We start from the raw sequence: 72,089 nt of genomic DNA on the forward strand, positions 1-72,089 counted from the left end.
TTCAGAACAGAGACATGGCACCTTATTTGAAGACCTTGATTCAATCCTATCTATTAAGGATTTTTAATTTTTTTTTTTATTCTTGAAAAAAAAAGAAAAAAAAAAGAAAAAGGAATTCATTTGAAGCATTAATTAAAATTCAAATGAAAAATAGGCTTTTGTGCCGCTGAAAAGGCAGACTGTAAAGTTTTAATGAATACAAAAGTGAATAATAATCCTTTGTTCTGAAGGGGGGGGGGAACCGAGCGCGCACATACACCAACGCTGATGAAAATGCAATATGAATGATAAAGTGATGTGTTGACATTGTGAACTGCCAATAACTCAATAAAACAAGCAGCCCTGAGACTCGGCGGCATTGAACGCAGGGATCAGAACAGGAATAATAAGAGAGATTTCTATGTGGCTAATGAAAAGGAGGACTTAGACACGCCAGAGGTCAGAATTGGGGGGAAACGCAATGAAGAGACGTCTGAAGTGCATGCGGCCGGCGGGAGGGTGTGTGCTCGCCAAGGGAGGAGGAGGTACAAGTTTATAAAACTGGGGGAAAAAGAACAGATTTCAATGACATCATTTCTACTGCTAGGGCTGAAACAAACTTTTGCGCTGTGGTGCATTGTGGTAACACGAACGTCAATGCAACCGTCAATGAACGTCAATGCAACCGTCAATGAACGTCAATGCAACCGTCAATGAACGTCAATGCAACCTCCAATGAACGTCAATGCAACCGCCAATGAACGTTAATGCAACTGTCAAAGAACCTCAATGCAACCGCCAATGAACGTCAATGTAACTGCCAATGCAACCGCCTAAAAAAACGTCAATGCAACCACCAATGAACTTCAATGCAACCGTCAATGAACGTCAATGAAACCGCTAATGAACGTCAATGCAACCACAAATGCAACTGCCAATGAACGCCAATGCAACCTCCAATGAACGTCAACGCAACCGCCAATGCAACCGCCAATGAACGTCAATGCAACCGCCAACGAACGCCAATGCAACCGCCAACAAACGTCAATGCAACCGCCAATGACCGTCAATGAAACCGCCAATGAACGCCAATTTAACCGCCAATGAACGTCAATGCAACCGCTAATGCAACCGTCAATGCAACCGTCAATGGACATCAATGCAAGCGCCAATGAACGTCAATGTAAGCTCTAATGAACGTCAATGCAACCGCCAATGAACGTCAATGCAACCGTCAATGCAACCGTCAATGAATGTCAATGCAACCGCCAATGAACGTCAATGCAACCGCCAATGAACGTCAATGCAACCGCCAATAGCCTTCAATGCAACCGCCAATGAACGTCAATGCAACCGCCAATGAACGTCAATGCAACCGCCAATGGCCTTCAATGCAACTGCCAATGAACGTCAATGCAACCGCCAATGAGTGTCAATGCAACCGCCAATGAACGTCAATGCAACCGTCAATGTAACCGTCAATGCAACAGTCAATGCAACCGCCAATGAACGTCAATGTAACCGCCAATGAATGTCAATGCAACCGCCAATGAACGTCAATGCAACCGTCAATGAGCGTTAATGCAACTGTCAATGAACTTCAATGCAACCGCCAATGATCGTCAATACAACCGCCAATGAACGTCAATACAACCGCCAATGAACGTCAATGCAACCGTCAATGTAACCGTCAATGCAACAGTCAATGCAACCGCCAATGAACGTCAATGTAACCGCCAATGAATGTCAATGCAACCGCCAATGAACGTCAATGCAACCGTCAATGAGCGTTAATGCAACTGTCAATGAACGTCAATGCAACCGCCAATGATCGTCAATACAACCGCCAATGAACGTCAATACAACCGCCAATGAACGTCAATGCAACCGTCAATGAACGTCAATGCAACCGCCAATGAACGTCAATGCAACCGCCAATGAGTGTCAATGCAACCATCAATGAACGTCAATGCAACCGCCAATGAACGTCAATGCTACATGTGCTTGTGCATTGTGGTGCTATTCATTTCAAATGGCACGGCACCACAATGCACTATACAGCGGCGGCCTGCAAAATTATTATCAGGAGGGCCATCATATATTTTACAAATATTCATGGGCTGAAAAAAATCCTAATCAGAGTTCCCCTTGCATCAGAGTTCCTATTCGAGTCCCCCCCTAACATCAGGCTCCCCATCAGATCCCCCCTTATATCAGGCTCCCCATCAGATCCCCCCTTATATCAGGATCCCCATCAGATTCCCCCCTTACAGTACATAAGATTCCCCATCATGTTCCGTCTTACATTAGGGCTTACATAATTGGGCGAAAAAAAAAATTCTAATCAGAGTTACCCTTGCATCAGAGTTCCTATTCGAGTCCCCCCCCCTTTACATCAGGCTCATCATCAGAGCCCCCCTCCCCTTATATCAGGGTCCCCATCAGATCCCCCCCCCCCCATAGTACATCAGATTCCCCATCAGAGTCCCCCTTTATATCAAGAGCCCACATGTTTATCAGGTCCTCAGGGTACTTATATAAGGGCCCCCATCATGTTCCTTCCTTACATCAGGGCTTACATAATTGGGCTGAAAAAAATCCCAATCAGAGTTTCCCTTACATCAGACTTCCCATCAGATTTCCCCACTTATATCAGGGTCCCCAACAGAGTTTCCACTTATATAAGTCCACATCCTTACATCAGGGTCCCCATCAGAGTTCCCCTTTATATCAAGGTCCCCATCAGATTCCCCCCTGACATCAGGTTCCTCATCAGAATCCTCTCTACATCATGGTCCCAGAAAGCCGCAAACAGTTTGCTGAAGACAAGCAGACGAAGGACATGGATTACTGGAACCGTGTCCTGTGGTCTGATGAGACCAAGATAAAGGTATTTGGTGTCAGATGGTGTCAGGCGTGTGTGGGGGGGGACCAGGTGAGGAGGACAAAGACCAGGTGAGGAGGACAAAGTGTTTCTTGTCTACAGTCAGGCATGGTGGGGGGAGTGTCATGGTCTGGGGCTGCATGAGTGCTGCCGGCACTGGGGAGCTACAGATCATTGAGGGAACCATGAAATCGGGCCTTACGATCAACTAACCAGAACCTCCTCCGCATTCCCAAGTCCCGCTACAAATCTAAAGGAGAACGAAGATTCGCAGTCCAAGGAACACGGCTATGGAACGCTCTACCCACGGACATCCGCATGGAAGAAAACCATCGGGCCTTCAGAAAAAAAGGTAATAAGACCCATCTCTTCTGAAGGTTTCTGGACAACGACATTGGATACAAAGCGCCTTGAGGCGATTTAGTTCGCATTTGTAGCGCTATACAAGTTACTCACTCATGAATGCCAACATGTACTGTGACATACTGAAGCAGAGCATGATCCCCTCCCTCCAGAGACTGGGCCGCAGGGTAGTATTCCAACATGATAACGATCCCAAACACACCTCCAAGACCACCACTGCCTTGCTAAAGAAGCTGAGGGTAAAGGTGATGGACTGGCCAAGCATGTCTTCAGACCTAAACCATATTGATCATCTGTGGGACATCCTCAATCAGAAGGTGGAGGAGCGCAAGGTCTCCAACATCCACCAGCTCTGTGATGTCGTCATGGGGAAGAGGACTCCAGGGACAACCTGTGAAGCTCTGGTGACCAAGAGGGTTAAAAATAATGGCAGCCACACAAAATATTGACACTTTGGGCCCAATTTGGACATTTTCACTTAGGGGTGTACTCACTTTTGTTGCCAGCGGTTTAGACATTAATGGTGTTGAGTTATTTTAAGGGGACGGCAAATTTACACTGTTATACAAGCTGTACACTCACTACACAACATTGTAGATACAAAGGGGCAGATTCACAAAGCACTTACGCCGACGTATACCGCGTTACGCCGACGTACGTGCAAATGTGCGCCGGCGTATGTGTGCGCCAGACCCACAAACCAACATGCGCTTAAAAACAGGCTACACCCCGCCGACGTAGCTTGCACACGCCGGCGTAGGGTGGGCACACATATGGGCTGGGCGCATGGTGCCGCTCCCATTGATTAGCCATTCAAACATGCAAATGAGGGAAATATGCCGATTCACGAACCTGCGTGTGCCCGGCGCATGCTACGCGAGCTGCGCGCAAGTTGTACGTCCGGCGTAAAGTTATTCCCCATAAAGGAGGTGCAACCCGGCAACAGACATGCTCAGGTCTGCACCAGGGAACACAAGCCGGGGTGTTGTGCGTTGGACGTGTGTCTGGCTGGGCGTACGTTACGTTCACGGCGTACGCGGTGATCTTGCGTAGATTAGGCAGTTGTGAGCAGGCGCGGCTCATCATTTGCATGGGGTCACGCCTCATTTGCATGGGTCACGCCCACTTCCACCTACGCCGGTGTACGCCTACGAAACCCACGCCACGCTGGCGCAGCGTTGGGAGCACTGGCTTGCTGAATTCAATGCTTGCCTCTCTGCGCTGCGTTGGCGTAGCGTACGGCGGTTACTCTACGGCGGCGTAATGTGCGCCTTGCTCTCTGTGAATCTGGGCCATATAGCCAGATTCAGGTACGTTTACGCCGTCGTAACTCTGAATCTACACCGGCGTTAATTTAAGCGTATTCTGGGAACCAGATATGCTTAAATTAGGCTAAGATACGAGCGGCGTAAGTCTCCTACGCCGTCGTATCTTAGGGTGCAATTTATCCGCTGGCCGCTAGGTGGCGCTTCCGTTGAGTTCGGTGTAGAATATGTAAATGACTAGATTCACGAACGTACGTGCGCCCGGCGCATTTTTTTTACGTTCTTTTTGTGTATGGCATTTTTCCGGATTAAAGTTAGTCGAACAAATAGCTGGCCTAGTCAATGTTAAGTATGGTCGTTGTTCCCGCGACGAAATTTGAAATTTTTACGTAGTTTGCGTAAGTCGTGCGTGAATAGGGCTGGACGTAATTTACGTTCACGTCGAAACCAATACGTCCTTGCGGCGTACTTTGGAGCAATGCACACTGGGATATGTACACGGACGGCGCATGCGCCGTTCGTAAAAAACGTCAATCACGTCAGGTCACCATCCATTTACATAAAACATGCCCCCTCATCCTCATTTGAATTAGGCGCGCTTACGCCGGCCCCATTTACGCTACGCCGCCGTAACTTAAAAGGCAAGTGCTTTGTGAATACAGCACTTGCCTCTCTGATTTACGGCGGCATAGCGTAAATACGATACGCCGCCGGAAAGATGCGCCGCCGTACCTGAATCTGGCGAATAGTGTAATTTCTTCAGTGTTGTCACGTGAAAAGATACAAGAAAAGATTTACAAAAATGTGAGGGGTGTACTTACTTTTGGGAGATACTGGCCTGGATTCAAGAAGCAATTGCGCCTGTGTAACCATAAGTTACACAGCGCAATTGCTTACTTGCCCTGGTGTAACGAGTGCTCCTGATTCAGGAACCTCGTTACGCCGACTGCAGCCTAAGATATGCGCGGCATAAGGCTCTTATGCCCGCATATCTTAGGCTGCATTCTTGCGATGGGCGGTAGGTGGCGTTCCCGTTGTGCTCAGCGTATAGTATGCAAATTGCATACTAACGCCGATTCACAACGTTGCGCGAGCCCTGCGTACGCAATTTATGTCGTTTCTGTACGGCGGTTTTCGCGTAAGGCTGCCCCTGCTATTAGCAGGGGCAGCCAATGTTACGTATACCCGTCGTTTTTGAAATTTGAAATTTACGTAGTTTGCGCAAGTGAATCGTGAATGGCGCTGGACGCCATTTACGTTCACGTTAAAGCAAATGACGTCTTTGCGACGTCATTTGCCGCAATGCATGTCGGGAAAGTCTCCCGACGGAGCATGCGCACTACGTTCGGCGCGGGAATGCGCCTAATTTAAATGATCCACGCCCCCTACGGGATCATTTAAATTACGCACGCTTACGCCAGGGAATTTTTACGGAGCGCCCGCGCAAATTACGTAGCTACTGCTTCATGAATGAAGTGTAGCGCACGTGATTTACGGAGGCGTAGCGTTAAAACGGTGCGCTGCGCCTCCGTAAGAGGGCGCAAATCTACCTGAATCTAGGCCACTGTGTATTCCTTTATGCTATGTAAAATTATTTGGGTTATTACTATAGCGCTTGGCGCCACCTCAGATCTGTAATTCATTTCTGATAGGATTATATGATGTGCTCGGATTTTTCCTCTGCACACGTTATTTATTCAGGAAAGTATCAGCGGAGCGAGTTTAGACGTCTGTAGCGCCAGATCTACAGAAACAGCTATTTATGAACACGGATTACATGTATTATGTGTAATCAGCATGTTAAATTGCGCAAGTAATGCGAAGCTACATTTTCTGCTCGCCGCGGGAGGTGAAGCCTGGGCATAAAAAGGCAAAAAAAAAAAAAACATCATCATTATCGGCCCCGTTCTTGGCCTTAATGGAATCCGACTGACGTGCTTCAGAGGCAGAAACCGCTAGAAACGCCGCCGAGAGTCAATGAACCCGAATGTGGAGGAGGAATTAAAGCGTCGCGCACCGTGGCTTTTATCTGACACCTCCATGTTACCCGCAGACCGCGAGAGCTCATCACAAAGAACGGCGACTTCTTGTGGGACGGAAATCTGACAATACAAATGTAGATTATGTAAGAAAAACAATGTAACAATGTAAGATACCTATCAGAGGAAAAATCACTGCGCTCGGCGTAAGATGCCGATAACCCGCCAACACTCAAATTACCGATTCCAATTGAATACATAATAGTAAGAAAAAGTGCAGCGCTACCACGTGTCATATAAAATATATAAAGTACTAAGGGCCAAATCCACATAGAAATAGATCGGCGCAGCGTATGTGAGATGCGCTACGCCGCTGTAACTTACTTTTGGCTGCTTTGAATCCTCAAAGAATTTGCGCCGTAAGTTACAGCGGCGTAGTGTATCTCTGGCGGTGGAATTCAAATTGGCGATTAGGGGGCAGGTTTCATTTAAATGAAGCGTGTCCCCGCGACGAATGAACTGCGCATGCGCCGTCCCAAAATTTCCCGGCGTGCATTGCGCTAAATGACGTCGCTAGGACGTAATTTTTTTCAACTTAGACGGGACTTACGTACATTCCGATTCACTGACGACTTACGCAAAAAAAAAAAATCAAATTTCGACGTGTGAACGACGGTCATACTTAACATGGCAAGTCTAATGCCGCGTACACACCATCACTTTATGTGATGAAAAAAAACGACACTTTCTGTGAAGTAAAAAATGACGTTTTTGAAACTTCAATTTTCAAAGACGAAGTTGCCTACACACCATCGTTTTTCTCACAATGTTCTAGCAAAGCGAGGTTACGTTCACCACGTTTTAGACCCCATTCACACCTAGGCGTTTTTACGCCTGTAGCGCTACGCCGCTGCCGCCAGAGGGCTGAAAACAGATGTCCCTCTATGGAGATGGTTCACATCTCCACGCCGAACGCCGTACGCCTGTCGCCTGCCGCGTGAAAAAAGGTCCCGGACCTTTTTTTCAGGCGTCTTCGAGCGTTCGGCTAGGAGATGGCAATCATCTCCATAGAGGGGGTCATCTTGGGGCACATCTAGGCGGACAATACCGGCGTTTTGTCGCCGCAAATCGCGGTACAAAACGCTGCTATTTTTACCGCGATTTGCGGCGACAAAACGCCGCGATTTCGTCCGTCTAGATGTGAATGCAGCCTTACCATTGAAGCTTGCTTCATAAGTAGCTTCTGGGCATGCGTGGATGAAAAAACGTCTTAGAAAACGACGTTCAATTTCTGTGAAGTAAAAAGTGCACTTTTGAAAAACGACACATAAAATTTAAGCATGCTTCAATTTTTTTTTGGTCGTTTTTTACAAGACATAAAACGACGTTTTCCCCCACACACAGTCAATTAAAGTGACGTTTTTAAAAACGTCGTTTTTTTTCATCACATAAAGTGATGGTGTGTACGCGGCATAAGGCCCTGTACACACGAGAGGATCTATCCGCTGGAATTGATCTGCGGATCAGTTCCAGTGGATAGATCCGCTGGTGTGTACAACCCAGCGGATCTTTTTAGCATGCTAAGAAATCTATCCGCTGAAACCTATCCGCTGGAATCGGCTTTAGTGGATCGATCCGCTGGTCTGTACAGACTCACCGGATCGATCCGTCCGATTCCCTCCCTCGCATGCGTCGTAATGATTAGACGCATGCGTGGGTATCCTTATATGACAGCGTCGCGCACGTCGCCGCGTCATCATCGCGGCGACGGCGCGACACGTCATCGCGATGGGATTTCGGCGCGGATTTCGATCCGATGGTGAGTACACTCCATCGGATCCAAATCCGCGGAAATCCTCGAGAGGATTTATCCGCGGATACGGTCCGGCGGACCGTATCCGCGGATCAATCCTCTTTTCTGTACCCGGCATAACTATACGCTGCAAAATAGCAGCTTTAACTATACGCCGGAAAAAGCCGACTAGAGACGACGTAAGAGAATGCGCCGGCCGCTCGTACGTTCGTGAATCGTCGGAAATAGCTCATTTGCATACCCGACGCGGAAAAGACGTGAACGCCACCCAGCGGACGCCGAAGTATTGCATCTTAGATCCGAAGGCGTACAAAGCCGTACGCCTGTCGGATCTAACCCAGATGCCGTCGTATCTTGGTTTGAGGATTCAAACCAAACATACGACGCGGGTAATTTGAAAGTACGCCGGCGTAATCGCTCTGTGGATCTGGCCCTAAGGGCTCATTGATACTTGCTTCGGCTTTATTGAAGCTCGGCAAATGCCCTGTGTATGTGTTGATTTTCTATTTGTTTTAAAGGAGCTCAGCAGAACCCCCCCCCCCCCCCCGGCTCATTAGTACCCCTGTTCAGCAGATCCCCAGCTTTTTACTACCCTCGTCGTATACCCCAGTTCTGCTGATGCCCAGGGCCACCATCAGGGGGGTACAGGCAGTACACCTGTAAGGAGCCCGGAGGTCCCCAGGGGCCTGAATGGCAACCCCCCCCTTTTTTATATAAATATTTTTTTTTATATATATCTAAATATATATATTTTTTTTAAAGAGCCCCAGGGCCCCCGGATGGCAACCCCCCTTTTTTTATATTTTTTTATAAAAATAAATATTAATATATTTTTTTATAAAAATAAATATTAATATATTTTTTTATAAAAATAAATATTTATATTTTTTTTTATAAAAATAAATATTTATATATATATATATATATATATATATTTTTTTTATTCCATAAATTTTATATTTTTTTATATATATATTTTTTCTTTTTATTAAAGGGCCCTTTAATAAAAAGAAAATATATAAATATAAAAAAAAATAAAAATATATATTTTTTTTTTAAAAATATAAAAAAAAGGGGGGTTGCTATCCGGGGGCCCTGGGGCCCTTTAATAAAAAAAATAAAAAAAAATAAAAAAATAAATGTTATAAAAAAAAATGTTATATATTTTTTTTCTTTTTATTAAAGGGCCCAGAGGTCCCCAGGGGCCCGGATGACTACCCCCCTTTTTTTATATATATATATATATATATATTTTTTTTTCTAAGGGCCCCCCCCATTTCGTGGCACCCCCCCCACTTCTCAATTCACAACCCCCCGCTTCTTGATTAGCGGCGGCACCCCCCCCCCGGTTCTGTGCTCCAAGGGGCCCATGCCTGAAGCTCTTCAAGGGGCCCCATAATTCCTGATGGCGGCCCTGCTGATGCCCCACTTAGTAGTCCCCCCACCTTTGCTGATGCCCCACTCAGTAGTAACCCTCAGCTTTACTGATCCCCCACTCAGGAGTAACCCTCAGCTATACTGATCCCCCACTCAGGAGTAACCCTCAGCTATACTGATCCCCCACTCAGTAGTGACCCTCAGCTTTACTGATCCCCCACTCAGTAGTAACCCTCAGCTTTACTGATCCCCCACTCAGTAGTAACCCTCAGCTTTACTGATCCCCCACTCAGTAGTAACCCTCAGCTATACTGATCCCCCACTCAGTAGTAACCCTCAGCTATACTGATCCCCCACTCAGTAGTAACCCTCAGCTATACTGATCCCCCACTCAGTAGTAACCCTCAGCTTTATTGATCCCCCACTCAGTAGTAACCCTCAGCTTTACTGATCCCCCACTCAGTAGTAACCCTCAGCTATACTGATCCCCCACTCAGGAGTAACCCTCAGCTATACTGATCCCCCACTCAGTAGTAACCCTCAGCTTTACTGATCCCCCACTCAGTGATAACCCTCAGCTTTACTGATCCCCCACTCAGTAGTAACCCTCAGCTTTGCTGATCCCCCACTCAGTGATAACCCTCAGCTTTACTGATCCCCCACTCAGTAGTAACCCTCAGCTTTACTGATCCCCCACTCAGTAGTGACCCTCAGCTTTACTGATCCCCCACTCAGTAGTGACCCTCAACTTTTATTGATCCCCCACTCAGTAGTAACCCTCAGCTTTACTGATCCCCCACTCAGTAGTAACCCTCAGCTTTACTGATCCCCCACTCAGTAGTAACCCTCAGCTTTACTGATCCCCCACTCAGTAGTAACCCTTAGCTTTACTTATCCCCCACTCAGTAGTAACCCTCAGCTTTACTGATCCCCCTCTCAGTAGTAACCCCGTGCTCTGCTGATCCCCTGCTTTGTAGTATCCCCCAGCTCCACTGATTCTCTGGTTTTCTGAACCCCCTTCTGTTGTCATCGGCTCTTTTCAGAGATCGAGGGTCGTGCCATGTCCTAGCAACACGGGGTGTCCACGATCGCTGCACTGTGCGCCCCCTGTGGGCGGGCGAGAGCGGCCATTCTGGGGAGAAATCTACCCAGATGTCCACCCGGAAGGAGAGCCGCACCGTCCCTCCATCATTTGACGGTGGACGGGCGGGCAAGCAAGCGGTTAAATAGGCAGCTTGGAACCAGTGCACATGGACTCGTGCACTTATGCGCGCTGGCGTACACAAATGCGCCCACGCTAGATATTAGCCCGAGCCCGACTGTGTGCTGGTACAAGTGCATGCTCAGTAGCTGCATGGGGAATGAGCATTAGCTGTATTAGTTTCCTGACACATATCCCTCCTTAGATGAATTACGCCTGGATCTCCTTCAACTTGTCGCCCCCGGAACCGACTGATAGCTGATCAACCCCTCAGTGTCCAGCTACCTCGATCCCCAGTGGTTTGTCCAGGCCCTTTTGGACCGCCAGCCTCTCAATGGCGCTCCTCAGACTGACTCCCTACTGCGCAGCAGTACAGCTTGGGATCCTCAAAGGTGGGAACCCAGTCACTCGCTGAGTCCCCGTCGCTGCTCAGATGCTCCGGGCACGCATGCCCGGGCAGGTAGTCCATAACGCCGGGGTTGGCGTGATGTGGCCACCCTAAAGGTGGGTGCCACACTGGACGAAGAAGACCCAGAACCAATGGCGTCTACCTTATAAATATCCCTCCCCAGCATTGCACAGCGAGGACAAACCCTCCTGATTGGCTGCTGGGAAAGAGCACCTAAACCTTGACTCCACTGCTGCCACCTGCAGCACCGGGGCTGGAAGAACACCCCCGTACAACAGAATAAGCCTACAGCACAGCCAAGCTGAGGCAGAGACTCTGGCCCAGATTCTCAAAGGGCTTACGACGGCGCAACGCAATGTACGCCGTCGTAAGTCCTAATCTGGGCTGTCGTATCTATGCGACTGATTCTTAGAATCAGTTACGCATAGATATCCATTAGATCAGACAGGCGTAAGGCTCTTACGCTGTCGGATCTTAAATGCAATTTTTTTTTTTGCCGCTAGGTGTCGCCTCCGTCGTTTTTTCCCGTCGAGTATGCAAATTAGCAAAATACGCGCATTCCCGAATGTACGCTTGGTCGACGCAGTGAAGTTACGACGTTTACGTTAGTTTTGCGTAAAGTTGCCCCTGCTATATGAGGGGCAACCAATGTTAAGTATGGCCGTCGTTCCCGCATCGAAAATTTAAAAAGTTACGTCGTTTGCGTAAGTCGTCCGTGAATGGGGCTGGACGCCATTTACGTTCACGTCGAAACCAACGACGTCCTTGCGACGTCATTTGGAGCAATGCACCCTGGGATATTTTCTGGACGGCGCATGCGTCTAATTTAAATGCTACACGCCCCCTACCCGGCTAATTTGAATTAGGCGGGCTTGCGCCGGGTGATTTACGCTACGCCGCCGCAACTTTACAGGCAAGTTCTTTGTGAATAAAGCACTTGCCTGTAAAACTTGCGACGGCGTAACGTAAATCAGATACGTTACGCCCGCACAGTTTTACGCCCATGTACGAGAATCTGGGCCTCTGTTTTTCACTTAACAATCTGGATCAGAGTCTAACTACACTCTGATCTTACCCTTACATTTAACTAGCGCCGGTACCATAAAGTACACAAGCGCTACAAAAGTAAACAAAAAAAAATTTGAAAACAGTGGCCCGGATTCAAGTAGCAATTGCGCCTGTGTAACCATAGGTTACACAGCGCAATTGCTTACTTGCCCCGGCGTTACGAATGCTCCTGATTCAGGAACATCGTAACGCCGACTGCAGCCTAAAATCTGCGTGGCATAAGGCTCTTATGCCACGCATATCTAGGCTGCATTCTTGCGATGACCGCTAGGGGGCGCTCCCATTGTGATCTGTGTATAGTATGCAAATTGCATACTAACACCGATTCACAATGTTGCGCGAGCCCTGCGTACGCAATTTACGTCGTTTACGTACGGCGTGTTTAGCGTAAGGCTGCCCCTTCTAATAGCAGGGGCAGCCAATGCTAAAGTATACCCGTCGTTCCCGCGTCGCGACGTTCGAATTTTATGTAATTTGCGTAAGTGATTCGTGAATGGCGCTGGACGTTCACTTTGAAGCAAATGACGTCCTTGCGACGTCATTTGCCGCAATGCACGTCGGGAAAGTTTCCCGACGCAGCATGCGCTCTACGCTCGGCGCGGGAGCGCGCCTAATTTAAATGATTCCCGCCCCCTACGGGATCATTTACATTAGGCACCCTTACGCAGGGCAAGTTTACACAGCGCACGCGCAATTTACGGAGCTACTGCTCCGTGAATCGCGGATAGCGCAGTAAATTTGCGGGGGCGCAGGGCAAAAACGCTGCCCTGCGCCTCCGTAAAAAATGGGCAAAGCTACCTGAATCTGGGCCATTGCTGACTCCATCCAAACTTTAAAAAAAAAAAAAAAAATGTGGTTATTGATACACCGCAATCTGCATCCGTATGCTAATCATCAGTGGGATGAAATGCAGTTCTGTGCCTTGCTGTGTCCTAATTATGCCACAGTGCCATCTAGTGTTTTGCCTGGTGTATAACGCCACTTATTTTTGTGCAGGACTGAAAATAATTGCTTTATTTTTGTCATGCGTCTTACAGTTATTTTCTGATCATGTGTTTCATTCCATATCATATTTTATTCGTCTTTGGATAATTAAAAATGTGAATAATAACATTATAAACATTACAAATGCTACAACGCTTGTGGTATGTGACAAATCCTCTCGCCATTTTTATTGCACATTGCCACTGTCAGTGGGAAGGGGTGGGGGGGGCGATCACCGGCTTCTGACATCGGTCCCTCACACAGAGAGCCGTGGCTGTCTCATCTGTGCCCACCAGTGCCACCTACCTTCAGGGCCGCCATCAGGAATTATTGAGGCCCCTTACACAGCTTCAGGCATGGGCCCCTTGAAGCAGAGAACCAGGGGAGGGGGGGTGCTGCCGCCTCAAATTGACAATGGGGGGGCTGCCACGAATTGAGAAGTGGGCGGGGGGTTGCCCTGGGGGCCTCTGGGACCCTTACAAAAAAATAAATAAATAGTAAAAAAATATATAAAAAAAAAAAGGAAGGGGAGATGCCACCGGGGCCCTGGGGGCCTCTGGGCCCTTTAATAAAAAGAGAAAAGAAATAAAAAAAATATATAAAAAAAATTATTTATTAAAAAAAAGGGAGGGGCCCTCTGGGCCCTTTATTAAAGACAAAACAAACAAACAAAAAAAAAATATATATATATATATATATATATATATATATATATATAAAGGAGGTTTGCCATGCGGGGCCCTGGGGACCTCCGGGCCCCTTACAGGTGTGCTGCCTCTACCCCCCTGATGGCGGCCCTGCCTACCTTTGCCCAACAGTGCCACCTATCTACGCCCACCAGTGAGGCCAATCAATGCCGATCAGTGCCACCTATCATTGCCCTTCAGTGCTGCCCATTAGTGCCACCATCCGTGCCCATCAGTGCCACCTCTCACACTGGTGGTCAGGGCCGGACTTACCATTAGGCTTGACTGGGCTCAAGCCCATGGGCCCCACCCAATAGGGGGCCCCGGGCCCAATTGCGGCAATCTGCCCCCCCCGTCCGCGGCAATCGTGGCAACCCCCTCTAGCAATTTCGCGGCAATCGCGGCAACCCCCTCCCGCAATTTTGCGGCAATCCCCCGTTCGAGGGAATTTTCGGCACCCCCTCCCTCAACAACTTTGGCGGATGGATGTAATTCTCGGCAGCCCCCAGCCCCAACTTTGATGCTCCAGGGGCCCCAAGAAGGCGGCCCTGGGAAGAGGTAAGAAGTCCGTTCAGCGGCTGCCCCCCCCCCCCACTCAACAACTTTGATCGGTCGGTCGGCGGATCCACCCCCCCTCAACAAGATTGATCGGTTGGCGCACTGCCCCCCCACCACCGCTCAACAAATTCGATAGGTCGGTCGGCGGTACCAACACCCCCCCCCTCTTCTCTGCTCCAGGAGGCCCTTCGATTATTAAGCCCAGGGGCCTCCACCACCGTAAGTCCTGCCCTGCTGGCGGCAATTGATGGGGCACACTGGCAGGAATTGATGGGGCACACTGGCGGCAATTGATGGGCACACTGAGAGCAATTGATGGGCACACTGAAAGCAATTGATGGGCACACTGAAAGCAATTGATGGGCACACTGAGAGCAATTAATGGGCACACAGAGCAATTGATGGATTAATGGGCACACTGAGAGAAATTGATGGGGCACACTGGCAGCAATTGATGGGGCACACTGAGAGCAATTGATGGGCACACAGAGCAATTGATGGATTAATGGGCACACTGAGAGAAACTGATGGGGCACACTCTCAGCAATTGATGGGCACACTGAGAGCAATTGATGGGCACACTGAGAGCAATTGATGGGCACACAGAGCAATTGATGGATTAATGGGCACACTGAGAGAAACTGATGGGGCACACTCTCAGCAATTGATGGGGCACGCTGAGAGCAATTGATGGGCACACAGAGCAATTGATGGGCACACAGAGCAATTGATGGGTACACAGAGCAATTGATGGGCACACTGATAGAAGTTGATGGGCACACAGAGCAATTGATGGGCACACAGAGCAATTGATGGATTGATGGGCACACTAAGAGAAATTGATGGGGCACACTGGCGGCAATTGATGGGCACACAGAGCAATTGATGGGCACACTGAGAGCAATTGATGGGCACACTGATAGCAATTGATGGGCACACAGAGCAATTGATGGATTAATGGGCACACTGAGAGAAATTGATGGGGCACACTGGCAGCAATTAATGGGGCACACTGAGAGCAATTGATGGGCACACAGAGCAATTGATGGGCACACAGAGCAATTGATGGGCACACAGAGCAATTGATGGGCACACTGATAGCAATTGATGGGCACACAGAGCAATTGATGGATTGATGGGCACTCTGAGAGAAATTGATGGGGCACACTGGCAGCAATTGATGGTTAAAGTAGCTACATTTTATGGCACAGTGGTGGCAATTTATGGGCACAGTGGCTGCGATTGATGAATTATTTTTTTTCAGTTTGTTTGTGCCCACCCAAAAATTTTGAGCACCAGCCGCCACTGCCTACAAGTACCAAAAAGTCCCTGCAGGTCGGCACAGTTCTTGCCCATTTTCTGCCAGGTCAGGTCCTCCTTTCTGTTGATGGTATAAGCTGGAATCCCCCAGCATCATTTTTCTTCTGAATATCGATATGCACAACACACAACTTCTCTCATGTAAGGCAACAGATAGACATTTAGGGCCAGATTCACGTACGATCGCGTATCTGATTTACGTTACGCCTCCGCAACTTAGACGGGCAAGTGCCGTATTCTCAAAGCACTTGCTCCATAAGTTGCGGCGGCGTAGCGTAAATCAGCCGGCGTAAGCACGCCTAATTCAAATTTGGAACAGGGGGGCGTGTTTTATGTAAATGTTGTGTGACCCGACGTGCATGCACGCGCCGTCCGTGCATTGCTCCTAATACGCCGCAAGGACGTATTGGTTTTGACGTGAACGTAAGTTACGTCCAGCCCCATTCACGGACGAGTTACGCAAACAACGTAAAATTTTCAAATTTTGTCGCAGGAACGACGGCCATACTTAACATTGGTACGCCACCATATAGCAGGGGTAGCTATACGCCGGGAAAAGCCGTAAATGGCGTAAATGTACTGCGTTGGCCGGGTGTACGTTCGTGAATTCACGAATCTAGCTAATTTGCATACTCGACGCGGAATTCGACGGAAGCGCCACCTAGCGGCCAGCGTAAATATGCAGTTACGATACGACGGTGTAACACAGTTACGCCAGTCGGATCTACGGGAAATCTATGCGTAACTGATGCTAAGAATCAGGCGCATAGATACGACCGCGCAACGCATAGATACGACGGCGTTTCTGGAGATACGCCGTCTTATCTCGTTTGAGAATCTGGCCCTTAAAAGAAAGAAAAAGATTTTTGCAGCACCTCAGCTGAAAAAGTTCGGTCCTTGTGGAACAATCAATTATTTTACGAGCAGTAAAACGCCTCCAGACGCACTCGCCGAGGAATCCTTTGGAGATTTCGCTGATCGACACTCTTAGAAACGTCTTTCCGAAACTTTATGCTGAAAGTGCAGAGCGTGGAAAAGCGGGAGCTCAACCGGGGAAACAAAGGAACTTTTTATTCGAGATTGCCGAGATGAAATAGAGGTGGGGGGGGGGGCGAGCCGGCGTCTCAACTCCTCGGAGGCTCAGGTTTTGCCGCTTGTCATTTTAACGCATCAAATAGCGCGAGACACATGCCGCGGCCCTGATTTCACCAGGGGAAGGGAGCGAGCGTCTGGGGAGCCCCCTTTTCTCGCTGAGCTTTCTGACGGGGAAAAAAAGTAAAGAACGCAGCCAACTGACTTCAAACTCCTCCATTAACTTCTGCGATCGGCGGAAAAGCCTCGGACGAAAAGAAGTGGGGGGGAAGGGTGGGCAGAGCCGGTGGCTATATATCCATCAGAAACAGCAGAATTCTTTGCCTAACACTTTTCCTGTAGAGCCATATTTTTATTTTATTCCGTTTTTTTGCACGTGTGTAAAACCGCTTAAGGACCCGGGACTATTATGCAGGTAAAGGACCTGGCCCCTTTTTGCGATTAGGCACTGTGTCGCTTTAACTGACAATTGCGCGGTCGTGCAACGTGGCTCCCAAACAAAATTGGCGTCCTTTTTTTCCCACAAATAGAGATTTCTTTTGGTGGTATTTGATCACCTCTGAGGTTTTTATTTTTTGCGCTATAAACAAAAATAGAGCAGAAATTTGGAAAAAAATGCTATAAAAACGTGGGGTCAAGCCCCATTAACATAAAACACGCCCCCTTACACACATTTGAATTAGGCGCCCTTACGCCCGCCCGCTTTAGGCTACGCCGCCGTAACTTAGCAGGCAAGTACATTGTGAATCATGTACTTTCCTCGATAACTTACGGCGGCGTAGCTTAAATGCCTTAAGCTACGCCGCCGCAAAGTTGCGGCAATGTATGTGAATCTAGGCATGTGAGATCTAGAACAGCCCAGAGGAATCAATAGCTGCTGCAATGATTACAGAGGAGCCAAAAATAAGTAAATTTACCTATTACCTGTTTGGAGGGTGCTACACTAGTGCCAATCAAACGCAGCTACTGTGCCCATCAATTGCCACCACTGTGCCCATCAAGCACAGCCACTGTGCCATCAAACACAGCTACTGTACCCATCAATTGCCGCTACTGTGCCCATCAATTGCTGTCAGTGTGCCCAATTGATGGCAATTGCTGCCAGTGTGCCCATCAATTGCCGCTAGTGTGCCCATCATTTCCTGCCAGTGTGCCCATCATTTGCCGCTACTGTGCCCATCAATTGCTGCCAGTGTGCACATCAATTGCCACAACTGTGCCCATCAATTGCCGCCAGTGTGCGGTGTCCTGCACGTCCTCCATGTCTTATTCCGTCCTCTCTCAGGCGTCCAATCACAGCGGCTGACGTTTTAGCCAATCAGGTGACAGGTAACAGACTCGAGCACCTGATTGGTTGAGAGGCGAGTCAGTTTTAGCAAAGCAAATTCCTTTGCTTTGCTAACACACAGCTGAGTGAACAGCGAACGCCCAGCATGACGCCCGCTGTTCACCTTTTTGGGCGCCTATTAGAGCCTACAGCTCTAATCAGGTGCTTCAAAAAAATTCCCCGCCGCTGTAATTCAGGTGCCCGGCGCGGGAAAAGGGTCCGGACACCTGAATAGGGGGTATCAGCGGCGAGGGTGACCACGTGTCCCGGATTGCCCGGGACAGTCCCGCATTTTGCAGGTCTGTCCCGGGCACCTTCATTCCAGGACAATACAGTGTCCCTGAATGAAACCGACACAGCCACCCCCCCGAGCCAATCTGATGCCCCCAAAAAAGGCCGCCACATCACCGCTTTACTCACTGGGGGAGATTCAGATAGAGATACAATGGCGTATCTCCTGATACGGCGTCGTATCTCTGAGATCCGGCCGTCGTATCTATGCGCCCGATTCATAGAATCAGGTTCCGCATAGATCTCCCTAAGATCCGCCAGGTGTAAGTGACTTACACCGTCGGATCTTAGACTGCAATCTCCCGCCGGCCGCTAGGTGGCGCTTCCATTTGTACACGCGACGAATATGCAAATGAGGAGATCCGCCGATTCAGAAACGGATGCCCGCCCGTCGCTTTTTTTCTTACGTCGTTTGCGTTCGGCTTTTTCCAGCGGATAGTTACCCCTGCTATATGCGGCGTATCCTATGTAAAGTATGGCCGTCGTTCCCGCGCCGAGTTTTGAATTTTTTCACGTCGTTTGCGTAAGTCGTTCGCGAATACGGATGGACGTAATTTACGTTCACGCCGAAACCAATGACGTCCTAGGGACGTCATTGGGAGCAATGCACGCCGGGAAAATCCGCGGACGGCGCATGCGCAGTTAAATCGGCGCGGGGACGCGCCTGATTTAAATACTACACTCCCCCTAGCCGCGGAATTTGAATTCCGCCAGGGGGATGTACGATCCGCCGGCGCAAGTTTCGAGGTAAGTGCTTTCTGAATACTGCACTAGCCTCTCAAATTTGCGCCGGCGGATCGTAAATCATATAGATTACGCGGATCTAAAGATCAGCTGATCTATCTGAATCTAGCCCACTGACAGTACTTGTCCTGGCCGGGAATGCCTGGAGGAGCACAATCCCCGCCCCCTGCTTGTGATTGGAGAAATCATAAATCCCGCCTCTTGTGTCCAATCACTGTGCTGTGATTCGTTACAGCATAAGCTGATTTTTGGGGGGGTGTCCCTAAATGGTAGTTTGGAATCTATCTATGGTGATAGAGAGGAGAGAGGGGGCAGCGCCCATGGACACACCACCTCTGGCCCGGATTCAGAGAGCAATTGCGCCTGCGTAACCATAGTTACGCAGCGCAATTGCTTACTTGCGCCGGCGTTACGAGTGCTCCTGATTCAGGAACATCGTATCGCCGACTGCAGCCTAAAATCTGCGTGGCATAAGGCTCTTATGCCACGCATATCTTACGCTGCATTCTTGCGATGGCCGCTAGGGGGCGCTCCCATTGTGCTCAGTGGCCCGGATTCAGAGAGCAATTGCGCCTGCGTAACCATAGTTACGCAGCGCAATTGCTGACTTGCGCCGGCGTTACGAATGCTCCTGATTCAGGAACATCGTAACGCCGACTGCAGCATAAAATCTGCGTGGCATAAGGCTCTTATGCCACGCATATCTTAGGCTGCATTCTTGCGATGGCCGCTAGGAGGCGCTCCCATTGTGCTCAGTGTATAGTACGCAAATTGCATACTAACACCGATTCACAATGTTGCGCGAGCCCTGCGTACGCAAGTTACGGAGTTTCCGTACGGCGTGTTTAGCATAAGGCTGCCCCTTCTAATAGCAGGGGAAGCCAATGCTAAAGTATACCCGGCGTTCCCGCGTCGCGAAATTTGAATTTCACGTCGTTTGCGTAGGTGATTCGTGAATGGCGCTGGACGCCATTCACGTTCACTTGGAAGCAAATGACGTCCTTGCGACGTCATTTGCCGCAATGCACGTCGGGAAAGTTTCCCGACGGAGCATGCGCTCTACGCTCGGCGCGGGAGCGCGCCTAATTTAAATGATTCCCGCCCCCCCTACGGGATCATTTACATTAGGCCCCCTTACGCAGGGCAAGTTTACACAGCGCACACGCAATTTACGGAGCTACTGCTCCGTGAATCGCGGGTAGCGCAGGAAATTTGCGGGGGCGCAGGGCAAAAACGCTGCCCTGCGCCTCCGTAAAAAAGGGGCAATTCTACCTGAATCTGCGCCTCTGCTCATAACACTATACAGCAGAGCAGCAGCGACAGCGGCTGTATATTGTTTGTGAGTGGATTTATCTGTCTGGCTGCGGTTACTGTGTAAGCCCCGGCAGGCCGGCACTATCCATTACACCGCTCTGCGCGGCATGCCGACATGAGACCTAATGGCTATTGTCATGTACAAGTGCATTGTTTTCTCACCTCCAACTTCAAATGAATATCAGGAGGAGATAATGACCTTTCTGGGGATAACAAGGTTACAGCTCACCCGATAGAATCTAAATTCAATTACAGCGGCATTGTACGCAGCGCCGCCGCCGCCGAGCCGCCCCTGCCTGCAGGCGTTGCTATTAAATATAAAATAAAGATAAAACTCTACTGGGCAAATAGTCCTGATTGAGTCTGTTCATCACCCGCAGGTTTCGGCGCCATGGAACAGTTTTTTATTTATTTTTTTATCCATGGTATCGCAGTGACAGTCGCTCCGTATCGCGCCAATCTCGCTAATTAACTTCCACGGTTTCTGGAAGTCCCTATTCGTCTCTGGAAGGGTCGGTGACTTGCGCTGCTGCCTCTGATGGTATCATTAGGACCGGGGATCCCAAATTTCAATTAGCAGAGACAGTAAAGCTTTACAGTTGCGTGAAAGACGACAAGGCCGCCGCCGCCGCCGTAGAATGTTCTTTGGGGACAAATGTTACGATGTGCGGAGTCCGGCTCAAACAGGCGGAGGGAATTTATCAGTATTGTGCTAGGAGGTCACAGCAATGGCGTCCCTAGGGGGGGGCAGAGGGGTCCCTGACCCCCCCCCCCCCAACATTATACTGTGCCCCACCAAAAAAATAAAAAAATAAAAATTTTAGGTTATACAGCATTACTGCTGCTAGGTGACCAGCTGGGGGCTCGGCTCTCTATAACCAATAGTGCCAGCCTTCCCCTGCATGCACCCATAATGTCACCAGCACTAGGTCCTAATAGACTGCCGCCGCTGCCAAGGAGACAGATGCCAGACCAGCGCTGTCAATAGCAGGGACAGGACAGCTGGCGAACCCAGCGTCTCATCCCCTCCTCCTAGGTGTCCAATATGAGCAACTGTCCTTTCAGCCAATCAGGTGACAGTTATCAGACCCTCATGATTGTTCGGGAGGAGGATCAGGGCTGCAACAGCCAATATTCATTCGCTGTTGTGACACACCTGGGTGGGTTCTGGATGCAATGCTCTGCGCCCTGAGCCCGCCTCTGGCTCTAATCAGAGCTTCAAAAAACACAGCCCCCGTCATAGGAATTCATGCGCCCGGTGTCCTGAATGTGGACTGGGGCATGGATAGGGGGCAGGGCTGGATTGGGACAAAAAATTGGCCCTGGACTTCATCCAGACTGGCCCACTTTGACAGGTCTCTCCCATGGCGGCCGGACAAATCCCGCACCCCCCCCGGCCACCAAAGCCCCCTCTCCCCCTTCACTAGCCACTAGCCGTTCTACTTTATTAGATTAGAACGGCTGGTACTGGTACTTTTATATAGGGTGACCACATTTCCAAACTGCCATTCAGGGACACCCCCCCCCCCCCCCAAAAAAAATAAGTTTTTTTACATATTTTTTTGCCAGTTTTGGGGGCAGGGGCGTATCATGAAATCAGCGGGCCTGTGACAGAGGGCTGGGTGACAGGGGGCTGGGTGACAGAGGGCTGGGTGACAGAGGGCTGGGTGACAGGGTGACAGAGGACTGGGTGACAGAGGGCTGGGTGACAGAGGGCTGGGTGACAGAGGGCTGGGTGACAGGGGAGTGGGTGACAGGGGAGTGGGTGACGGAGGGCTGGGTGACAGGGGACTGGGTGACAGGGGACTGGGTGACAGGGGACTGGGTGACAGGGTGACAGAGGACTGGGTGACAGGGGACAGGGTGACAGAGGACTGGGTGACAGAGGACTGGGTGACAGAGAGCTGGGTGACAGAGGACTGGGTGACAGAGGGCTGGGTGACAGAGGGCTGGGTGACAGGGTGACAGAGGACTGGGTGACAGGGTGACAGAGGACAGGGTGACAGAGGACTGGGTGACAGGGGACTGGGTGACAGGGGACTGGGTGACAGAGGACTGGGTGACAGAGGACTGGATGACAGGGTGACAGAGGACTGGGTGACAGGGGACTGGGTGACAGAGGACTGGGTGACAGGGGACTGGGTGACAGGGGACTGGGTGACAGAGGACTGGGTGACAGAGGACTGGGTGACGGAGGGCTGGGTGACAGAGGGCTGGGTGACAGAGGGCTGGGTGACAGAGGGCTGGGTGAGGGGGGACTGGGTGACAGAGGACTGGGTGACAGAGGACTGGGTGACAGGGGACAGGGTGACAGAGGGCTGGGTGACAGAGGATGGGGTGACAGAGGGCGGGGTGACAGAGGACTGGGTGACAGAGGGCTGGGTGACAGAGGGCTGGGTGACAGAGGGCTGGGTGACAGAGGGCTGGGTGACAGGGTGACAGAGGGCTGGGTGACAGGGTGACAGAGGGCTGGGTGAGGGGGGACTGAGTGACAGAGGACTGGGTGACAGAGGACTGGGTGACAGAGGACTGGGTGACAGGGGACTGGGTGACAGGGGACAGGGTGACAGAGGGCGGGGTGACAGAGGGCGGAGTGACAGAGGGCGGGGTGACAGAGGGCGGGGTGACAGAGGGCTGGGTGACAGAGGGCTGGGTGACAGAGGGCGGGGTGACAGGGTGACAGAGGGCTGGGTGAGGGGGGACTGGGTGACAGAGGACTGGGTGACATGGGACAGGGTGACAGAGGGCTGGGTGACAGAGGGCTGGGTGACAGAGGACTGGGTGACAGGGGGCTGGGTGACGGAGGGTTGGGTGACGGAGGGCTGGGTGACGGAGAGCTGGGTGACGGAGAGCTGGTTGACGGAGAGCTGTGTGACAGAGGGCTGGGTGACGGAGGGCTGGGTGACGGAGAGCTGGGTGACGAAGGGCTGGGTGACGGAGGGCGGAGGGCTGGGTGACGGAGGGCTGGGTAATGGAGGGCTGGGTGACGGAGAGCTGGGTGACGGAGGGCTGGGTGACGGAGGGCTGGGTGACGGAGGACTGGGTGACGGAGGGCTGGGTGACGGAGGGCTGGGTGACGGAGGGCTGGGTGACAGAGGACTGGGTGACATGGGACAGGGTGACAGAGGGCTGGGTGACAGAGGACTGGGTGACAGGGGGCTGGGTGACGGAGGGCTGGGTGACGGAGGGCTGGGTGACGGAGAGCTGGGTGACGGAGAGCTGGTTGACGGAGAGCTGTGTGACGGAGGGCTGGGTGACGGAGGGCTGGGTGACGGAGAGCTGGGTGACGGAGGGCTGGGTGACGGAGGGCTGGGTGACGGAGGGCTGGGTGACGGAGGGCTGGGTGACGGAGGGCTGGGTGACGGAGGGCTGGGTGACAGAGAGCTGGGTGACGGAGGGCTGGGTGACGGAGGGCTGGGTGACGGAGGGCTGGGTGACAGAGAGCTGGTTGACGGAGAGCTGGGTGACGGAGGGCTGGGTGACGGAGGGCTGGGTGACGGAGAGCTGGGTGACGGAGGGCTGGGTGACGGAGGGCGGAGGGCTGGGTAATGGAGGGCTGGGTAATGGAGGGCTGGGTGACGGAGAGCTGGGTGACGGAGGGCTGGGTGGTGGAGGGCTGGGTGACGGAGGGCTGGGTGACGGAGAGCTGGGTGACGGAGGGCTGGGTGACGGAGGACTGGGTGACGGAGGGCTGGGTGACGGAGGGCTGGGTGACAGAGAGCTGGGTGACGGAGGGCTGGGTGACGGAGGGCTGGGTGACAGAGAGCTGGGTGACGGAGGGCTGGGTGACGGAGAGCTGGGTGACGGAGGGCTGGGTGACGGAGGGCTGGGTGACGGAGGGCTGGGTGACGGAGGGCTGGGTGACGGAGGGCTGGGTGACGGAGGGCTGGGTGACGGAGAGCTGGGTGACGGACGGCTGGGTGACGGAGAGCTGGGTGACGGATGGCTGGGTGACGGAGGGCTGGGTGACGGAGAGCTGGGTGACGGAGAGCTGGGTGACGGAGAGCTGGGTGACGGAGAGCTGGGTGACGGAGAGCTGGGTGACGGAGGGCTGGGTGACGGAGAGCTGGGTGACGGACGGCTGGGTGACGGAGAGCTGGGTGACGGAGAGCTGGGTGACGGAGGGCTGGGTGACGGAGGGCTGGGTAGAGAGAGATTATACAGTCCAGATTACAATTTGCAGGGGCAGCAAAGGTGACAGAGAAAGGGGGGTGCACCATGCAACCCCCTCTCTCACTGTCACCTCTGCTGCCCCTGCAAATTGTAATCTGGATTGTATAATCTCTCCCCCCATTGCATGGTCAACCCCCCCTCCCCTCCCCCTGCACCTACCTTTTCTGCCCCTGCTCCAAGGATGGCCGGCGCGGCGCAGCGGAAGTCGGGACTCCCGGGAGGTCGGGACTCGGGATGGACGGCGGATCGTGTCCAGCTGAGCAACCGAGGCCTGGAGGGGAGGAGGAGGAGGTCTTGGTCTGTGCCGCGGTAGGTGACTCACTGACTGTCTCTCTGCCTGTTACGCTGCTGCTCTCTCTGCAGCAAGAACCGCGGCTGGCCGCTGGAGGAGGAGGAGGTGGGGGTGGAGTCGGAGCCGCAGAGAGAGCGGGACACGGTGACGTCACTGGTTGCTACACGCCAAGTGGGGCGTCCCTAGCAACCAGTGATTTAGAATCATTTAATTACAGCGGCAGCAGCGGCAGTGAGTGTGGCAGGCAGTTGATTCCGGGACTCTCTATTGTCCCGGTTTGAAGGCTCCCGGGACACGGGACAAAAATGTATATTACGGGACGATCCCGGGCAAACCGGGACACGTGGTCACCCTACTCTTATACCAGTGGGGAAGGTAGACATTATTTCACCCGGGGAAAAGAATCAGTTCGGTGCCCCCCCATGGGACAAGATCAGGCAGAAGTGAGAAACTCCCAGGCCATAGCTGTTGAGTCAGCTGTCTGTCCCCTCCCCCATGCTCCTCTGGTCCTCCCCCTGCTTCTCTGTTCCCCCCAGGTGAGCGCTGCGGGAAGGGAGAGGAGGTGAGCGCTGCAGTAAGGGAGAGACAGAGGAGCGGAGGGGGGTAGCGATTCGCTGTCACAGAAGCAGGCCCACTGAGCCATCGGCCCACCGGGAAACTCCCTGTAGTCCCAATGGCCAGTCCATCCCTGATAGGGGGGGACGGGGCATGGATAGGGAAGGCGGCGGGGCATGGATGGGGGGTGGGGCATGGATAGGGAGGGCAGCAGGGCATGGTTTGGGGGTGGGGCGGCGGGCCATGTATAGGGGGGGGGTGGCAGGCCATGGATCGGGGGGTGGCGCCCATGCGTCCCCACAATAGACTGGGCTGTGGCTCCCCAAGTAACTGAGGTAGTCACACAAAAATCTGTTGCCATTCGGGAGATGCGGGCCGCTGTCTGGGGGCAGGTTTGGCATCACTGAGGGGGAGCCACAATGTCAGCAAGAGCAGTTTGGCCACACCCACTGTTTGCCGCAGCGCGCTGCAATTCCACTGTCCTTGAGGCATCCAAAGGTGCCCCAGGTCTTTTATTATCCGATTATGTATACTACGAAAAAAAACGTGCCCTGTGCCGCTAAAGTGTTCGGGTTTGGCTTGAAGAAAAGGTGGCAACCCTAGAGCCGACCCTCGACTCCGGGGTGATGGCTGCAGCTGCATGTCCTCCCGGTACACCCACTTGAAGTCAAATGACGTACCAGGTATGTGATTTTGGTGGTTAATGTTCCGGCGTGATCTCCCAGACTCTCCAGCCTGAGCGTCGGCCATCGATTGATGCCAATAGACATTTCTGCCACTCACAAACGCTTGTGTCATCTCTCACGAGTTAACCCCCGGTGTGCCAGCTGAGACCGAATTGGTCCCATCAGCTGAGAACCCCGAACTCTGTATGGCGGGTCTTACGATGGGAAAACGTAGACATCTCCTGTATGTGGAGAGCAGCAGAGCCGCCATCACCGGCACAGATTGCCGGCTTCCTCCAGCATGATAAATGATCGGAGTCTTTCTAGAAAACTGACTGGAGAAGCGTAATCTATCAATCAGCCCTCCTCACCTGCACATGATGGATGACGGCGCGGCCCCTCCTTGTATATCCCGCGTCCTCGTTACAAAGTGATCAGAGCTAATTACAGCTTTGTGTGTCTGGCAGAGCTAATCATTGTTTAATATCGGAAGATAGATGGCGCTACCCGCGAGATGGGAGAGCCTACAATGCCAGAGAGGCACAAAGAAGCTGATGATGAATGTTACAATGTATCAAGGAAAGCTGTTCCATCATATGCTCCTCTCTGTGCTAAAGGGAAACTCTGGGCCAGATTCAAGAAGCAATTGCGCCCGTGTAACCATAGGTTACACAGCGCAATTGCTTACTTGCTCCGGCGTAGCGAATGCTCCTGATTCAGGAACATCGCTACGCCGACTGCAGCCTAAAATCTGCGCGGCATAAGGCTCTTATGCCACGCAGATTTTAGGCTGCATTCTAGCGAAAACCGCTAGGGGGCGCTCCCATTGTGATCTGTGTATAGTATGCAAATTGCATACTAACACTGATTCACAAACTTGCGCGGGCCCTGCGTACGCAAATTACCTAATTTGCTTACGTCGGGTTTCGCGTAACGTTACACATCCTAATAGCAGGCGCAGCCAATGCTATAGGATGGCCACGTTCCCGCGTCGCGACGTTCAAATTTTACTTCGTTTGCGTAAGTGGATCGTGAATGGCGCTGGACGCCATTCACGTTCACTTTGAAGCAAATGACATCCTTGCCGTCATTTGCCGCAATGCACGTCGGCAATTTAAAAGTACGCCGGTGTATAAGTAGATACGCCGGCGTACTCGCTTTGTGGATCTGCCCCCCAGTGTCTTGCGCAGCGTCCATTGGCGGCCTCGTCGGGTCCGGCGTCCGTCTGCGGCTTCGGTGGTGTCCTCCCGGCTTCTCCAGCGCTGTCTCCCCGTCGAATCGCCGCTTCCCGCGCTCAGTTTGAACGCCTCCGCCGACATATACCGAGTGCAGTACACTCAGCTACATTCGGCCAGGCTCGGCTTCGCTCGCGCTCACGCTCTGCAACGTTTATGCGCGAGCGAAGCCGAGCCTGACCGAATGTAGCCGAGTGTACTCCACTCGGTATATGTCGGCACAGGCATTCAAACTGAGCCGCGGGTATCGGCGTATATCGCGCACCCATGATTTTCCCCTTATTTTAAGGGGAAAAAAGTGCGCGGTGTACGCCGATAAATACGGTAAATTCTCCGATAAATGAAATGCACCATTCAGCCATAATACTATGGCTGAATATACTATGGCCACTGATGGGTACAGGGACTAACATTGATTATCTCATTACACTGCCATCTGAGAGAAAGTGTTAAATATACTGCAGCAAGTGAACATGTTGTCCCTGAAGTTCATATACTTTGACAAGGAGCAAATTGTAATGGCTAGACCGCTGGGTCAGAGCAACTCCAAAACGTCAGCTCTTGTGAGACATTCCCGGTCTGCACAGTGGTCAGGACCGACCAAAAAACGTCCAAGGAAGAAAAACCGGCAACAGGGTCATGGGCAGCCAAGACTCATTGATGGAGGTGGGGAAGAGAATGCTCATTGATGGTGGTGGAGAGGGAAGGCTCATTGGTGGAGGTGGGGAGGGAAGGCACATTGATGGAGGTGGAGAGGGAAGGCTCATTGATGGAGGTGGAGAGGGAAGGCTCATTGATGGAGATGGAGATGGGGTGGGAAGGCTTATTGATGGAGGTGGGGAGGGAAGGCTCATTGATGGAGGTGGGGAGGGAAGGCACATTGATGGAGGTGGAGAGGGAAGGCTCATTGATGGAGGTGGGGAGGGAAGGCTCATTGATGGAGGTGGGGGAGGGAAGGCTCATTAATCGAGGTGGGGAGGGAAGGATCATTGATGGAGGTGGGGAGGGAAGGCTTATTGATGGAGGTGGGGAGGGAAGGCTCATTGATGGAGGTGGGGAGGGAAGGCACATTGATGGAGGTGGAGAGGGAAGGCTCATTGATGGAGGTGGGGAGGGAAGGCTCATTGATGGGGGTGAGGAGGGAAGGCTCATTGATGGAGATGGGGAGGGAAGGCTCATTGATGGAGGTGGGGAGGGAAGGCTCATTGATGGAGGTGGGGAGGGAAGGCTCATTGATGGAGGTGGGGAGGGAAGGCTCATTGATGGAGGTGGGGAGGGAAGGCTCATTGATAGAGGTGGGGAGAAAGGCTCATTGATGGAGGTGGGGAGAAAGGCTCATTGATTGAGGTGGGGAGGGAAGGCTCATTGATGGAGGTGGGGAGGGAAGGTTCATTGATGGAGGTGGGGTGGGAAGGCTCATTGATGGAGGTGGGGAGGGAAGGCTCATTGATGGAGGTGGGGAGGGAAGGCTCATTGATGGAGGTGGGGAGGGAAGGCTCATTGATGGAGGTGGGGTGGGAAGGCTCATTGATGGAGGTGGGGAGGGAAGGCTCATTGATGGAGGTGGGGAGAAGGCTCATTGATGGGGGTGGGGAGGGAAGGCTCATTGATGGAGGTGGGGAGGGAAGGCTCATTGATGGAGGTGGGGAGGGAAGACTCGTTGATGGAGGTGGGGAGGGAAGACTCGTTGATGGAGGTGGGGAGGGGAGGCTCATTGATGGAGGTGGGGAGGCTTTTTGTTTTGCTTTTATGTGTAAATGTGAGATCTGAGGTCTTTTTGACCCCAGATCTTGGAATAAAGAGGCCCTGTCATGTTTATTTCTATCACAATGTTTACATACCTTGTAATAGGAATAAAAGTGATAAAAAAGATTAAAGGGACAGTGTAAAAATAAAAAATCTAAAGTAAAATAAATAAGAAAAGAAATGTAAAATTTCAAGCACCCCGTCCCTCCGAGCTCGCACACAGAAGCGAACGCATATGTAAACTGTGTTCAAACAACATGTGTGAGGTATCGCCGAGATCATTAGAGCGAGATCAATAATTCTAGTGCTAGACCACCTCTGTAATTCTATACAGGTAACCTGTAAAAAATATTAAAGCATCGCCTATGGAGATTTTTATGTACCGTGGTTTGTCACCCTTCCACGAGCGTGCGTAATTTTGAAGCATGACATTTAGGTATCTATTTACAGTGTGACATAAAATATTACAACAATAGCCAATTAAATATAAATATATATATATAATGTTTGGGATATCTAAGTAATTTCCTAGCAAAAAATACTCATTTAAACCTGTAAGCAAAAAGTTCCAAAAAAAATGCCTGGTCTTAACCACTATACTACCAGCCGCCGTCAATTGACGGCGGCACGATAGCTCTATTGTTCTGAAGGGACGTCATATGACGTCCTCGTCTTTCACAGCCACTAGGGGGCACGCGCGTGGCGTCTACGGCACGCACCCGCACTCGCCGCGTTACTGGGAACACGATGCGCGTGCCCGGCGGCCGTGATGGTCGCCGGGCACCCGCGATTGCCCAGTAACTGAGCAGGACTGTGGACCTCTGTGTGTAAACACAGAGATCCACGTCCTGTCAGGGAGAGAGGAGACCGATCTGTGCCCCTTGTACATAGGGACATAGATCGGTCACCTCCCCCAGCTGAAATTTCGCCTGGGCAGGAAGGGGGTATATGTGCCCAGTTGGTTAAAGTGGTTAATTTCTTATTATTTGAATCATTAAAAAAAAAAAACGTAATATTCCTATTTTGGCCCCGCAAGAATGTTATTGGAAAATCCTGTTAATCACATGTAGGTATTGATCTTATACTCGGCTGCTCTATGAAAATACATTTTTAATTAAGGATGCAGAAATATAAAAGTCTTTCAAGCATAAAAGATAGTGGGCCAGATTCATGTACAATGGCGCATCTTTGGACCGGCGTAGTGCATCTTTTTTACACTACGCCGGACCAGCGTGGAGAGGCAGGTAGGGTATTCACAAAGCACTTGTGCCTAACTTTGCACCGGCCTAACTTAATTTCCTCGGCGTAAGTGGAAGTGGGTGTGACCTTATGCAAATGATGTTCTGAACGTGGAGCAGTGATTTACGCCCGGCGTATCTTGAACGGAGCATGCTCAGTACGTTCGTTCCCTTCTGAGCATGCTCACAACTACGCCGGCCCAACTTACAGAGATACGCCGGCCCAACTTACGCCCAGCCGATGCAAATGTACATCCAGTTTTATTCCCCCCCCCCAGGGAAGGTACATTTGCTGTGAGATGGCTACTCCCGTTCCCCACAGGCAGAGGAGGAAAAAAAACTTTAACACCCAGGAGATGTCAGCCCTCATAACAGCAATGGAGACTTATGACCAGGGCCGCCATCAGGGGGTACAGGCAGTACACCTGTAAGGGGCCCGGGGGTTCCCCAGGGGCCCAGATAGGAACCCCCCTTTTTTTAAAAAAAAAATATATATTTTTTTTAATATATTTGTAATTATATTTTTTTGATGGACAAGAAGGCCTGGCTTGCAGTCTCTGCTCTAATTCATTTCAAAGGTGTTCTATCGAGTTGAGGTCAGGACTCTGTGCAGGCCAGTCAAGTTCCTCCACCCCAAACTCGCTCATCCATGTCTTTATGGACCTTGCTTTGTGCACTGGTGAGCAGTCATGTTGGAACAGGAAGGGGCCCTCCCCAAACTGTTCCCACAAAGTTGGGAGCATGAAATTGTCCAAAATGTCTTGGTATGCTGACGCCTTAAGAGTTCCCTTCAATGGAACTAAGGGGCCAACCCAACCCCTGAAAAACAACCCCCCACCATAATCCCCCCTTTCATCAAATGATTTGGACCAGTCCACAAAGCAAGGACCATAAAGACATAAATGAGTGAGTTTGGGGTGGAGGAACTGGACTGGCCTGCACAGAGTCCTGACCTCAACACCTTTGGGATCGAATATTCCGATGGACATGTTGTGTCGTATAATCAAACCATCTGTACACTCCATCGGACAAAAGAGCAGAAAAACTACGTAGTTTCGTGAATGTTGGCTGAAAAAGTTCTGCCGTCTGTATGCAGAACAAGTTCACGGCCAGTGCCTTTCGGACAAAAAAATATATATATAATTATTATTATTATCATTATTATTATTATTATTAAAGGGCCCAGAGGTCCCGGATGGAAAGCCCCCTTTATTTGGTAATTTATTTTTAGAAAAAAAAGGGGGGTTGCCATCTGGGGCCCTGGTGGCCTCCGGACCTTTAAGGGGGTTCCCATCCGGGCCATCCGGGCCCTCTCCAGCTGACTTGAGCAAGTCTGGTGCAAAGTTACCCCTGCTTTATAAAGGGTAACTTTCCGCTGCAAACCAGAGTTACACGCACCGGGAGTAGCCTGCGCCGGCAATTCGTAATTTGCTGAATCGGACCAACTCCCTCATTTGCATATTTAAAATAGAAAAACCAGGGCCGCGCTAGTTCAGACCAGCGTAAATGGGCGCCCACGCCGCACCGGCGTGGAAAGGTCCAAACGAAAAAAAAAAATCTACGTTACGGCGTAATATTGTTTGCTGAATACGGCGCGGAGATACGCCGGCGCAAATTGGCATTTACGCCGCGCATCTCAGTCTACACCGGCGGAAATTGTTCCTGAATCTACCCCGAAGTTTCTAAGTTCATTTGACGTTTTTACTCTTTCCTGGAGCCGTTCTTAAAAAAAGAAAGAGTGGCCAATTAATCCTTTTCAAATAATGTCGGGGGATTACTACAGTAGAGAGAATTAGTGAAGGAAGATATATAGGTAGATTCACGTAGGGGCGCCTAAAGTTAAGGTCGGCGTAGCCTAGCGTGTTTACACTACGCCGCCTTAAGTAAGAGAGGAAAGTACATGATTCAGAAAGCACTTACCTCCTTACTAAGGGCGGCGTAGTGTAAACACGGCGGGCGTAAGGGCGCCTAATTCAAATGGGTTGGGGGGGGCGTGTTTAATGCTAATGAGGCTTGACCTCACGTTTTTTGACGTTTTTTCTTACTGCGCATGCGCCGGGCGCCTACATTTCCCAGGGCGCATTGCGGCTAAGTACGCCGTACGGGCCTATTGATTTCGACGTGGACGTAAACGACGTAACTCCCGATTCGCGGACGACTTACGCAAACGACGTAACAAATTTGAACCTCGCGGCGCGAACGGCGGCCACACTTTAACATTGTTATTCCACCTCATAGGTGGAATAACTTTCGACCACCTAAGGCCTTACGGAAACAACGTTAATCGACTGTGGCGGGCTCGCGTACGTTCGGGAATCGGCGTAAAAGCTAATTTACATAATCTACGCCGGCCGCAATGGAATCGCCACCTAGCGGCCATCCAAAAAATTGCAAGCTAAGATAGAACGGCGCAAGCCGGCCTATCTTAGCTTTGTTTAAGCGTATCTCTGTTTGAGCATACACTTAAACATACGCCGGCGTAGATTCAGAGTTAGGTCGGCTTGTCTACTGATAAGCCGGCCTAACTCTTTGTGAATCTACCTAATAGTATCAGGGCTGTATTTTGGCCTAGGCCGACAAGGCCCAGGCCTAGGGCGGCACTTTGCAGGGGCGGCGCCCCCCCCCTGCACAAACACATCCCCCTGACCCGTCCTCCCGAGACCCGGCTCCCGCGGCCTCCTCCCGGCTCACATACAGCCTCTGAGGTGCCTGACCAGTGCAGAGTTATCTGCAGCCTTGCGTGCTGCGCCGGCCCGCCGGGTAGGGTGCCCACGTGTCCCGGATTGCCCGGGACTGTCCCTTAATTGGCATCTGTGTCCCTGTTCCCGGATGCCTTCATTCCGGGACAATACAATGTCCCGGAATGAAGCACTGGGTAAAGTCATTATGAATTCAGCAGAGTCTGAGCCGCGGTAGCGCTGTCTGCGGCATGCAGAACCACCTCCCCATGACTTTCATTGTGCTCACTGGTTGCTACAGCCGCTTGGCGTGTAGCAACCAGTGACATCACGGCTGCAGTGTGTTCAGAGCTGAAAGCGCGGGAGGATTTCACTTCCTCCTCCGCGCTTCTGCTCTGTCTGCCTCCTGGGACCCAAAGCAGCTGAGCTCCGAGGCTGCCCCCTGACATACCAGAGAGGGACACAGCTTCTGATGTGAGAGGGAGAGCAGCAGCAGCATCTGAGAAGAACAGAGAGTGGGGGCCCCGGGGAGAGCAGCATCATCACCTGAGGACAACAGAGAGTGGGGGCCCCGGGGAGCAGCAGGAGGCTGACTGGAAGGAACAGCACGAGTGGGAGTGAGAGAAGACCTGAGCAGCAGTGACATCCTCCCAGAGCCTGCACACCTTCTCACAACGTCTGCTCCAGCTGTGCCTGTCATCAAGGCTGACAGAGAGGACAAGGATGGTCTGGAGGTAGGTGCATACATCACACACACCTACCCACAGACAGGGGCTGGGACAGGGGGTACAGGAAGGACTGCAGGCCAGCTTAGGGGTTCAATTTCACTCACCACCCCCCCCCTCTCTCTCCCATCCCCCTCTCTCTCTCACCCCCCCTCTCTCTCTCTCCCACCCCCTCTCTCTCCCACCCCCTCTCTCTCCCACCCCTTCTCTCTCTCTCTCTCTCTCTCTCTCTCCCTCACCCCTTCTCTCTCTCTCTCTCTCTCTCCCTCACCCCTTCTCTCTCTCTCTCTCTCTCCCCTTCTCTCTCTCTCTCTCTCTCCCACCCCTTCTCTCTCTCTCTCTCTCCCTCACCCCTTCTCTCTCTCTCCCCTTCTCTCTCTCCCACCCTTCTCTCTCTCTCTCTCTCTCTCTCTCCCCTTCTCTCTCTCCCACCCCTTCTCTCTCTCTCTCTCTCTCTCTCTCCCCCACCCCTTCTCTCTCTCTCTCTCACCCCTTCTCTCTCTCTCTCTCCCCTTCTCTCTCTCTCTCTCTCCCTCACCCCTTCTCTCTCTCTCTCTCTCTCTCTCCCCTTCTCTCTCTCCCACCCCTTCTCTCTCTCTCTCCCTCACCCCTTCTCTCTCTCTCTCTCTCTCTCTCTCTCTCTCCCCTTCTCTCTCTCCCACCCCTTCTCTCTCTCTCCCTCACCCCTTCTCTCTCTCTCTCTCTCTCCCCCCTTCTCTCTCTCCCTCACCCCTTCTCTCTCGCTCTCTCTCTCTCTCTCTCCCACCCCTTCTCTCTCTCTCTCTCCCACCCCTTCTCTCTCTCTCTCTCTCTCCCACCCCTTCTCTCTCTCTCTCTCTCCCACCCCTTCTCTCTATCTCTCTCCCACCCCTTCTCTCTCTCTCTCTCTCACCCCTTCTCTCTCTCTCCCTCACCCCTTCTCTCTCTCCCCCACCCCTTCTCTCTCTCTCTCTCTCTCTCTCTCTCCCACCCCTTCTCTCTCTCTCCCACCCCTTCTCTCTCTCTCTCCCACCCCTTCTCTCTCTCTCGCTCCCACCCCTTCTCTCTCTCTCGCTCCCACCCCTTCTCTCTCTCTCTCTCTCTCTCTCTCCCACCCCTTCTCTCTATCTCTCTCCCACCCCTTCTCTCTCTCTCTCTCTCACCCCTTCTCTCTCTCTCCCTCACCCCTTCTCTCTCTCCCCCACCCCTTCTCTCTCTCTCTCCCGCACCCCTTCTCTCTCTCTCTCTCTCACCCCTTCTCTCTCTCTCCCTCACCCCTTCTCTCTCTCCCCCACCCCTTCTCTCTCTCTCTCTCTCTCTCTCTCTCTCTCTCTCCCACCCCTTCTCTCTCTCTCTCCCACCCCTTCTCTCTCTCTCTCCCACCCCTTCTCTCTCTCTCTCTCCCACCCCTTCTCTCTCTCTCGCTCCCACCCCTTCTCTCTCTCTCGCTCCCACCCCTTCTCTCTCTCCCACCCCTTCTCTCTCTCCCACCCCTTCTCTCTCTCTCTCTCTCTTTCACCCCTTCTCTCTCTCTCTCCCTCACCCCTTCTCTCACCCTCACCAAGCCCCTCTCCCCTCCCAAATGGACACTAACAGGTGACAGCAAGTGAGAGTTAGTGATCCCATCCCTTCCCAAGCACTGCCACTTAACCCATGCCCCCAGCACTGCCAGTCTGCCACTGGCCTCATCCTCCTAATGAAGGACTACAGGTCCCAGCATTAGTCCCTTAGAGCTGAGGATCTGACATGCTCCCCCAATGGACGGGGTAGGAATCGGGTAGGTCAGTGTAATGATCAGGTAGGTCAGTGTAGGAATCAGGTTAGTGTAGTGGTCAGGTATTTCAATGCAGCAATCAATTAGGTCAGTGTAGGGATCAGGAAGGTCAGTGTAGTGGTCAGGTAGGTCAGTGTAGGAATCAGGTACAGTAGGTCAGTGTAGTAGTCGGGTAGGTCAGTGTATGTGCAGTTTTTACTCCAGATCCCTTGGGTCATTTGTATTTCTTTTGTGGTATAAAGTACAGGGTTTTATATACAACTTTAGTGCCTTAGATATAAACAGCATTTGATTCATGTATGTTAGCCCAACATCGCAAGAACAATTACACTCTGTGAATCTAAGCAGCTGCAATGTTGGGCTTCCATACATGAAACAAATGCTTAAATAGGTAAGGGGTGGGGCCTCTCAGCCACGTCATATGTGTGCTGTTCTCCTTATAGTTATTTGTACATTACATTATTAATCTTTATTTCTACATGTTTGTTTTCATGCATTTCTTTCACTGCTGCCATCTGCTGGCCAGAATTTGCATGCCACACGTCCCTGTTCTTGTTAGTAAAGTTTTTTCTAAATTGGAGGCGTGGACTCTTGCTGGGCAGGTCTCTTCACTGGGAGCAGCCATTTTCAGTATCTCCTCATGGCTGTGTGACTAGACACTCCACATTTTTGGGCTCGTGAGAAGGCATCAGTTTTTGACCACGCAGAAGTCAGCAGAAGTCAGCAGTAGTTAGCAGCAGCTCAGCAGCAGCTCTGCAGCCACAGCAGCTAGCCTCAGGACATATTCTAACAAGTCAGCATTGATACCACAACTACAGAACAGTATTGTATCACCGTTTGTTGTCTTATCTGGATTGAATAAACCCACGCTGATTTCATCTTCATGTCTGAGTCTGGATCCATCTAACCTGAACATCTGCCGGTCCTGTCTGCCCCACTGCTTGGATACGAAGGTAAGAAGTCACACAGCTATTATCAGTTATACCTTCATTCGCCTTCATGTGGGAACAGAACAGTCAAAAACTGCCTTAATGTCCACACCCCAGTCACAGATTCCCTCAGAGTTACCACACTAAGGAATCGCCCTGCAACAGGCCTATCTGCAGCGAATCTGCCCAGCTACAGTGCATGTTCCACAAGTCTAAGGGCAAGCACCGCATGTCCACAGTATCTTTACTGTTGCCTGAAAGCCTCCACAACTCATCAAGCCGTTTTCTATATCACATATCAACCTTTGCTCGCATAGCAGAACTGTTAACGCACACGGGGTCCCTCTCTAACCTAAACCCCCGCAAATCACTTAAAACACCTGAGGAACCTTGCCAGAGTCCCCCAGCGCAGCCGCACTGCGATTTTCAGCCCCCAATTCAAAAGTTTATTTTCTTAAAGAGACAGCGCACCTTAAATCAAAATGGAAAAAAAGGACCTTGCACAGTTCCCCAGTGATGAAACAGAGCTAATGCAGCCTGATACTGATCACCAAGAAGTACAGGAAGCAGAACCCACACTTCCAGCAGACCAAGTCGTGCGACCAAGACGCTCCCTCAAACCGACAATAAAGGTCAGGGAAAACTATCAAACCACAAAAGATGAGTTATGCGATAACCTGGAAGAGCTATGGGAGCGAGTTTCCTCCCTCATGTCAGGACTTAAATCCTCTGGTGATACCTCAAGCTTACAAGTTGGCATCAGGCGGCTGAACACAGCTCATGAAGGATACAAGAGACTGTTCACAAGGTATATAACCTTTCTAAAAAACGTTAATAATGATGAAGCCCTTTCAGAACTGAGCAAGGCAGAATCTATAGACATTCAAAGAGACACCATGGTGCTGCTTGCTAAAGATAAAGCGGAACTCCGCATCTCCCATTTGCAAGAAACTAGATCACACAGATCAAATTCATCCAAACATTCCTCTCGGTCATACAGATCATCGTGCTCAAGAAGCTCAACCCTAAGCGACAGACTACTAGAGGCCCGCATAAACGCAGAGCAATCCAAAGCCAGACGTTCCTTCACTGAAAAAGAAGCTCTGGCAAAAGCAGAAGCAGAGGCCAAGAGGGCAGACGCAGAAGCAGAGGCCAAGAGGGCAGACGCAGAGGCAGAGGCCAAGAGGGCAGAAGCAGAGGCCAAGAGGGCAGACGCAGAAGCAGAGGCCAAGAGGGCAGAAGCAGAAGCAGAGGCTCGAATAAAGATTCTTGAATCAGAGATGGAAGAGGAAGTTGCATTAGCTAAAGTAAGACTACTTGAGCAAGCATTAAGCCAAGGTCTTGATCCAGTCTGCTCGCTACCACAGGAGGTAGAAGATTCAGCTTACCGCACCAGCGACTATGTGCTGAAACAATTATCTGCATTACCCCCAGTATGCAGTACCATCCAAGCTGACAACGCCGAAACCTCAAAGTCATGTCCACCTACAGTGCCAGTGTCACTTACAGCACCCGAGAAATCTGATGGTGTTCACCCAGATGTGCCTTCTCAAGGACAGTTATTACGAAACTACAAAAAGGGCCATCAGGCGTTTCCTGGCCTACCTCAACAGCTCAAGCAGCAGTCCTCACGATCTACAGAGACTAGATCACAGCTCAATCCTGCAGCAGCATCATTCTACCTGGATGCATCTCACCCTTTCACGCCGCAAAGCCTACACGCCCCGGCGGCACCACAGGTTGTCGTGGCAACAAGCAGTGAGAAATCAGATATGTCTGAGTTGGCCAGGATTATGGCGAGCAGAGAGCTAATTAACACAAGTCTCTCAAAATTTGATGACCGTGCAGAGAGCTATAGAGCTTGGAAGGCAACTTTCAAGGCCACCATTGCCAACCTCAAACTAGACGCAGAGAAGGAGCTCAACCTCATGATCTCATGGCTGGGTCCAAGCTCCACAAATCGCATCAAGAGCCTCAGAACTGTCTATGTGGGACAAGCAGAAGCAGGTCTCGCTGCCGCCTGGCAGAGACTCGAACGTACCTTTGGCAGTGCAGAAGCTATAGAGAAGGCCCTATTTAAGAGATTGCAGAACATTCCAAAGATCAATCTTAAGGACGTCCATAAGCTTCAGGATTTGAGTGACCTGCTCATGGAACTAGAGCTTGCCAAAAGAGACCCTCGTCTGATCGGGCTATGCTACCTGGATACAGCCCATGGAGTGAACCCAATTGTCGTGAAATTACCATACAGTCTGCAAGAAAAGTGGGCGGCATCAGTCTCAAGGTACAAAAGGGTGCATGACATCACCTTTCCCCCATTTATTCATTTCTGCAGATTCATTGAAGAACAGTCCCAGATGAGGAATGACCCCAGCCTCGATTTCCTGGAGTTCAACACTACAGCTCCAGCGACACCATCACCAAGGTATGAGAGTGCCATGCATAAACACAGAGACTTTAAGAGCAGCGTGAGTGTTAGAAAGACTAACCTACCATCTTATGCAGCACCCACGGGTAAACAGTACAATACCTCATCAGGAGACAAGTCCTTCAATCGTGAATGTCCCATTCATAAAAAACCACACTCACTGAACAAATGCAGAGGGTTTAGATCCAAACCCATACAGGAGCGCAAGAAGTTCCTCAGCGAGCTTGGGGTATGTTTCAGATGCTGCGCTTCATTGGAGCACATGGCTAAGGACTGTAAATCCATCATCAAGTGTGAGGAGTGTCATAGTGAAAGACATGCCTCGGCTATGCACCCAGTTCCACTGCCCAGAGACTCACCAGCTGCCGTCACCACCAGTCCCGCTCCAAGTCATGGCGGGGAGCCCCAGAACCACGCTAACGCAGCCGCCGATGTTTCCTGCTCATGTTTGGAAGTATGTGGCGAGGGCCAGGGTGAGAAATGTTGTGCCCGAATATGCCTAATCAAGGTCTATCCAGAGGGACTGCCAGAAAAGGCAGTAAAAATGTATGCCATCATCGATGACCAAAGCAACCGGTCCCTAGCAGGACCTAAATTCTTTGAAGCCTTTGGGATAAAGGGACCATCAGAACCCTACATCTTAAACACCTGCTCAGGCCGCATAGAGACTAGCGGCAGGAGGGCTCAAGGATTCATTGCTTCCCCCATCAGTGGGAAAACAGAAATACCCCTACCAACACTGATTGAATGCGATCAAATACCCAACCATAGGGATGAGATTCCTACCCCAGAAGCTGCGTTTCACCAACAGCACCTAAGGCACCTAGCCAACGTTATCCCACCTATGGACAACAATGCTGAGATTCTACTCCTGCTTGGCAGAGACAATCTAAGGGTGCACAAGGTGCGCCAACAGTGTAATGGTCCCGACTACGCACCATATGCCCAGAGGCTGGACCTGGGATGGGTAGTCATAGGAAACGTATGCCTGGATCAACCAGAAATCGACTCCTTCAAAACGTACGTGCGTGGAGACGGACGCACAACTTGCATTAAGCCGTGTCCTCATCACTATGAAGTGAAAGAGAAGTCTCCAGACCTCGTACAACCACCTGACATCATTTCTCCCCTCTTTGCTGACGACTTGGGGAGATCAGTCTTTCGCACAACCAAGGATGATGATAAGGTAGCCTTATCGGTGGAAGACAGAGAGTTCTTTAAAGATGAAACCAATCACTGGGTTTCTCCATTACCCTACGGAACCACCAGGGTAAGACTCCCGGACAATCAGGAGCAAGCGCCATCCAGATCTAACTCTCTTCAGCGCACCATGGACAGCAAGCCTGAGACGAGAGAACACATTGTCCTACCATCCGAACTTAATCCAGCAGATCACGCCACCAGGCCTACGTCCGTGGGTTCTTTTGCTAAATCTACTTGGCTTACAGGCCCAGAGTTTCTGCTAGGACGGGCAGACAAATGTGAACAGGAAGTTTACAGCATCCAGGATCCGGATAATGATCCAGAAATCCGCGCCGAAGTTAGCACATTAGTCACTGAAACAAAGCAGACCTCCAGGCTTGACTGTCATCGTTTTGAACATTTCTCCAGTTGGATGAGACTCGTCAGAACCATTGCAAGGTTAGTGCACATCGCCAGATGTTATCACAACACTCAAGAAGATAAAGATTGTCACGGTTGGCACATCTGTCATAAACCATTCTCTGCTGAGGACATTTCTCATAGCGAGTCTCTCATAATACGTCATGTCCAGCAGCAGGAATTTAACGTAGAATGGAAGTGCTTGAACAACAGACAGCAGATTCCTATAAAAAGACCTCTTGCTAACTTAAATCCAATTATGGACACTTTTGGCCTGCTCAGAGTTGGTGGTCGTTTGAATCAAGCCCACCTAGGAGTTGCGGAGCAAAATCCTGTCATTATTCCCAGCAAACATCATATCACCACGTTGCTGATCCGACATTACCACAAAAAGACTGAACACCAGGGCAGACAAATCACTGAGGGCAAGTTAAGGTCTGCGGGTCTTTGGATTATAGGTATGAAGAAACGTGTAGCCCAACTACTGCATGACTGTGTGCACTGTCGTAAAGCCAGAGGAAAACAGCTACACCAACAAATGGCCGACTTGCCCGCGGATAGACTATGCACAGAGCCGCCCTTCACCTACACTGGCCTAGACGTCTTTGGACCATGGATGGTGTCCGCACGTAGAACCCGTGGTGGTCACGCAAACAGTAAACGTTGGGCCGTGCTATTTACTTGCATGAGTGTGCGAGCCGTTCATATAGAGGTGATAGAATCTATGGACACATCCAGCCTCATTAATGCCTTAAGACGGTTCTTCGCCATCAGAGGACCAGTGAAACAGTTGAGGTCAGACCAGGGAAGTAACTTCATCGGCGCCTGTAGAGAACTGAACATCGACACTAAGCCTATCCAAGATCAGTTGGCGGAGAAAGGTTGCACCTGGATTTTTAATCCCCCTCATAGTTCCCACATGGGGGGTTCCTGGGAGAGAATGATCGGGATCTCACGCAACATCTTAAATTCTATGTTGATGGATGTAAACTCTTCAAGACTTACGCACGAGACTCTCGTCACTCTTCTCGCTGAAGTTTCAGCTATCATCAATTCAAGACCCCTTGTGCCAGTATCTATGGATCCTGAAACACCAGCCATACTGTCTCCGGCTATTCTACTTACCCAAAAAACGGACAATATGCTCACGCCTAGTGGAGAATTTACCCATGGGAATATCTACCAAAAACACTGGAAACGTGTACAACACCTGGCAGATTACTTCTGGAACAGATGGCGTAAAGAGTATCTCAATATTCTTCAAGGAAGGAGGAAATGGCAACATCAAAAACCAAACTTGAAAGAAGGAGACCTCGTATTAATGAAGGAGCAACAAACCGAAAGGATCACCTGGCCTATGGGACTAATTACAAAGGTTCTTCCGAGCAAGGATGGCAAGGTCCGAAAGGTGGAGCTGAAGATCTTCAGGAAGGGTGAGCTTAAAACTTTTGCAAGGCCGATTAACGAACTCATTCTAATATTACCCATCGAGAACGTTCCTGAAGGATGAAAAAGGACTGAACTCGAACTTCACAGTTTTACCCGCTATGGGTCAGCCAACCCACTATGTCATGTTTATTGCATTTCACATGTTCTTTGTTACAGGTTGTATTATATTTTATGGACATTCGTCATAGTGAAATCTCCTTACGTAAATTTCAGACGGGGAGTGTGCTGTTCTCCTTATAGTTATTTGTACATTACATTATTAATCTTTATTTCTACATGTTTGTTTTCATGCATTTCTTTCACTGCTGCCATCTGCTGGCCAGAATTTGCATGCCACACGTCCCTGTTCTTGTTAGTAAAGTTTTTTCTAAATTGGAGGCGTGGACTCTTGCTGGGCAGGTCTCTTCACTGGGAGCAGCCATTTTCAGTATCTCCTCATGGCTGTGTGACTAGACACTCCACATTTTTGGGCTCGTGAGAAGGCATCAGTTTTTGACCACGCAGAAGTCAGCAGAAGTCAGCAGTAGTTAGCAGCAGCTCAGCAGCAGCTCTGCAGCCACAGCAGCTAGCCTCAGGACATATTCTAACAAGTCAGCATTGATACCACAACTACAGAACAGTATTGTATCACCGTTTGTTGTCTTATCTGGATTGAATAAACCCACGCTGATTTCATCTTCATGTCTGAGTCTGGATCCATCTAACCTGAACATCTGCCGGTCCTGTCTGCCCCACTGCTTGGATACGAAGGTAAGAAGTCACACAGCTATTATCAGTTATACCTTCATTCGCCTTCATGTGGGAACAGAACAATATGGCGGCACTGCCTCCTTGTGATGTCACCGACCGCTGCTTGCTGGGGGGGGGGGGGGTGTCCCTGAATGGCTGTATGGAAATGTGGTCACCCTACCGCCGGGGTCTGGGAGCCTGGATGTGTCTTCAGACATCCCGCCCACTGCTTCCCCATGCAGCGTGACATGCAGACCAGACTCAGGTAGGAGACACCGGTGTAAGGGGAGAGTGGGGAGCCCGAGTGTATGGCAGCCAAGGAGTGAGTGTATGGGAGGCTGTGCAGTCTCATTGTTTTGTGTTTGGAGGACTGGTGGCAGTCCGTTTTTGCTGGGACTTGTAGCGCCCCGTTTTTGCTGGGTCTTGTAGCGCCCTGTTTTTGCTGGGACTTGTAGCGCCCCGTTTTTGCTGGGACTTGTAGCGTCCCGTTTTTGCTGGGACTTGTAGCGCCCCGTTTTTGCTGGGACTTGTAGCGCCCCGTTTTTGCTGGGACTTGTAGCGCCCCGTTTTTGCTGGGACTTGTAGCGCCCCGTTTTTGCTGGGACTTGTAGCGCCCCGTTTTTTGCTGGGACTTGTAGCGCCCCGTTTTTTGCTGGGACTTGTAGCGCCCCGTTTTTTGCTGGGACTTGTAGCGCCCCGTTTTTTGCTGGGACTTGTAGTGCACTGTGGGGGCTGAGATATGGCAGCCCCATCTGTGTTCCCCTGTTCTGGGAACACACATCGGTCTCCTCACCGCTGACAGGAGGTGGATCTGTGTGTTGACCAGGGGCGGACTGACCACTCATGGGGCCCCCGGGCAATAGAAGATTATGGGGCCCCCGGGCTTACAGATGGCCACCACGCCAGGAGGCAGTGCAGAGGCAGGGCAGTTAAAATCTCTGGATTTTCGCATCAAAAGCATGTCGGTTTCAGACATATCAGGGACAGATGTAAAAAAAAAAAACAGATTTTTACATACTGTCCCTGGTTTTATTGAGCCTGGCAACCCTGATGGGGCCTCCTAGTGGCATGGGGCAGTGCCCGAGAGCCCCAATGGTCAGTCCGCCCCTGGTGTTGACACACACAGATCCACACTCCTGCCGTGTTTGCCGGCAATCGCGGGTGCCCGGCGGACATCGCGACCGCCGGGCACGCGCACCGGGTCGTGAGCTGTGCCGTGCGCGCGCCCCCTAGCGGCCGCGATGCACAGGACGTCATATGACGTCCACTCTGAGGGACGGACAGTTCCTGCCGACGTCATATTATTGTGGCTCGGTAGGGAACTGGTTAAATAGCTGTCAAGAAAATAGGACCCCCACAAAAAAGCATAAAAAACACATTGACAAAAACGGGGATCTCATAATTATACGGCGTCACCAATAAAATACATATTTATATACGTAATAAAAACAAAACTTAAAAACACTAAAAAGGTTTTTATTGTCTTTTATATCTAAAATTGGGAGAATAAAAAACGGGAGTAATTCCTATAGAAACATAGGGCCAGATTCACAAAAGAGATACGACGGCGTATCTCCTGATACGCCATCGTATCTCTGTGATCCGCCCGTCGTAACTATGCGGCTGATTCATAGAATCAGTTACGCATAGATAGCCCTAAGATCCGACAGGTGTAATTGACTTACACCTGTCGGATCTTAGAATGCAATTCTAGGCCGGCCGCTAGGTGGCGATTCCATTGCGGTCGGCGTAGAATATGCAAATGACTAGTTACGGCGATTCACGAACGTACGCTTTACCCGTCGCTCTAAATTTACGTTGTTTCCGTCGAGATACTCCGCGTAAAACTAAGGCTGCCCTCTAGGTGGTGTAACCCATGTTAAGTATGGCCGTCGTTCCCGCTTCGAAATTTTAAATTTCACGTCGTTTGCGTAAGTCGTCCGTGAATGGCGATGGACGCCATTTACGTTAACGTCGAAACCAATGACGTCCTTGCGACGTCATTTAGCGCAATGCACGTCGGGTAATTTGACGGACGGAGCATGCGCAGTACGTTCGGCGCGGGAACGCGCCTAATTTAAATGGTGCCCGCCCCATTTGAATTAGGCGGGCTTGCACCGAGCGGATTTATGTTACACCGCCGCAAGTTTACAGGTAAGAGCTTTGTGAATCAGGCACTTACGCTGTAAACCTGCGGCAGTGTAACGTAAATGGGAAACGTTACGCCGCCGCAGCGTAACGTAATTGTACCTGAATCTGGCCCATAAATCTACACATATGTAAAAAACATGCACATATATATATATATATATATATATATATATATATCTTTTTCGCGGTTTTCGAAGCCTTGACTCGAACGCTGCGCCTGAAATTGGCTGAGAAAACGACACCAAATTGTTGTAAATTCCGCTCTGTAATTCCTTTGTACAGGTGAAATTTCCATTTATACAGAAAATCCAACTCCGCTGCCGCGCCAACCATTAACTCTCACTTTATCCCACTCTAATCGCGTCAGAGGGAATCCATCATAATCCAGACAGATTTCCCCCCGTCCCGCCACGGATTAATGTGCGCCAAGACAGCGGCGTGCATATATATATATATATATATATATATCTGCATCGCGCCCTGAAGGGATATACCGCTTCCCAAATGGTCTCCTGTGTGTTTTACAATTGAAAACGCTAAGTGGCTCTAACGGCGGGCTCCCACATCAGCGCCATAATGGTTCCCCGCTAAATGGACAACTTCATTCTGAGCTCCCGTAATTGTCCGTCTGAAATGGGATTTCACCAACGAGAAAATGAGCCTAAGCAGATCGCGTTTACCGCGGGAAAGGATTTAAAAGCAGAACTCCAGGCAAACGTCTACAGTATCTCTCATAAAAGTAAGTACACCCCTCACATTTGTGTAAATATTTTATTCTATCTTTTCGTGCGACACCACTGAAGAAATTACACTGTGCTACTGTGAAAATTTCAAATTGGGCCCAGAGGCCCGGATTCACGTAGAATCGCGTAACTTAGGGCGGGCGTAACGTATCTCATTTACGTTACACCGCCGCAAGTTTTTCAGGCAAGTGCTTTATTCACAAAGTACTTGCCTGTAAAGTTGCGGCGGCGTAGCGTAAATCACCCGGCGCAAGCCCGCCTAATTCAAATTAGGCGGGTAGGGGGCGTGTAGCATTTAAATTAAGCGTGTCCCCGCGCCAAACGTACTGCGCATGCGCCGTCCATAAAATATCCCAGGGTGCATTGCTCCAAATGACGTCGCAAGGACGTCATTGGTTTTCGACGTGAACGTAAATGGCGTCCAGCCCCATTCACGGACGACTTACGCAAACAACGTAAATTTTGAAATTTCGACGCGGGAACGACGGCCATACTTAACATTGATTGCGCCTCATATACCCAGGGGCAACTTTACGCCGGGACAAGCCTAACGTAAACGTCGGAACTTTACTGCGTCGGCCGCGCGTACGTTCGGGAATTCGCGTATCTAGCTAATTTGCATACTCGACGGGGAAAACGACGGAGACGACACCTAGCGGACAAAAAAAATTGCATTTAAGATCCGACGGCGTAAGAGCCTTACACCTGTCGGTACGACGGCCCAGATTAGGACTTAAGACGGCGCACATGGCGTTGCGCCGTCGTAAGCCCTTTGAGAATCTGGGCCAAAGTGTCCATATTTTGGTGGCCACCATTATTTCCCAGCACTGCCTTAACCCTCTTGGGCATGGAGTCAGAGGCAGGGCTGGACTGGGACAAAAATTCGACCCTGGACTTCATCCAGACTGGTCCACTTTGACAGGTCTCTCATGGCGGCCGGACAACTCCCGCACCCCCCCCCCCCGGCCACCCAAGCCCCCTCTCCCCCTTCACTAGCCACTAGCTGTTCTACTTTATTAGAGTAGAACGGCTGGTACTGGTACTCTTATAGGCAGTACCAGTGGGGAAGCTAGACATTATGGGCCATATTCTGAGTAAAGTTACGATGGAGTAACTCAGGATACTCCATCGTAACTCCCTTTTTTGACCCGTGTATCTATGCTCCTGATTCTCAGAATCAGTTTTGCATAGATACACTTAAGATCCGCCATCTGTAAGTCACTTACACTGGCGGATCTTAAATGCAATGACGCCGGCCGCCGCTAGATGGCATTTAAGTGAAGGAGTCATTTGCGTATGCAAATGATCCTTCTACGCCGATTCACGAACGAGTTCGCGTCGCGTAACCGTCGCTAACGTCGTTTGCGTAAGCGGAAACTTACCCCTGCTATATGAGGGGTAAGTTTCCGCAAGTCTCGCGTAGGCCATGTTACGGATGGCGTCGGGTCCCCGTCGTGTTTTTTCGTCGGATACGTCGTTTACGTAAGTCGTTCTTGAATACGACTTTACGTCAATGACGCACACGTCGGCGTCATTGACGTTTTCCGCCCACTGGGCCATATTCTGAGTAAATCTCCGCCAGCTTCGCTTAGGGCACTTACACTCCGCTGTCCCAACTTACTGGAGCAGGTGTTGTATTCCCCAACCACTTGCTCCATAAGTTGGGACAGCGGAGTGTAAGTGTCCCGGCGTAGCCTGGCGGATCTCCAAGGGGGCGGCTTCTATTCAAATGAAGCGCGCCCCCGATACAGAAGAACTGGGCATGCGCCGGGCTGCAAAAAGCCCAGTGCGCATGCTCCAGTTCTCGGCGGAAAACGTCAATGACGCCGACGTGTGCGTCATTGACGTAAAGTCGTATTCAAGAACGACTTACGTAAACGACGTATCCGACGAAAAAACACGACGGGGACCCGACGCCATCCGTAACATGGCCTACGCGAGACTTGCGGAAACTTACCCCTCATATAGCAGGGGTAAGTTTCCGCTTACGCAAACGACGTTAGCGACGGTTACGCGACGCGAACTCGTTCGTGAATCGGCGTAGAAGGATCATTTGCATACGCAAATGACTCCTTCACTTAAATGCCATCTAGCGGCGGCCGGCGTCATTGCATTTAAGATCCGCCAGTGTAAGTGACTTACAGATGGCGGATCTTAAGTGTATCTATGCAAAACTGATTCTGAGAATCAGGAGCATAGATACACGGGTCAAAAAAGGGAGTTACGATGGAGTATCCTGAGTTACTCCATCGTAACTTTACTCAGAATATGGCCCTATTTCACCCGGGCAAAGAATCAGTTCGGTGCCCCCCCTTATGGGACACGATTAGGCAGAAGTGAGAAACCCCCAGGCCATAGCTGTTGAGTCAGCTGTCTGTCCCCTCCCCCATGCTCCTCTGCCGTCGCCCCTGCTCCTTCGGTCCTCCCTCTGCTTCTTTGTTCCCCCCAGGTGAGCACTGCAGGGAGGGAGAGACAGAGGAGCGAAGGGGGCGGCGGTCCGCTGTCACTGAAGCCGGCCCACTGAGCAATCGGCCCACCGGGAAACTCCCTGTACTCCCAATGGCCAGTCCATCCCTGGTCAGAGGCGTCTGGTGCTCCAAATTTTTGGAGGGTGCAAACAAACTGAAAAAAAAAAAAAATCAATTGCAGCCACTGTGCCCATCAATCGCAGCCACTGTGCCCATAAAGTGCTGCCACTGTGCCATCAAACGCAGCCACTGTACCCATCAATGGCTAACACTGTGCCCATCAATTGTCACTAATGTGCCCCACCAAATGTATGAAGGAGTTCTGTGTTGATATGTATGATAATGTGTATTGTAGTTAGGGAGTCACAACGGCTACCTTATGGGATTAGTTAATTAGCTCATGTTAATTTATGTTTCTGTGTATTGTTAGAGTAATATTAGCAGGTGGTATGCACCTCCTCTTTTACTATATATAAGACTTGTATTCTGTTTCTAATAAACAGTCCATGTTCAGCAACTAAACAAGTCTCGTCTCGTTGTGTGTTGAGAGCGGTTGGAATATCTGATATCTATATCCAGACTGAGAGGAAGTGGTATATGACAAAAGCCCTCAAGCGGAGTGTGGGACATTTCGTTACAGACCTCTTTCCCTATTGGCCAAAGCATCAGGCGATCCTATTTGATGCCTAGCGCTTTGGCAGAAGAGGAGACACACGGAGGAAGCTGGAGTAGGGGACACCGGAAATGCAGCGGCTGCTGCCTGCACTCCAGGAGAGGACACCACAGCCCCGCCAAAGGAGCGGGTAAGTCCCGGTCCTCCTCCAAGGAGGGGGTGGTGTTTCAGTGCCCTGCCGCGCCGCTGGGGGTGGGGGGAGTTGTTTGTTTGCGCCGCTGGGGGGGGGAGTTGTTATTGGTTGTTTGCTGCCCCCCAAAAGGAGAACCCACCAGCCACCACTGCTGGTTTCCCTTACAGGCAATGGCGGCGGGAGCACCAGAGAGTCGACAGAAACATCGGCTTGGGGGTGCCGTCATTGCTGGATTCCAGGTAGGGTGGCCACATTTTTAAACTACCATTCAGGGACACCCCCCCCCCCTCCCAAAAATCAGCTTGTGCTGTAACGAATCACAGCACAGTGATTGGACACAAGAGGTGGGATTTATGATTTCTCCAATCACAAGCAGGGGGCGGGATTGTACTCCTCCAGGCATTCCCGGCCAGGACAAGTACTGTCACTGAGCAAAGCGGTGATGTGGCGGCCTTTTTTGGGGGCATCAGATTTAGTTCCGGGACACTGTATTGTCCTGGAACGAAGGTGCCCGGGACAGACCTGCAAAATGCAGCACTGTCCCGGGCAATCCGGGACACGTGGTCACCCTCAGGGCCGCCAACAGGAATTATGGGGCCCCTTACACAGCTTCAAGCATGGGCCCCTTGGAGCAGAGAACCGGGGGGGGGGGGGTGTGCTGCCATCTCAAATTGAGAAGCGGGGGGCTGCCGCGAAAATTAAGAAGTGGGGGGGGGGCGTGAATTGAGAAGCGGGGGGCCCTTGGGATCTCTGGAAAAAAAGGGGAGTTGCCATCCGGGGCCCTGGGGACCTCTGGGCCCTTTAATAAAATATATATATATATATATATAAGAAAATATTTTCAAAAAATTATAAAAAAAAGGGGGTTGCCATCCGGGCTCCTGGGGACCTCTGGGCCCTTCAATAAAAAAAAATATATATATATAAATAATATTTAAAAAAAATTATAAAAAAGAAATAAAAAAGGGGGGGATTGCCATCCAGGGGGCCCTGGGGACTTCCGGGCCCCTGGGGACCTCTGGGCCCTTTAATAAAAAAAATATATGTATATAAAAAAATATTAAAAACATTTTTTTTTAAAAAGGGGGGTTGCCATCCGGGCTCCTGGGGACCTCTGGGCCCTTTAATAATAATAATAATAAAAAATATATATATATATATATATATAAAAAAATAAAAAAAAAGGCAGGTTGCCATCCAAGGCCTGGGGGACCTCTGGGCCTTTTAATAATAAAAAAAATATATATATATATATATATATATATATATATATATATATATATAATTAAATTCAAAAAAATGTTTTATAAAAAAAAAAAAGGGCGGGTTGCCATCCGGGGCCCTGGGGACCCCTGGGGACCTCTGGGCCCTTTAATAAAAAAAAAATATATATATATATATATATATGTATATATATATATATATATATATATATATATATATATATATATATATAAAAATATTTAATTTTTTTTTTTTAAAAGGGGGGTTGCCATCTGGGCCCCTGGGGACCTATGGGACCTTTAATAATAATAATATATATATATATATATATATATATATATATATATATAAAAAATGTAAAAAAATTATAAAAAAAAAAGGGCGGGTTGCCATGCGAGGCCTGGGGGACCTCTGGGCCTTTTAATAAATATATATATATATATATATATATATATATATATATATATATATATATATATATATATATATATATAAAATAAAATTAAAAAAAAATGTTTTATAAAAAAAAAGGGCGGGTTGCCATGGGGACCTCTGGGCCCTTTAATAAATATTAAAATAAAAAAATATATATAAAAAAAAAAGGGGGATTGCCATCTGGGCCCCTTACAGGTACCCCCCCCCCCTGATGGTGGCCCTGGTCACCCTAATTCCAGGACAGGTAAGTGTCCTAATATTAAAAGTCAGCAGCTGCAGTATTTGTATAGTATGTGTACCTGCTGACTTTTAATTGATCTTGATCTTTGGGGGGGGGGGGGGCTGGAGCAGCGCTTTAACATAACATGTAGAATATAATTGCAGCTCGGTGCCCTTTCTTAAGATACGGGGCACGGGGGCGAAGGGCCGGCATGGAGATTATTCCGTATGAAATTCAGCTCAGGTTATTGCAAACCGAAAAAAGCAAACACAAAAAAAATAATTCACTCTCTCTATAAAAAGCTCGGGAGGTGCGGGAGGAATAGGTAATGGGAAGAGAGATTTAATTCCACCTTAAGTTTGTCTCCCCGCGTCTGCAGCGCCTGCCCGTCACACTGACAGCGCGGGGACGAATGGGGCTAACAGCCCAATCACATCATCTTGACTGACATTTTCCAGGAGGCAGTTTTCCCCGGAGTCTAAACAAGTGAACGCCGCCGTGTTAAATGACGTCTCACTCCCCGCAGCCCTCCTCACCTCACTACACATAACATTATTCTCAACGTTTTTTTTTTTTTTTTAAAGGGTCAGTCCACAAGAACCGCGATCTCCTCCGGTAAGCATGTCTGGGACGTCGTCCTGAACACCTCAAGGTGCACGGCGACAAAGCCAGCAAATATGTGACGGAGACCTCAATGATAAATTCCTAGCAATAGATATCAAATCTAGTAGGCGGAAGTTGTGGGAGTAGTGCAGGGGTGTCCAAACTTTTTTCAAAGAGGGCCGGATTTGATCAAGTGAACATGCACGAGGGCCGACCATTTTGCCCGACATTCTTCGAACCATTAAAATTCGGTGTGTTCCTCCGAGCAACTAATACACCACCCAACAAGAATTCTCCTGCCTTTGTGGCTGTGTGGTGAAGAGATGAGCTTGGGGCGTATTATTTGGATATACTGGGCCAGATTCACGTAGAATCGCGGCGGCGTAACGTATCCTAGATACGTTACACCGCCGCAATTTTTCATCGCAAGTGCCTGATTCACCAAGCACTCGCGATGAAAACTACGCCGGCGGCCTCCGGCGCAAGGCGGGCCAATTTAAATGGGCGTGTGCCATTTAAATTAGGCGCGCTCCCGCACCGGACCTACTGCGCATGCTCCGTTTCTTAACTCCCGCCGTGCTTTGCGCGCCGTAACGTAATTTTTTTGAACGGCGACGCGCGTAGCATACTTCCGTATTCCCGGACGGCTTGCGCAAACGATGTTAAATTTTTAATTTCGACGCGGGAACGACTGCCATACTTTAGACAGCAATACACTTGCTGACTAAAGTTAGGGCACCAAAAAAAACGACTAACTTTGCGACTGGAAACTAGACTAGCGGCGACGTAGCGAACGCGAAAATCCGTCGTGGATCCGCCGTAACTCCTAATTTGCATACCCGACGCTGGTTTACGACGCGAACTCCCCCCAGCGGCGGTCGCGGTATTGCATCCTAAGATCCGACAGTGTAAAACAATTACACCTGTCGGATCTTAGGGATATCTATGTGTAACTGATTCTATGAATCAGGCGCATAGATAGAAACAGAGATACGACGGCGTATCTCCTTTGTGAATCTGGCCCACTGTATTTATTGGCGTGTAACACACGCCTTCACTTTAAGAGCGAAGTTTCAGGATTTTTTTTTTTTTTTTTAATAAAGAAATGTGAAGCAAAAAAAGGGTCAGTGCCCATCTGCAGCCTCACAAGTGCCCATCTGCAGACCCACCGTTGCCATGAATGTAGCCTCTCCATTGCCAGGAATGCACCCGCCATTGCCAGGAATGCAGCGACCATTGCCAGGAATGTACCCACCATTGCCAGGAATGCAGCACCATTGCCAGGAATGTACCCACCATTGTCAGGAATGCACCCGCCATTGCCAGGAATGTACCCACCATTGCCAGGAATGCAGCGACCATTGCCAGGAATGCACCCACCATTGCCAGGAATGCAGCACCATTGCCAGGAATGTACCCGCTATTGCCAGGAATGCATCCGCCATTGCCAGGAATGCAGCACCATTGCCAGGAATGTACCCGCCATTGCCAGGAATGCACCCGCCATTGCCAGGAATGCACCCACCATTGCCAGGAATGCACCCGCCATTGCCAGGAATGCACCCACCATTGCCAGGAATGCAGCACCATTGCCAGGAATGCACCCGCTATTGCCAGGAATGCACCCCGCCATTGCCAGGAATGGACTCCCAATTGCCAGGAATGCAGCATGATTTGCCGGGAATGCACCCGCTATTGCCAGGAATGCACCCCGCCATTGCCAGGAATGGAGCACCATTGCCAGGAATGCACCCGCTATTTCCAGGAATGCACCCGCCATTGCCAGGAATGGACTCGCAATTGCCAGGAATGCAGCAGCACGATTTGCCAGAATTGCAGCCCCATATTTGCCAGGAATGCAGCACGACTTGCCAGGAATGCAGCACCATATTTACCAGGAATGCAGCACAATATTTACCAGGAATGCAGCACCATATTTGCCACTAATGCAGCACCATATTTGCCAGGAATGCACTCACGAGCGCCAAAAATTAATTACATGAGAATCTCCTGTTTTCACAGCGGCCTCTTTAATAGAAAGTCCCGCCTCCTTTGATGGACAGAACAGTCGTCCAATGGCAGCCCAATTAATCCTGCTTGATCAGTGCAGCCTCATCAGTGTCCATCAGTGCAACCATACCAGGGTCCACCAGTGCTGACTCATCAGTGCAGCTCATCAGTGCCATCAGTGCAGCCTATTAGTGCCCATCTGTGCAGCCTCATCAGTGCCCATTAGTGCTGCCTCATTAGTAAAAATCAGGAGGAAAGATATATGGACAGCCGCACGCCATGCCTTGTGCATTGCCAGCACCCACGGCTTCTGAGGAGGACATTGATTGCTTATTGCACTCACCTGGAGCGGCGGTCTTTCTCTCCCCACTTGCTGCCTCATTAGTGCAGCCTCATCAGTGTACATCAGTGCAGCCCCACCATTGCCCATCAGTGCCCATCAGTACAGCCTATTAGTGCCCATCAGTGCAGCCTATTAGTGCCCATCTGTGCAGCCTCGCCATTGCCCATCAGTGCAGCCTATCAGTGTCCATCAGTGCAGCCTATCAGTGTCCATCAATGCAGCCTATCAGGACCCATCAGCGAAGCCTATCAAGGCCTGTAACGGTATGGCCCGTGGGACCTAGAGGTTCTTGAAGGATGTGGGGTACTCCTGGTTCAGCTTCACCAATGACTCTTATGTCTAGGGTCATCCTATGTCCACTAGGGGCATAGGATGACTGAGAACTGATATCATGGATTACATGAGATGGGACAGTAAGGATAATTCATGTATTGCAGGATATCTTGAAATATTACAAGTTGTTCCTTCTGAACCCAACAGGTCAATAGAGTGTCTCCTTCAATGTGGAATATAGACTGTTGAGATGTTAATTGATGTTAATCACGTACAGCTACCTGGCTGTAGTGAGGAAAGCTTGCTGTGATTGCATTCTATTGTCTATTGTGTTAATTAAGCCTGGCTCCTAAGATATTTCATGGTGCTATGCTAACTAACCCTGTATTGTGTGAAAGTTCTATTGATGCTAATATGTGTTGTGAGTTAACACACTCTAAAGGTCAGACGTCTGACTTATGTTCACTAAAGGAATGTGTATTGTGTATCAGGTGAGAATAGCTTATCGCGGAGTCAGAACGTCTGGGTAATGACCAGTAATTAGTTCATGTACAGTAGATTATCTGAATGTCATTATTTAAAGGAATGTGCATTGAGCACCCACTGGGGTAGATTCAGGTAGCAATTACGTCTGCGTAACCATAGTTACGCAGCGCAATTGCTTACTTGCCCCGGCGTAACGAGTTCTCCTGATTCAGAGAGCTCGTTACGCCGACTGCAGCCTAAGATATGACTGGCATAAGGCTCCTATGCCCTCATATCTTAGGCTGCATTCTTACGCAGGCCGCTAGGTGGCGTTCCCGTTGTGGTCAGCGTATAGTATGCAAATTGCATACTAACGCCGATTCACAACGTTACGCGAGCCCTGCGTATGCAGTTTACGTCGTTTGCGTACGTCGGGTTTCGCGTAAGGCTGCACATGCTAAAAGCAGGGGCAGCCAATGCTAAGGATACCCGTCGTTCCCGCGTCGCGAGGTTTGAAATTTACGTAGTTTGCGTAAGTGAATCCTGAATGGCGCTGGACGCCATTCACGTTCACTTTGAAGCAAATGACGTTCTTGCGACGTCATTTACCGCAATGCACGTCGGGAAAGTTTCCCGAGGGAGCATGCGCTCTACGCTCGGCGCGGGAACGCGCCTAATTTAAATGATTCCCGCCCCCTACGGGATCATTTACATTAGGCGCCCTTACGCAGGGCATTTTTGAAGAGCGCCCACGCAAATTACGTGGCTACTGCTTCATGAATGAAGCGTAGCGCAAATAATTTGCGTAGACGCAGGGTAAAAAGGGTACACTGCGCCTCCGTAAGGAGCGCGCAGCTGTACCTGAATCTACCCCATTGTGTCATGTTGTGGGTGGAGTTAAGCTATTGTTTCTTGGGGCTTCTAACTGTATATAACAAGCCTGAGTTTACCATTAAAGTATCCTGTCTGTTTGGAACCAGAGAACAGAGCTGTGTCTCCTTATTCTGGGGAAAATCCAATGGGTCCTGTCTGCTGGATTGTGGGGTGTCGGAAGCTGTCTTGGGTTGGTGGAATGGAATATCATAACGGCGTTAACCCCTGACCGTTACAAGGCCCATCTGTTCACCCTCACCATGCCCCATCAGTGCAACCTCATCAGTGCAGCCTATCAGGGGACCATCAGTGCAGCCTCGCCATTGCCCATCAGTGCAACCTCATAAGTGCAGCCTCACCATTGTCCATTAGTACAGCCTTACCAGTGCCCATCAGCTTAGCCTCACTATTTCCCATCAGTGCAGCCTCACTATTGCTGCCTCATCAGCGCACATCGGTGAAGAAGAAAAACGACTTATTTGAAAATGTTATAACAGAAACTAATAAAACACGTTTTTCTTCGAAATTTTCTGTCTTTTTTATTTGTTTAGCCAAAAAAATTATAAATCCCTGACTGTGCAAAGTGCTACAGCACCGAAAGCTGAAAACCGGCCTGGGCAGGAAGAGGATGATAGTGCCCGGTATTGAAGTGGTTAAATAAAATTCTACTAGTGTAGAGTCAGGGGTCTCCAAACTGCGGCCCGAGGGCCAGATGTGGCCCTTTGCTAGCCTTTATCCGGCCCTCAGGGCTTTATACCTCCCACTGATATGAGGGACTATTCTTCCCACTGACTCCAACAAGGGGGAGCTTTTTCTTCCACTGATACCAATGATGAGATACAATTACTCCTACTAATAGGGGCGCTACTCCTTATCCTACTGATCGCAAACTATGAGGCCATATTTATTCTCACCAATGCTGGGCCCGGGGCTTTTTCTGCCCCCGCTGGCCACAATCTGGCCCTCCTAAAGGCTGAAGAACAATAAACTGGCCCTTTGTTTGAAAAGTTTGGAGACCCCTGGTGTAGAGTATGGCCAGCTCTAGTGAGTGGGGCCCGTGGGCGCAATGCATGCAGGGCCGCCATCAGGGGGGTACAGGCAGTACACCTGTAAGTGGCCCGGAGGCCCATAGGGCCCCAGATGGAAACCCCCCTTTTTTTTATTTATTTTTTAGAAAAAAAATTTAATATATTTTTATTTTATTTTTTATTAAAGGCCCAATTTTTTTTTTTTTTTTAGAGGTCCCTACGGCCCCGGAGGCCCCCAGGGCCCAGGATGGCAACCCCCCCCCCCCCTTTTTTTTTAATCTTTTTTTTATATATATTTTTTTATTTCTTTTTATATTCTTTTTATTTATATATATATATATATATATATATATATATATATATATATATATATATATATATATAAAATATTTGATTATTAAAGGGCCCAGGATGGAAACTCCCCTTTTTTTTTTTTTTTTCTAAATGTCTATTTTTTTTTTTATATTTGTTTTTATTTTTTTTTTATTAAAGGGCCCAGAGGTTTATTTTTTTTTATTAAAGGGCCCAGAGGTCCCGGATGGCAACCCCCCTTTTTTTGTAATTTCTTTTTATAAAAAATTATAATAATTTGTATGTTTATATAATATATATATATATATATATATATATATATATATATATATATATATATATATATATATATATATATATATATATATAGGGCTCAGAGGTCCCCAGGGCCCCAGATAGCAACCCCCCTTTTTAAAAAAAATATATATATTTTTTTTTATTTCTTTTTATATTAAAGGGCCCAGAGGTCCCCCTTTTTTTAACATATATTTTTCTTTATTTCTTCTTTTTAAATTTGTGGCCCCCCCCCCCGCTTCAATTTCAGGCGGCACCGCCCCCCCCCCCCCGGTTCTCTGATCCAGGTGGCCCATGCCTTAAGCTGTGTAAGGGGCCCCATAATTCCTGATGGCGGCCCTGAATGCATGGATGATAATAGCGGAACGGCGTCACAAAGCGCAGAGCTTATGGAGGAGACGGAGTAACTTCCTAAAAAAGAAAAGAGTTCCCTACACGGCAAATGCAACGTCACGTCCTCTTTTCTCAAACAGTTCATTTCCATCAACTAACTGAACAGAAGAGTTCTCTATAAAAGTTTGGCGGAGGAAGAGGCGTGTGAAGGGTTTAGCGCAAGTGGTGGCGGCGGCGGCACCCCCGTCGGCGGCGATTTTGCATAGCTTTGCCGGAGACTTCCTGTAAAAAGAGACGAAGTCTCATCCTCTTGACTTTAAAAAGGATGCAAATGAGTCGGCGCCGATTTCCCTGCGTCGTCCGCTCCGGCGAGAAGCTCCGATCTGCTCGTCGTAATTAGCCGGACCCCGCTACAAACCGCTCTTTTCTGGGGGGTTTTTTTAAGGAAGAAAAAAAATGGCAGATTCAGGTCACAGAGAAGAATTCCTGCCGGAGCTCGCTTTTTTTTTTTTTCCGAAGACATTTTCACATTACTTGTAACCAGCAGGGGTTTGGTCTGCCTACAGCGAAATAAATCCATTAGCATCTCTTAGAATGATAACCAAATCTGGAGGCGTCGGGGGTCACGGGGTAAAAAAAAAAAAAAAACACGAGGCAAAGTGTGATTAGAAAATGGAGTTTATTCAACTTGTATTGATACAAACCAAAAAGAAGGAGAGCGGGGGAGGGGTGAAGGAGCCGGTGATGAACAAAGCCACTAAATTACACGTTCTTTCAAGGGCAGCCCAACTTTGTAAACGCCTGGCAAACTTTTATAGAGATGCTGTAAAATAAAATAAAAAATCTAATTACGTACCTCAGGGCCGCTGATAGGCCAGTAAAACTGGCCCTATTGTACCGGGCCCGGCCAGCAGGGGGGGGGGGCCCGGGCAACCTGAAGAGATGGCTAATTAATGTAAAAATAAAAAATATCCACCAGCCATGACCAAACATCGTCCGTCCGATGCCCACCAGAGACAGTGCCACCCATGCTGCCAATGTGGCTACATGGGTGGCACTGTCTCTGCAGGCAGCACATGCGTTATGGCATTAGCGTCATGGGTGGCACTGTCTGCAGCACTTTACGGCATTGGCGGCATGGGTGAGAAAAATAAATATCACTTGTAGACAAACCTGCACTTTGTTTTAAGGCGGGGTCTGTGACGGGGCCAGGGGTGGGACTGAAGGAGGGGGCAGGACCAGGGGGTGGAGCTGGAGGGGGGGCCCTGTCAGGTAGGCTGTACCGGGCCCCATGATTTCTATCAGCGGCCCTGAAAAAATATCCACCAGCCATGACCAAACATCGTCCGTCCGATGCCCACCAGAGACAGTGCCACCCATGCTGCCAATGTGGCAGCATGGGTGGCACTGTCTCTGCAGGCAGCACATGCGTTATGGCATTAGCGTCATGGGTGGCACTCTCTGCAGCACTTTACGGCATTGGCGGCATGGGTGAGAAAAATAAATATCACTTCTAGACAAGCCTGCACTTTGTTTTATGGCGGGGTCTGTGACGGGGCCAGGGGTGGGACTGAAGGAGAGGGGCAGGACCAGGGGGTGGAGCTGAAGGGGGGGGGCCTGTCAGGTAGGCTGTACGGGGCCCCATGATTTCTATCAGCGGCCCTGACGTACCTTATAGTTTATGAACAGATCTCTCCTTTCTACCTTTCGACAAGAAAAGTCCGATGTGAGCTTTTGGTCGGAAATTCAAGGTTCGACCATCAACGAAAAATCCGATCGAATGTACGGGGCATAAGTGTAAAAATATGTTACTTGTCAGGAGAGCTACAGTACTGTCTCCAGGATCTGAATCTAAAGGGCCACCGACCGGTTGGTGTATCTAATCCGGGTTTGAACCTTTTTTGGGGCACATTCAGGTCTTTATGTAACAGGAAAGTGTTTTCTAGAAGTTAATGGAAGACGCTTTAAGGAATGAACCACCATGCGATGTATCTTGGTGCCGTTTACTTTAGAGGTAGAACGGGGGTCTCCAAACTTCAATCAACATCTGGCCCACTACAAGACTGTATCCGGCCTGCATGTGATTGGCCCTTAGGTGCCCTAGCAGGGAACAATCCTAAACTACACGCTGGGAGCTGTGGTCATGTGACAGTCGAAGGTTGAAAAGAGTAAAAAGAATTCTCAAAAATTGGTGGACTTTGCATGGTTTGGTGGTGGTGAGGATGATGATGGTGGTGAAAATGATGATGATTGTAGTGGTGGTGATAAAGATGGTAGTGGTGGTGGTGATGGTGATTATGATGGTTTTCATGGTGATGATGGTGGTGGTGGTGGTGATGATGATGATGATGATGGTAGTGATGATGATGGCAGTGGTGGTGGTGGTGATTATGATGGTGGTAGTGATGTTCATGTGGTGGTGATGATTATGATGGTTTTGGTGGTGGTGATGATGGTTTTGGTGGTGGTAATGATGATGGTTTTGGTGGTGGTGATGATGATTATGATAGTTTTGGTGGTGATGATGATGGCAGTGGTGGTGGTGATGATGGGGTGGTGGTGATGATGATGATTTTGATGGTTTTGGTGGTGGTAATGATGGATGGTGGTGGTGGTGATGATAAATATGATAGTTTTGGTGGTGATGCTGATGATGGTGGTGGTGGTGGTGGTGATGATGAATATGATAGTTTTGGTGGTGGTGATGATGATGATGGTGGTGGTGGTGGTGATGATGGTGGCAGTGGTGGTGATGATGAATATGATAGTTTTGGTGGTGATGCTGTTGATGATGGTGGGGATGATGATGATGGTGGTGGTGGTGGTGGTGGTGATGATGATGATGATGGTGGTGGTGGTGGTAATGATGATGTTGGTGGTGGTGATGATGGTGGTGGTGGTGGTGGTGATGATGATGATGGTGGTGGTGGTGATGGTGATGATGGTGGCAGTGGTGGTGATGATGATGATGATGATGATGGTGGTGGTGGTGGTGGTGGTAATGATGATGATGGTGGTGGTGGTGATGATGGTGGCAGTGGTGGTGATGATGAATATGATAGTTTTGGTGGTGGTGGTGGTAATGATGATGATGGTGGTGGTGGTGATGATGGTGGCAGTGGTGGTGATGATGAATATGATAGTTTTGGTGGTGATGCTGTTGATGATGGTGGGGATGATGATGATGGTGGTGGTGGTGGTGATGATGATGATGATGATGATGATGGTGGTGGTGGTGGTGGTGGTAATGATGATGTTGGTGGTGGTGATGATGGTGGTGGTGGGGGTAATGATGATGGTGGTGGTGATGATGATGATGATGATGGTGGTGGTGGTGGTGGTGGTGGTAATGATGATGTTGGTGGTGGTGATGGTGGTGATGATGATGATGATGGTGATGATGATGGTGGTGGTGGTGGTGATGATGATGGTGGTGGTGGTGGTGATGATGGTGGTGGTGGTGGTGATGATGGTGGTGATGATGATGATGGTGGTGGTGGTGGTGATGATGATGGTGGTGATGATGGTGGTGGTGGTGGTGATGATGATGATGGTGGTGGTGATGATGATGATGGTGGTGGTGATGATGATGATGATGGTGGTGGTGGTGATGATGGTGGTGGTGGTGATGATGATGATGGTGGTGGTGGTGGTGATGATGATGGTGGTGGTGGTGATGATGATGGTGGTGGTGATGATGGTAATGGTGGTGGTGGTAATGATGATGATGATGATGGTGGTGGTGGTGATGGTGGTGGTGATGATGGTGGTGATGGTGATGATGATGATCATGGTGATGGTGGTGGTGATGATGATGATGGTGGTGATGATGATGATGATGGTGGTGGTGATGATGGTGGTGATGATGATGGTGGTGATGGTGATGGTGATGATGGTGGTGGTGATGATGATGGTGGTGGTGATGATGATGGTGGTGGTGATGATGATGATGATGATGATGGTGGTGGTGATGATGGTGATGATGATGGTGGTGATGGTGATGATGATGGTGGTGGTGGTGATGGTGGTGAGGATGATGATGGTGGTGGTGATGATGGTGGTGGTGATGATGGTGGTGATGATGATGGTGGTGATGGTGATGGTGATGGTGATGGTGATGATGATGGTGGGTGTGTCTCTCTCTCTCTCTTCGGAAGACTTGGCACTCAGCGGTTAGCTTCATCAAGCCACTAAGTAATGGATCCACCAAGCCTCTAAGCAGATGAGAGTATTGTGACTCCATGGTACGTCTTGCCCCCCGGTGGGGTTCCTCTTCAGTGGGGCACCAATAACCCCGTGCACTTTGTGGCCTTTCGTTTTTTTACGTACCGCGGGCTCTAAATAACTCTATAGAACTCCCTCTAGGTTACTGAGACTTCTTCATAGTAAAGCCGCGCCGTTCTTTTATCCCGGCACCTGAATCCTAAAGGCCGGCGCAGCAAACCCAATCTCGGAAAATAAACACATGAAAATGGTTAAACACATAAAGGGAGAGTTGAGCATTTAAGCCGCTCATAAAACCCTCATTTCCATAATATCTCCCAGAATCCCCGGCTCTCCGGCGCCTTTCTCTTCTAATACAGTTTTTAAAAGTCTAATAATTGCTGAAAAAAAAAGGAAAAAGGATGGATTTTTTTCATTTTTACCTTTTTTTTCTTTTTATTCTTTTTTTATTCGGAAGCCGTCTGCCGGGCAAAAGCTACTCCTGTATTAAATTAATGTACCATTTGAACAGACATTTTATGGACCTTGTCAGGACCCATCTGCCGCTGTGCGGCGCGAAAAATCGCTACGAAAATGTCAAGCAGGAAATAAGAAAGGTCTAATGGCTGGAGAGACACTTCCTTCTTAATTCATCGACATTTTCTTTTATTTTTTTTATTTTTTATTTCTCAGTGTGATGTCTTCTTTTCAGCCATGATTTTTTTTTTTACACTTCATATATGAATAGTGACCTTCCCCCTCCCAAAGTGAAAGCCCCTCGCGCCAGGAGGGGGGGGGGGGGGTCCCAGACGGATTTCCAATTACACAGCGCAATTGCTTACTTGCCCCGGCGTAACGAATGCTCCTGATTCAGGAACCTCGTTACGCCGACTGCAGCCTAAGATCTGCGCGGCATAAGGCTCTTATGCCCGCATATCTTAGGCTGCATTCTTGCGATGGCCGTTAGGTGGCGTTCACGTTGTGCTCAGTGTATAGTATGCAAATTGCATACTAACGCCGATTCACAACGTTGCGCGAGCCCTGCGTACGCAATTTACGTTGTTTCCGTACGGCGGTTTTTGCGTAAGTCTGCAGGGGCAGCCCATGTTACGTATACCCGTCGTTCCTGCGTCGCAAAATTTCTAATTTACGTAGTTTGCGTAAGTGAGTCCTTGCGACGTCATTTGCCGCAATGCACGTCGGGAAAGTTTCCCGACGGAGCATGCGCTCTACGATCGGCGCGGGAACGCGCCTAATTTAAATGATTCCCGCCCCCTACGGGATCATTTAAATTGCGCACGCTTACGCCGGGCATTTTGCCGGCGCGCCCACGCAATTTACGGAGCTACTGCTCCGTGAATCAAGGGCAGCGCAGTAATTTTGCGGGGGCGCAGGGCAAAAACGTTGCCCTGCGCCTCCGTAAAAAATGCGCAATTGTACTTGAATCTAGCCCAGAGAAGAGAATACGGCTTTAAGAACAAGAACAGAGAAGCAAGATTTTAATTTTTTCTTATATACCAGCAAAGGTGCTGATTGCGCCGCCTGATTGACAGGCCCATGTCTGAGATAAAATCACAAAACGAGGAAAAAATAAACATCTTTCATCACCTGCTTTCAGGAAAACTTCTAAAAGATGGTAATTATACTCTTTAACCACTTCCCGCGCGCTCGTGGTGTGGTGTGTCAGTCTGACACCCTGCATCTCCGATCTCGGTAAAGAGCCTCCGGCGGAGGCCCTTTACCACGTGATCAGCCATGTCCAATCACGGCTGATCACGATGTAAACAGGAAGAGCCGTTGATTGGCGAGTAGAGGAGAGCCGATCGGCGGTTCTCCTGACAGGGGGGGTTCGCGCTGATTGTGGATCAGTGCAGCCCCCCCTTGAATCGCCACACTGGACCACCAGGGAAGGGCAAAAAAAAGGGGCAATTAAAAAAAAAATCAGTAAAAAAATAAATAAAAAAAGGGCAGTAAAAAAAAAAGATGCCAATCAGTGCCCACAAATGGGCACTGACTGGCAACATGGATCCATCAGTGCCCATCCATGCCCAGTGCCCACCTGTGCCACCCATAAGTACCCATCAGTGCCACCCATAAGTGCCGCCCATGAGTGCCCATCTGTGCCGCCTATGAGTGCCCAGTGCCGCCTATGAGTGCCCATCAGTGCCACCTATGAGTGCCCATCAGTGCCGCCTATGAGTGCCCATCAGTGCCGCATACCAGCACCGCCAATCAGTGCCCATCAGTGCCACCTCATCGGTGCCCATCAGTACTACCTCATCGATGTCCATCAGTGCCACCTCATCGGTGCCCATCAGCACTACCTCATCGATGTCCATCAGTGCCATCGCTTTGGTGCCCATCAGTGCCCGTAATTGAAAGAGAAAACTTACTTATTTACAAAAAAATTAACAGAAAAAAATAAAAACGTAATTTTTTTCCAAATTTTCAGTCTTTTTTTAGTTGTTGCGCAAAAAAATAAAAAACGCAGAGGTGATCAAATACCACCAAAAGAAAGCTCTATTTGTGGGGAAAAAAGGACGCCAATTTTGTTTGGGTACAGTGTAGCACGACCGCGCAATCGCCATTCAAAGTGCGACAGCGCTGAAAGCTGAAAATTGGCCTGGGCGGGAAGGTGCGTAAGTGCCCCCCCCGGTATGGAAGGGGTTAGAGAGACCCTGTCACCAGACCGTTCATTTAACCCTTACACCACCGGAGCTGTTATTTTGCGTGGGGGGGGGTTTGCGCACATGTAGGTGGGTGGGGTCTGCATGCAAATACAGCCACTGCCTAGGAACTCCCACTCGGAGATCCGCCCATCGCAGCGATTTTATATTTCCATAGCCGCTCCCTTGGATGAGGGGGAGAGAAGAGGCAGTAATGTTACAATCTACACCTCATCCAATCACAGAACGCCTTGTATTCATTTAACTGCTTCCCGACCAAAGACGGCTACAGTGGGGGCATCCAGGTGTGTGACGGCGTCCATGGACATCCTCCCAGAACCACACCTCCCCCGCACTCCCTCGTTGGGCACAGATGATTACAGATCATGATAAATGTAAGAGGGGGCTTCTTCACCGACCACCAATGTAAGAGGGGGCTCCTTCACTGACCACCAATGTAAGAGGGGTCTTCTTCACCGACCACCAATGTAAGAGGGGCTTCTTCACCGACCACCAATGTAAGAGGGGCTTCTTCACCGACCACCAATGTAAGAGGGGGCTTCTTCACTGACCTCCAATGTAAGAGGGGGCTTCTTCACCGACCACCAATGTAAGAGGGGCTTCTTCACCGACCACCAATGTAAGAGGGGCTTCTTCACCGACCACCAATGTAAGAGGGGCTTCTTCACTGACCTCCAATGTAAGAGGGGGCTTCTTCACCGACCACCAATGTAAGAGGGGCTTCTTCACCGACCACCAATGTAAGAGGGGCTTCTTCACCGACCACCAATGTAAGAGGGGGCTCCTTCACTGACCACCAATGTAAGAGGGGTCTTCTTCACCGACCACCAATGTAAGAGGGGCTTCTTCACCGACCACCAATGTAAGAGGGGCTTCTTCACTGACCTCCAATGTAAGAGGGGGCTTCTTCACCGACCACCAATGTAAGAGGGGCTTCTTCACCGACCACCAATGTAAGAGGGGCTTCTTCACCGACCACCAATGTAAGAGGGGGCTTCTTCACTGACCTCCAATGTAAGAGGGGGCTCCTTCACTGACCACCAATGTAAGAGGGGGCTTCTTCACTGACCACCAATGTAAGAGGAGTCTTCTTATTATATCCCGCAATCGTGTCACAGAGCTGCAGAACGGGGAGATGCCTATGTAAACAAGGCATTTCCCTGTTCTGCCCTAGTGACAGGACAGCAATCTACTGCTCCCTGTGATCGGGAGCAGTGATCAGTGTCATGTTACTGGTAGCCCAGCCCCCCCACAGTTAGAATCACTCCCTAGGACACACTTAACTCTTCATCGCCCCCTAGTGGTTAGCCCCCTTCACTGCCAGTGTAATTTACACAGCAATCAGTGCATTTTTATAGAACTGATCGCTGTATAATCGACAATGGTCCCAAAATAGCATCAAAAGAGTCCGACGTGTCCGCCATAATGTCGCAGTCACGATAAAAATCGCTGATCGCCGCCATTACTAATATAAAAAAAATAATTAAAAAAATGCCATAAAACTATCCCCTACTTTGTAGACGCTATAACTTTCGCACAAACCTTATTGCGATTTTTTTTTACCAGAAATATGTAGAAGAATACGTATCGGCCTAAACTGAGGAAAAAAATCTCTTTTTTATATATATATATATTTGGGGGATATTTATTACAGCAAAAAGTAAAAAATATTGCTTTTTTTTCAAAATTGTCGCTCTATTTTTGTTTATAGCGCAAAAACTAAAAACCGCAGAGGTGATCAAATACCACCAAAAGAAAGCTCTATTTGTGGGAGAAAAAAGGATGTAAATTTTCTTTCACGACCGCGCAATTGTCAGTTAAAGCGACGCAGTGCCAAATTGTAAAAAAATAGCTCTGGTCCGGAAGTGGGTAAAATCTTCCGGGGGCAAAGCGGTTAAATACCACCAAAAAGAAAGCTCTATTTGTGGGGGGAAAAAAAATGGACATCAATTTCATTTGGGGAGCCACATCGCACGACCGCGCAGCTGTCAGTTAACCACTTAAGCCCCGGACCAAAATGCAGCTAAAGGACCTTGCCCCTTTTTGCGATTCGGCACTGCGTTGCTTTAACTGACAATTGCGCGGTCGTACGACGCGGCTCCCAAACAAAATTGGCGTCCTTTTTTCCCCACAAATAGAGCTTTCTTTTGGTGGTATTTGATCACCTCTGCGGTTTTTATTTTTTGCGCTATAAACAAAAATAGAGCGACAATTTTGAAAAAAATTCAATATTTTTTACTTTTTTCTTTTAATAAATATCCCCCAAAAATATATAAAAAAAAAGAATTTTCCTCAGTTTAGGCCGATACGTATTCTTCTACCTATTTTTGGTAAATAAAAATCGCAATAAGCGTTTATCGGTTGTTTTGCGCAAAATTTATAGCGTTTACAAAATAGGGGATAGTTTTATTGCATTTTTATTAATTATTTTATTTTTTACTACTAATGGCCGCGATCAGCGTTTTTTTTTTTTCGTGACTGTGACTGCGACACTTCGGACAATTTTGACACATTTTTGGGACCGTTGTCATTTTCACAGCAAACAATGCATTTAAAAATGCATTGTTTATTGTGAAAATGACAATTGCAGTTTGGGAGTTAACCACAAGGGGGCGCTGAAGGGGTTAAGTGTGACCTGAAATGTGTTTCTAACTGTAGGGGGGTGTGGCTGTAGGTGTGACATCATCGATTGTGTCCCCCTATAAAAGGGATCACACGATCGATGCAGCCGCCACAGTGAAGAACGGGGAAGCTGTGTTTACACACGGCTCTCCCCGTTCTTCCGCTCCGGGGACCGATCGCGGGACTCCAGCGGCGATCGGGTCCCACGGTCCCGGAGCTCCGGACCGGGTCGCGGGCGGGCGCGCGCCCGCGACCCATGGCTGGGTACTAGCACAGGACGCACCTGTACGTTTGTGCCCAGCCGCGCCATTCGGCCAACGTAAATGTGCAGGAGGCGGTCCTTAAGTGGTTAAAGCGACGCAGTGCCGTATCTCAAAAAGTGCTCTAGTTAGGAAGGGGGGGTAAATTCTTCCGGGGTTGAAGTGGTTAACTTCGTTGTACAATTGTTTCAAATATGTTGGTTCTTTTTGCTTGTTAGTTTTTTGGACGGCGCAATACATAAGACGCGGAAAAACAGCCCGCGTTGCCTTCGCATCGGGTTGGATTGGGTCAGATTGGGCGTGTTTGGTGGAAGGTCACATCAGACAATCTGCTCTTCCTCACCCCCCGGAAGATTCACGTGGATACATTCTCACAGAGAACGCGGTCTAATGGCTAATTAATTGGAGTTTAATTACGGTTATTAATATCGCCTTGTATAATGTAATCACCTTGTAAAAATTGTAATTAGTTGTTCCGTCACTGACCTGTAATCAGAAGATTTTTTTATTTATTGAGATAATGTTTTAATTCCCCCGAAGGAAGTCATTAACAGCGGCAACAAGAACATAAGTTCCTAAAATAATCGGCGCTGTTTGGACGCGGACAGGAACCGCAATAGAAATAAGCTAGAAGTTATAGAACAACCCCAAACTTTCTTTTTTAATCCGCACCTGCATGGAAATAAAAAGGCAAGTGTAGGTATCACTTGCCTTTTTATTTCCATGCAGGTGCGGGTTTAAAAAGAAAGTTTGGGGTTGTTCTATAACTTCTAGCTTATTTCTATTGCGGTTCCTGTCCGCGTCCAAACAGCGCTGATTATTTTTTTGTATAATGTGAAAGATGATGTTACGCCGAGTAAATAGATACCCAACATGTCACGCTTTAAAATTGCGCACACTCATGGAATGGCGCCAAACTTCGGCACTTAAGAATCTCCATAGGCGACGCTTACATTTTTTTTTAACAGGTTACTATTTTCGAGTTACAGAGGAGGTCTAGTGCTAGAACTGTTGCACACGCTCTAACGCACGCGGCGATACCTCACATGTGGGGTTTGAACGGCGTTTACATACGTGGGGGCGGGACTTACATGCGTGTTCGCTTTTGCACGTGAGATAACGGGGACAGGGGCGTTTAAAAAATATATATATATTTTTATTTTACTTAAATTTTTTATTTTTACACTTTTTTAAAATATATGTTTTTGATCACTTTTATTCCTATTACAAGGAATGTAAACATCCCTTGTAATAGGAATCAGTGTGACAGGTCCTCTTTATGGAGAGATGGTCAATAAGACCTTCACATCTCTCCTCCAGGCTTACAAGCATGAAATCGGTGAAAAAAAAATCACTGATCACATGCCGACAGCCGCGATTGCGGCTCTGTTTATTTCCGGGTACTGGGCGTGACGTCATAACGTCGCGCCCGGACCTCCGACGGACATAGAGATGACTGGTGACCATCTGGGCATCGCAGCGATCGTTGTTGCAGGGTGTCTGTCTGACAGAGACTCTTTACCAAGTGATTAGCCGTGTCCAATCACGCGACTAGAGGAGAGCCGATCGGCTGCTCCTCTGACAGGGGGGGTTTGTGCTGATCGATTATCAGCACAGCCCCCCCCCCCCCCCCGAGGATGCCCACACTGGACCACCAGGGATGCCACTAGACGACCAGGGATGCAAAACATAGGTATTCCTCCCTAGACCACCAGGGATGACAATTACAAATAATGGATGCCAATCAGTGCCCACATTGGATGCCAATCAGTGCCCACAATGGGCATCACTGATTGTCAGGCATTGTTTGGCACTGATTGGCATCCATTAGTACAACACACACGTTAGTGCCACCTATCAGTGCCCATCTATGCCCAATCCGTGCCACCTATCAGTGCCCATCTATGCCCAATCCGTGCCACCTATCAGTGCCCATCCATGCCGCCTATCAGCGCCTATCCATGCTGCCTATCCGTGCTCATCCGTGCCCATACGTGCCGCCTATCCGTGCCCATCCATGCCGCCTATCAGCGCCTATCCGTGCCGCCTATCCGTGCTCATCCGTGCCCATACGTGCCGCCTATCCGTGCCCATCTGTGCCGCCTATCAGTGCCCGTCTGTGCTGCCTATCAATGCCGCATATTAGTGCCCATCATTAGTGCCCATCAATGCCACCATATCAGTGCCACCTCATTGGTGCCCATCAGTGCCGCCTTATCAGTGCCCATCAGTGCCACCTTATCAGCGCCCATCAGTGCCGCCTTATCAGTGCCCATCAGTGCAGTACCATCAGTGCCCATCAGTGAAGGAGAAAACATACTTATTACAATGTTTTATAACAGAAACAAAAAAAACGTATTTTTTTTTAAAAAAATCGGTCTTTTTTTAGCTGTTGCGCAAAAAAAAAATCGCAGAGGTGATCAAATACCACCAAAAGAAAGCTCTATGTGTGGGAACAAAATGATAAAAATTTCATTTGGGTACAGTGTAGCACGACCGCGCAATTGTCATTCAAAGTGCAACAGCGCTGAAAGCTGAACATTGGTCTGGGCGGGAAGGTGTATAAATGCCCCCCGGTATGGAAGGGGTTAAAATCAGTATTTTTACTTAGAACCCCCAAACATTATATATATATATATTTTTTTTTTGCAGAGACCCTAGAGAATAAAATGGTGGTCCTTGCAATATTTTATGTCACGCTTATTTGCGCAGCGGCCTTTCAAATGCAATTTTTTTAGGAAAGAAAATCACTTTCATGTATAAAAAAAATAAATAAAAGTAACGTCACTTTTTTATATAAAGTGAAAGATGATGTTAGATCGCTAACATGTCACGCTTTAAAATTGCGCACGCTTGTGGAATGGCGACAAACTGCGGTACTTAAACATCTCCATAGGCGACGCTTTTTAAAATTTTGAATGGTCACCAGTTTAGAGTTACAGAGAATTATCGCTCTCGCTCTAACGAACGCGGCGATCTCTTTCATGCGTGGTTTACATTTGCGGGCGCGGTTGATCAGTCGGCGGCACCCCATCGGTTGCAGGTGGGCGGGGTCCAACTGGCGACAGGCAGAGGCCTGGTTGCATTCTTCTTTGGGCGGGTTGCGGGATCCTACGGAGCGGCAGGTTTGGGGCTCCTATAGGCGGCGGGCAGTGGCTCCTGTGTCCTCTCTGCATCGCGGCAGCTTTCCGCCGTGCGGCTCCTCCCCCCTCCCCCTAGGCGTCCAATAGGATTGATGTCAAAACCAGCTTCCTGCTTGGCCGGGGGGAGACTCAGTGTTACAACAGCAAATATTGATTCACTCTTCTAACACACCTGGGTGGGCTTGGAGCGCAGTCTCTGCAACCCAAGCCCACCCTGTATTGAAGCCTATTAGAGCCTCTCAAAAAAACAGCCCCCCCCCCCTGCACTGGAATTCATGCGCCCGATGTCCTGGATGCATAGATAGGGGAGGAAGCGATGAACGGGGGTGAGGGCGCCCTTAATGGATCCAAGACCCAATGAAAGCCTATCCGAGACCCGGATCCGAGACCCAATGAAAGCCTATCCAAAACCCGGATCCGAGACCCGATGAAAGCCTATCCGAGACCCGGATCCAAGACCCAATGAAAACCTATCCGAGACCCAGATCCGAGACCCAATGAAAACCTATCCAAAACCCGGATCCGAGACCCAATGAAAGCCTATCCGAGACCCAATGAAAACCTATCCGAAACCCGGATCCAAGACCCGATGAAAGTTTATCCGAGACCCAATGAAAACCTATCCGAGACCCAATGAAAGCCTATCCAAGACCCGGATCCGAAACCCAATGAAAGCCTATCCGAGACCCGGATCCGAGACCCAATAAAAGCCTAACCGAGACCCGGATCCGAGACCCAATGAAAGCCTATCCGAGACCCAGATCCGAGACCCAATGAAAGCCTAACCTAGACCCGGATCCGAGACCCAATGAAAGCCTATCCGAGACCCAATGAAAGCCTAACCGAGACCCGGATCTGAGACCCAATGAAAGCCTATCCGAGACACCCGGATCCAAGACCCAATGAAAGCCTATCCGAGACCCGGATCTGAGACCCAATGAAAGCCTATCCGAGACCCGGATCCGAGACCCAATGAAAGCCTATCCGAGACCCGGATCCGAGACCCAATGAAAGCCTACCTGAGACACGGATCTGAGACCCAATGAAAGCCTAACCTAGACCCGGATCCGAGACCCAATGAAAGCCTATCCGAGACCCAATGAAAGCCTAACCGAGACCCGGATCTGAGACCCAATGAAAGCCTATCCGAGACCCGGATCCAAGACCCAATGAAAGCCTATCCGAGACCCAATGAAAAGCTGAGACCCGGATCCGAGACCCAATGAAAGCCTATCCGAGACCCGGATCCGAGACCCAATGACATTCTATCCGAGCCCCGGATCCGAGACCCAATGAAAGCCTATCCGAGACCCAATGAAAGCCTATCCGAGACCTGGATATGAGACCCAATGAAAGCCTAACTGAGACCCGGATCCGAGACTCAATGAAAGCCTAACCGAGACCCGGATCCGAGACCCAATGAAAGCCTATCCGAGACCCAATGAAAGCCTAACCGAGACCCGGATCTGAGACCCAATGAAAGCCTATCCGAGACCCGGATCCGAGACCTAATGAAAGCCTATCCGAGACCCGGATCCGAGACCCAATGAAAGCCTACCCGAGACACGGATCTGAGACCCAATGAAAGCCTAACCGAGACCCGGATCCGAGACCCAATGAAAGCCTAACCTAGACCCGGATCCGAGACCCAATGAAAGCCTATCCGAGACCCAATGAAAGCCTAACCGAGACCCGGATCCGAGACCCAATGAAAGCCTAACCTAGACCCGGATCCGAGACCC

Source organism: Rana temporaria, chromosome 6 (assembly GCF_905171775.1).
Source record: "Rana temporaria chromosome 6, aRanTem1.1, whole genome shotgun sequence".
Classification (NCBI taxonomy): Eukaryota; Metazoa; Chordata; class Amphibia; order Anura; family Ranidae; genus Rana; species Rana temporaria.